This window comes from Amphiura filiformis, chromosome 12, assembly GCF_039555335.1.
Source record: "Amphiura filiformis chromosome 12, Afil_fr2py, whole genome shotgun sequence".
In the NCBI taxonomy this organism is placed as follows: Eukaryota; Metazoa; Echinodermata; class Ophiuroidea; order Amphilepidida; family Amphiuridae; genus Amphiura; species Amphiura filiformis.
In genome coordinates this window covers 14,022,684-14,094,772 of record NC_092639.1, presented here as the reverse complement: position 1 = coordinate 14,094,772, position 72,089 = coordinate 14,022,684, and the positions used below count along the sequence as shown (strand labels likewise).

Sequence of the window (72,089 nt, the reverse complement as noted above, 5' to 3'; positions counted from 1 at the left end):
CTTTGTCAAACTTACCTACACCCTTACTGATCCATGCCATGCGATCTTCGGACAAATTCTTCCATACTAACTTCACAAAATCCTCTGTTGTAACTGCTGCTAATGAATTTAATCCCGATGACACAGAACTGTTTAATAGGTAAGTATTTTAAGTATTTTGTGACAAGCCTTCTTCTTCAATATGCATCGTTCGATCTTTTTGAAATGCCCATAATTTGGAGTTCTATTTTTATAACATTTATCTATAAATAAAGTAGCTCCTATGCTGCATTTTGATGTGGTTGTCTTGTCCATACGCACTGGAAACTGCATGGGTACCAATCATTTTGATATAGCATGTAAAAAATCAATTAAATCGTCTTTCATTATTGTAAAAGTAGTTTATAATTATAGGTTGCCAGAGCTATCTTTCCCATTTTTTACATCACATACCTGAGAGCACCACTAAATACTGCTGATGTGAAGAGCCCAGGAAGACCAGGAAAATCACGGAATAAGTCCAAAGTAAAATATGCTATCAGCTGAACGTAAGTGTAAAGTTATAATAAATATTTCAATTAAGATTTAGGTTCAGGATAAAGGTCTGGGTTACGGTTATAATTTAGGGTATAAGCTAGTGAGATGCAAAACACAAAATCACCCCTGCCAAACTCACACAGACGAACAAAGTGGCAACTAGTCTAACGGCTCGCCTACTAATCCCTAATGACAATAGATCTCAATCGTTGTAATATGTATACATTGTTTAGCAAGCTAGAGATACAACTCAAAAGAACACATGTGACCGTACACGACGAATGTTTTATTTCGTATTTAGAAAATATATATTATAAGCTTTAAAATGGTATATCATTTAACTTCAAACGATATCCAGAAGCGGGGTTATGGTTTGTTGACCTTTGCTCCTTCAACAGAATGGTACCTTTTTTCTTTTCTATATGTGTCTCTTCTTCCACATTGCTGGTAATAAATATCAAACAATCATAATTGGCGGTCATTGCAAATCATCCCCAAGTCAACGAGGTTTAGGAATGTATACATACCTAGACAAAATACAATGGTTTGTAACCCACCACTTGTTTAGCCAAAGCAAACAAAGACCAGAGCTATTATCTAAGGTAGAAGCTTATTATCCTCTTAAACAGTAGGATTATTGATTGGTTTAAAAGGTGTTTGGCTATCAAAATGAGATACATGTCAAACCAACTTGAGGTACCAACGAATACGACCTCCATGCACATTTTGCACTGTAATATTCAGAATACAATTTATAACATTTACGGCTCATTCGCGCTGTACGGTCACCCCGGGACGGTCACATATAGCACAACCACATACATAGCCCTACACCCACACATTATCCCCCGTACATATACACAAACACCTAACGCACACGTAACATATACCTGATCACTTTGCGACACTTTCCCCAATGACAAAGGATCGCAATCTTTGTAATACGCATACATTGTCAACCCAGATAAACAAGCTAGTGATACAACGACGACCATACCACATATTCCAAAAAATAACGCCCTGTGAAAGAAGAATATCCATGGATGAGAACAGATTAGTTCAATAACTACAGGGCTTCAGCACACGACAGACTGAATAATTGAATATGTCAAGATATGCACTAGTGTCAACTCAAATGTATTACTATACCTCATAAATATTGATTAGGTAATCCAGACATCTTATTGGTTAAAGCCATATTATAACATTTCTTTAAAAAAAGATTATTATTCATTTTCTATAAAATGTTAGCATTTACTGTCAGATATGTCCCCTTTTAATTTTGAGCCGAACAATTGAGGTAAAGCAAAGAAAATTGGAATTTACAACTAGCGCCAATACATGTTACTCCGGCGGTTGTAATATGGTACGACCCTCTGGCGCGCGCGTGTGTGTGTGTCCCGCACGCCGTGTACGTAGGGGTGTGTTGACATCGCATACGCGTTCGACTAATATTTCTATCGTAATAATAAAACGAAACATTTTGACAAATCTACAACACCTAAAGCCTTGATTTTTGCAGAGAATCTTTGTTTACTAAAGTACATTAGAATCGTGTAAAAACCTGATTTTTAAATTTTTTGAGGGCGTTCTCCTCAGCAAATGTTAAAATATGGCTTTAATAACGCCAGTGTCCGAGTATGGTATCTTGACTACTTCCCCGCGCCTGTGCAATTACTCGCACGCGAGGAACTAGAAAAAACTTCCGCACCCCTACTACCACACGGTGTCTCGACCCGGCCCGCGCGTCACCGTTCCTTCAGAGTTCAGACGTAGCATTATGCTACACAACGGCGATTCTGCAGATGCGTTTATTGTGAAAATGTGAAAATATAGGCCTAAATGTAAATTGAATGAACAGAAATCCTCCAATAAAATCAGGTAGGCAAAATATTAAGCTGCCTGGTGTGTTTTAAGCCGGTGTGTTTTGACTTTTTTTACGATTTTACCGTGATATTGAAAAATATTATGAGGTATAGTAAAACAAATACAACATATTCCATTTCAGGGATGTATTCAAAACTACTGGTCCCTCGGTGTTGTGAAATTTGACTACTGTCCTCCGCTGACGCGTCGGGAAGTAGTCAAATCATCCAACACCTCAGGACCAGTAGTTTTGACTACTTCCATTCAAAAATATCAGGTAGCCAGTGTTTTTGTGGTGGTGGTGTTGGTGGGGGGTGCTTTTTCAAGGGGAATTTTGTGAACATTTTGACCTTTTTGACCAAAAAATCTTTTAAAATCCGCTACGGTTCTGACTAACACTCATACTATAATACTTAGACTTACCACTGAGCCCTCTTTTGCGTTCCACAAGAGAGATACCTTTGTACTTGGGCTTGGTTGACGGCGTAAGTGTAACCCCATGTAAAGGTTCCTCCTATTACAATAGTCCAGAATGTGTGTCGTATGGTTGGGTCTGGATCAAAACTATAAAAAAAATTGGTGACGATAAATTGGTCCGTAACCTACAATGCCTATTGGTTGTTTGATTATCATGTTTACTACACAATTGGTAACGCATCTTACGTGATTTTAGAATAATGTAAGATATGAGCTAAGTACAATGATGTAGATCATGATATTCATACGTAGCGGTAAACGTAAATAGGAACCATAAGACTTATACGCTACTCAAATTTCATTCACCGGAGCGTTTTTACGTCATGTAAGCGTATTTTACTGTGTGATCTTATCGTGAAATTCAATGATGCATTATTTATGTCTGCCTATTTATGTCCATGTGTAATATGTATTTTTATGTATATCTCACTTTGCTTGTCTCAGTCATGTCTGTATTGATCTCCACCACTATATCCTCTCTTTCTCACTGTTGTTGTTTCGCTCTATTATACACTCTTCTTTTAATCTCCCCTCTCTGTATTAATTTGTCTCTGTCTGCCAGTGTATCGGGGAGTCTGTCTGTCTGTCTCACTACCTCTCCGATTATGCTATGGTCGAAGGCACTCTGCATTAGTAACAGCGCAAACTTACTTCCAGAATTCAATTCGATCACCTTCTTCACATAATTTCCACATAACATCTATACCACCAAGACGTCTACAGCCTTCAATTATTGCGGCCAAAAAACCTGATAACATTATAAGCATTTGAAACGCGTCTGTCCATAGTACAGCTTTCATACCGCCCTGTAGAACGAGAAGATGTTGATAAGTCAGTTAATTATACGCTCTTAAACTTGCTCTTTAGATAATGATACACACGTCACATATTACAAAGGTCAAATATGGTATTTTGGCGGTTCAAATTATATCTTTAATTTGATTGAGACACCAGTTACTATTGACGAGCCCTAAAACATGTAGAAGGCGACTTCTTTAGACACCTTGTGAAATTGGGTGCTGATGTTGATATTCAATAATACGAAGTGCAATAATGGACATGTATTTTAAATCATTGATGTGATTAATGTAATTGGTTACAAGTTCAAATTCATTATAGAGGGGCAATTATTTACGAACGTCACGATAAAGAGGGGCAATTATTTACGAACGTCACGAAATTTGAAAAAGGGACAATTCAACCCCTGTAAAAAAAGTACTTACGATAGTTGTATAGAAGGTACATACAAGTCCAGTTGCTAACACAGAACCCCACAAATTGATTCCTGTGACTTGATTTAAGGCTAGAGCTGGTGCGTAGATCACAATACCCATATAGAGAAACTGAAAATGGATTACCATTAAGCATGTACTATACTGCGCCAATAAAGTATCCTTACACTTGGAATTTCAAAACTAAACAATATTGGGTTAAATTTGTTCTAATCTAATCCTGAACATTATGACACCACATTGAATCCAATTGAATCCTCAAGAAATAAAAATGGCCTATATAAGGCGCAAACAGATTCCAACAAGCCGCTAGCCGCAACAAAGATACAACACAGTTTCTTCAATGAAGCGTTATTTAAAGCAGTTTTTATGTTAGTTTTTACTTCTCGGTACTTTTCATAACTTTCATTTTATTTGTCAGTTCCTTTGTTTCAGTTTTCTTTTGTTCCTTTTGTTTTAAATTAAAACCAAACGCATAAATCAGTATTCACCACTCTTAAACCAGATGTCTAGTCTGTGGAGTTTTGAATAGGTCAGTTTGTCACTTTTAAAACTGGACCTTCGTCTAATCAAATGCTTGTAACTTTGTTTCTTGAAGTCACATCGGATTCAATGTGGTGTCATAATGCGCAGGATAGATAGTGCATCTATTAAAAAACAAATTTACCCCACTATTGTTCAGTTTGGATATTGTGATTATTTTTAAGTGTAAGGATACTTTATTGGCGCAGTATATAAGCGTCATCCGTACATTTGATAGTTAAACAACTAACCTTATAGACTGATTCTTATTGCTGTTAAATCGGGTACGCTAAATTCGAATATGTTATTAGCCGAGAAGTATTTAGAGACCGTGACCATGGTGACCCTAAAAAACCTAAGTGGCCCCACACGATCGTATAGGGGGACAAACACCCTCTCTATTCCATTAATTTCAAACTATTCGTCTGGAATAAATGTAGGGTTTAGGCGGGTACAACCTAATAGTAAAGAAGTTATTGGACACAAAACGTCTACGGTCGATTGCTCAAATTTCAGTGACATAGCGTGGGTCATAATAGGGGGGGGGCACAAGCCTTTGTTCGAGTATTTTCCTATGGGATTTTCTAAATTTTGCAATCGATTGGGGGCACGTTCCCCCAGTACCCCTATAACGCTACTTCACTGCTCAGATTTTCGTAAAATTTTAAGCAAATTGTGCGTCCAGTTTAATCAAAGGGTCAATATGATTCAAAGTCCTTTGCAAATTGTGTTCATTGGATTTAAAATTCATACTCCCCCTGTGGAAGATATTTCCAGAATGTTCCATAGGCCTGGAATTTAAATGGAGTAGCCCATCATAGAAAATACCTGAGATGAAAATGAACTGATGATACAAAGTGAAAATAACAAACCATTTGACACATGAATGCCAGCAGAACGCATATTCGGGCTGCCTTGTTGAAGCGTAGTTCCAAGTACTGCATAATAGAGTATGGTAAAAAAAGAAAAACAAAACACACACATAATAAAATAAAATATACTTGAGAGTGGGAAAGCAGGAACCATATGTATAATATTTTATATGTAATAATCTTATCGGAAATGAGTCAATGAAGCCAAAAATTGCATTTATATAAATAAACATTCTTTTTCACCAGGAGAAAAAGTAGAAAAAGTGATCACGGCTGGGTATTGAACCCAGGACCTCAGATTTTCGAAACCTGTGCCTTATTAATAACTGTTACTACTTCTGTCCTTTATTATTTGCGACGGCGAACTATAATAAAATATAATTCCCGTCGATCATGCCACTATTTTTCCATATTACATTTATATGCCCACTGCGATTGTTGAGTTAAGGCCAATAATAATATTATATCGAAACAAAACTTTTGGGCGTTTTTCCCATCATTTTCAAACAAGTTCATTTGATATATAAAAGCGCCCTCGAATTTACAGAATCCGAATACTTTAAACAAAAGCCATTTCCTAAACACACTAAAATTAAATGACAAGACAAAGTAGTCAATAGATAGAGAATTTCAAAATCAGTGATAGCGAACCTTAGAGATAGCGAACCTTAGAGATAGCGAACCTTAATTAAAATTAGTGATAGCGAACCTTAAGTATAACGAACCTTAATCAAAATTAGTGATAGCGAATCTTAGAGATAGCGAGCCTTCAATAAATTAGTGATGGGTTGAGATAGCGGTCCTTAGAGATAGAGTGATGTTTACGATTTAAACATGCAAAGGTGAAATAATATATTTATTTACCGAAGTTCACGTGCGTTAGTTGTACTGTATTGTCTGATAATTTTCGCTAGGCCTGTTTATGTTTGTATGTGGGGGTGTTTGTATGTGGGTGTGTGTGTGTGTGGGGGGGGGGGGGGGGTGGTGGATATGTGGGTGTGGAGTGGGTTCTACGTACCTCATTTGCGCTAGTCAGTTCAAAACGAAAAAATATAGGCATGGTGAACCGTGCCACAAATAGCCCAGCGAACACGTATGACAATGCAAACCACCAATACATTGTGCCATAAATGTACATTTCTGCTGGTGTTCCCAAAACTGTTATTGCAGAAATGAAGCTTGCTACCAAAGACATCGCTACAGGTATAGGGTTCATGTTCCTGTCTGCAAGTAAGAATTCTTTAGTAGTTTTTTGTTTTCCTCCTGCAAAGGCATGGTAAATTCCTATTAAGACTGAGACACCAAACATGCAACCAAAGACAACGTAGTCTATAGTGCTGAAAGTTCCTACAGGATCCGACATGGTATTCACTTTGATAATTGATAATTGTTCGTTGAGTGCAATAAGTTAATCAATTTGGCTCGGTGAAATACCCCGGGCGAAATACACTAAAAGCATTTTCTTTTGGATTCTAGCTATCCCTCTAGAAAATGTATATTGAACTCTGGACATCTACGTATTAAACTGAATTTATACTCGATCGTTTTTGCATAAAAGCGATTATCACGCATGCTCTGTGTTTACTTCTGTTTTCAGAGCGTCGAGTCGATCAATCGATACAAAACGACGTCGCTTTTGCGAGATGAAGAAATCTCAACTTCAGGGCGATGTCGATTGACACGTGAATGCATCAACCAATCATCGGTGATGAATTAAAGCAAAACAATAAGCATTTACAGCAATGGATGTTCTAAAAATGTATTTTGTGGCATTTAGAATATTTTAATATTATTGTCGTCTGCAATCGCTATCACCGTGATAAGTATAAATCCAAAAGCGACGAGCGATGTATCGCAAAATTCGGCAATTGCCTTATCGCTTTCCAAAAGCGGTGCATCGCAACCGCTCGGCGATAGAGTATCAATTCAGATTTAAAGTAAAGGCGTATTTGGGTCATGACCGAAGTTTATTTACCATTTTATAGTTTTTATCAATCGGTAAACATTTTGGTTTTTACACCAGATTGTCAGCGAGGGATCATTTTGTAAATACCATGCATTTAAATGAGGCTAGAATTATTATTATTATTACTAACAATGCTAATTTTAAATTTAAAAAAACCACTCCCTCCCTCATCAATTCATAAAAACCCTGCGAAAGAAAATCAACAAATTAATTTTTGTGGCATAATGAAGTAGCTGTTCGCACTGTTAGTGCCATTTTTCTAATTAGATTAGTAAACCAATAAGTAAGAGTTTTGGCCATTTTCTTAGAGCAAATATACAGTAGTGGTGTTAAAATTGACCGAGTATTTATAATTTTTTCAAATATTTTATGTTTGTCCCAGATATGAATGAGTGCAGACATCTGGTGGCAATTGACTGTATATGTATTTTGCCATAGTTTTAGTTGCCGGGTTTAGAGTTTTTTTCTCAAAAGACAATAATTATTCACGCACATTTATATGTAAAAATTTGAAACAATAACATTTTTCACGGCTGAGTACACGCCTGGTGAATGTAGTGAGGTCTCAAACAGAATTTGCCAAATTGAGCATTATTCTGTGCAGCAAGTTGCAATCCCATATCTTCACAATCTGGGACCTAATGCAATCCTCCAAGATGACACCGGTCGCCCCACAGAGCCACGGTAGTCAACGACTACCTACAGAATATGGGAGTAGAGCCAAATGGCCTGCCATCAGACCAGACCAGGGGGCCAGACCGCAACCCGATTGAACACTTGTGGGACGAGCTTGATCGTGCTGTACGTGCCAGAGAAGCCCATATGCAACCACATTGAATGACCTGCGACGAATCCTTGTTGAGGAATGGAATGCCAGGTTGGTGAGCAGCATGAGGAGAAGGTGTCTGACTATTGTGGCTGCCTGTGGTTTTTCCACCCGCTATTGAGGTTAATGGCTAGCGTTGTTTGAGCACAGAATATTGGTCAATTTGGCTCTGTTTGAGACCCCACTACATTCACAAGGCGTGTACTCAGCCGTGAACAATGTTATTGTTTCAAATGGGGTGTCATTGTAAAGGGGAGTATTGTAACTATCCATTAATATGCAACACGATATGAATATGTCACAAATAATTTGAGATACAGATGCTTGAAAAAACTTTCCAAACTTTTGTTGTGGAGTTTAGTTCGGCACATATAAAATCAGAATTATTGTCAGTTTTTGAGTTCAAGACGCAAGCTTCTTTCTCAAGACGCAAGCTAACGACTATCATATCTGTTCAACACGTATATTCAAGTGCAAGGAACCACATCTGGCTTCTTTAGTCGAAATCATTTACGGGAGATATTCATCATTTTCTACCCCGGTATCCAAAGATTTTCGTCTGAATATCAAAATCGTGCATAGCACATTCACGTGTATCGATCCTGGGTATTTATTTTAGTATCTCTGCTGTACCAAGTAATTATTAGCCAGGCAATGTCGGTGTGTGGGGGATGAGGCTGTCAATCAGGTTACCCACCTTTAAATAGACTGCGCGTCTTTATCATATCTATTGCTAAAAATGTTCAACTAAGTTTCGAAGATATGTCAAACATGTTAAAGAAAGTTCAGTAAATTTAAGCCTTGTCTATCATTTTCCAATTGTTTTCTTCATTAAGCATTGAAACTTAATTTGGAGGAAAATTATCAATGAACAATGAATTTGCTTTAATAAAGAGCGCTTAGAAAAATTGATATGTATCAGTATTTAGTAATTTTCACAATCACTGTTAGATAAATTGTCTATATAGCCAAAATTTTCCTCGCTGTTAGATTTGCTCTCTCTATTGCCATAATTATCGTCAGGTTTCTGAAACTGTTGATTATCTGTCCCATCTTCTGAATAGCTTGTGAATTTCCCTTGTAATCCTTGTTCCGTCATCGTAAGTATTTCTATATCAGCCTGATGAAATAAATAAATAAATAAATAAATAAATAAATAAATAAATAAATAAATAAATAAATATGCTAATTGTTATTATTATCATCATCATTATTATTATTATTATTATTATTATTATTATTATTATTATTATTATTATTATTATTATTATTATTATTATCATTATTATTATTATCATCATCATCATCATGATAATTGTATATAACTTTGATATGTGTCACCTTTTCGGCCTCCAAATCCTCATATCTTGGAACCCCGCATCGGAATATAACCTTACAAGATTCAGGAAAGCAGCAGTACATTGCATCAGCCACGGACATAAACAACTTGGGATCAACATCTCTGGGTTTAGTTGGCCCTATATTGTAAATTAGGTAGTGATATAAAATTACTACAAATCAAGCAATCATCATGATCTTAGATGTGATGTGAATGATACATACGTAATTTTTGTTCCCATAGTGCTTTTTGGGAAAAATATAATTTCCACAAGTATAGGTCTTTGAAAGAATATCCAACGGAATTGCGGTTAAAGGCCCAAATTGGAAAACCTTATTTCACATGGAAAGATCAGACAGCAGGATAGACCATGGCCAGACGGTAACATGAGTAGGTTTATTCTTTTTACCTTGAAGGCATGGATACTCTTGTAAATATGGCTTAACTTTGACCTAGGCCATCCAATGTGTTATGAATTAGTAGGATACAACCGGTATCTACTGGTCAGTTTATACGCTCATTTTCACATCTGCTGTCGTTATTTCTAGCTGGGGCTGTAACCATTATTTACACCGTGTTTTGCCAGTTTTGTTTCGCTAATTGTGTGCACAGGACAATGTGAATGTATCGTATTTCAGGAATACGTTGAAAACCTATTTTGAGGTTTTCCTCCTTACCTGTTAAGAAGCTAACAATTAATCCGACAAAAATACAAGTACACCATCCAATGACTGGGTAATATCTATACGACACGGTGTAAAGTTTGGTTATCGCTGGCCTGGAAGAAAATAGGTATGATAAATTGGTAAAATTAAGAAAATGGCTGATCATAGATTTTTTTTTAAATCGACATTATTATTTCTTTGTCATTTATATCAATTCCAGTCTTATAATTCAAACATTTTTGCTCGACAAATCCATTGAAAAAGTATTTACTACTTTTGCTTCCGCGTCTGTACTGACGGCTCTATTTTATGTTGGTAGGCATGCGCGTATTTTAGGGGAGCTTGGGGGGACGAGCCCCCGGGTGAAAGCAAGGGGTGGCAAAAAAGAAAGAGCGGCGGAAGATGAAGGGGCGACATGAAGAATTAGTAAAAAAAGGCAGGACAGAAGAGGCGGCAAGAAGAATTACTAATCTAATGAAAAAGGGCTGAAAAGTATGGAAAACTAATGTATATATACCTATTTGGTCTCCAGCAGGGGACCGCTCAAGGCAGTGGGGATAATTGGGGGTGGTGGTGGTGGTGGTAGTGGTGGGAGGGGGGGTTGTAACACTTCTTATTCTGTAATATTAAAAAAAATGTTGAGAAATTTTGTATCCTACACCCCCCCCCCCCCCACACACACTTTTTAGATTCTTGAGCGCCATCCCGGCGAAATTTACATTTTATGTAGCCCCCAGGATAGGAGCGGCCACGATACGCCACTGGTAGGACGCATTACCATGAAAATGCTATGCTTTCGAAATATTCTTTGGAGTTTCTCCGCCATGTCTTCTACTCAGGATAAGACGAACATAACAAAGAGCTTGCGAGTTGAAACGTAGGGCTCATACGCCCATGCATCCAGTTAGCAGCCTGCACAACCGATTCTTTTGTTTGGCAAGGCTCACTCAGTCATTTAATGAGGCAATACAAACGATCGAATTTGGTGTTGAAATGAGCTAAATTTTTAGTTACACCTTTTCGATGTAAAATTAATTTTCTCGGCCAAATGAAAAGCAATCATTTTCATTTTTTCAGTAAATGTCAGGAAAAATTGTAGTGCTTGATACTGTATTTTTTTTTCAAATTCTAGTGTTAAACTTAGGCGTGAAATTTAGTCATTTAGTGTAAGATTTTCAATTTTGATAGGCTTAAACTCTGTCCGCGAGCCTTTTTTTTTTCAACCTTTTAGCTTTTCAAAGTAAGATAGTTCGCTAATGAAGGATTTTTCCCAACTTTCTAACGCACATCACCGTGAGCGATATATCATAGTTTTGTCAGAATGTCCGTTTTGATTTCACCATCTTTCACTGTCGGCTGAAAAAATTTCAAAATCAACACGTGTAGTACTAGCATTGTGGATCGATATCCCTGGGTTTAATAGGAATACCGGCATGGCTATAGTGTTGCCAGAACTTCAATATAGCAAAGAAATTCCCAGACCTATACATCAATCCGACTACGCCATTACTGCGGTGTCCCCGACGTGAAACTGCGGTGTCCCAAGGCCGGGGGTTCCATCAATTACTTGTTAGTGTGCTATACAGAATTGTGCACAACAGTGATTTTTAATACACGATCATGAATTGATTGAACAAATTAAATCTCCCGCACTGCTACATCTGTGGTTCCGTCAATAGAGGGCCAAATGCAGTAAACGCTTCTCGGATTGGTGTATAGCGCTCCTACTGATCATGTTTAACCAGAACACCCAATTGGGGATTTAATCGCTGGTCGGGCAATTTGCTTTCAATGGAAAATTGACCTGGATAAACAACAAAGGAAATATCGACTATTTCTGTTGGTTGCTCTCGAGATAAAAGTACTGAGATATCCCTGGTTAGACATTTTCGGAGTATGAAGGGAAAAAGGGTAAAATAAAAACGGAAATTCTAACAAAACTATAATATATAGACCCACACGATGTGCTTTACAGAGGTGGGAAATATCTTTCTTTAGCAAACTATATTAGTTTGAGACGCTAAAAATGAATTCCGTAAAAAGCTCGCGTGCGAACTGAAGGCCTATAAAAATCAAAAATATCACACTAAAAGACACAATTTGATGCTTAATTTTAACACCAGGATTTGTAAAAAAAAATGTATATCCAAGCACCAAGTTTTTAACTGACATTACTGAAGAAAAAAAAAATATTGCTTTATATTTGACCGAGAAAATTAATTTCATAGCAAAAAGGTGTATCTCTGAATTGTGCTGATTTTAACATGTATCGATCGACTTTCAGCGCGACTAAGCATTTCTAAAGAATCGGTTGTGCAGGCTGCTAACTGCATCTATTCAAAATCACTCTCATGTGACGGGAATTTTAGATCCACGGGCGTATGGAAACTCTCTAATACCGTAAAGAGTCGCCTCATGGCGCTATGGGCTCACTTGACATAAGTGGAATTTTAGGCACAACCTAATAGTGCCCTGCCGTATAATTCCCACCAGGAAATAAGGCCACGGAATCTTAATTATTGTTGGAATTTCCATGATCGTACGCCCGTCGATCTATTCAAAACCACTCTCCTGTTTCGAAGCGAGGTCGCGTATTTAGCCAGTTTTTAAGATTTTGCACGTACGAAATGAACGTGGAGACAACGTTGAAAATGCACGAAATATGTCCATCATAATATTAATAAGACGTTCTTACCATGGTTCTGGGGTCGTCATTATTTGAGTTCCTTGTACTATCGTAGTCATAGCAGCTGTTGTCATATTAAAATCACACCCATCTGTAGTCAGTGGTGGCTTATAATGAGTGGGTGGCCAAATGTTTGCTCCTACACCTATCCAACAAGTGAATGCCAAACCACAAATGATTCCACTAACAGCACCCTACAATAAGTTGAGAAGGGATTAGCTTCATACCTGTAACATTAATATAAATCTGTGTGCTTCGTATAAGGCGATTTGTAATGGAATATATCGTTATGAATTCGGCAGATGGCCGAATCCGGATTCGGCTTTTGGTAAATTCATTTTATGCATGCATTACTTTTGAATTTGAGAACAAGGGATCAATACTTTGCATATAGAGGGCAGCATATCGACTTTTTAACGGTTGTCGTCGTTGACCGTACTGCGATGCACCGTTAGCTAACCCTGTATACTGCCCTCTTTTGAATACTTACTATGCTGTTATCATCTGATCTCCGTTAAAAATTGATATGCTGCCCTCTATTATGTACAGCATTGATCCCTTGTTCTCAAATTCAAAAGTAATGCATGCTTAAAATGAATTTACCAAAAGACGAATCCGGATTCGGCCGTCTGCCGAATTCATAACGACATATAATACTATAATTATGAGTCACTTATTATACATACAAAAACGTCTTACTTTGGAATTGGCCCATGGGAAGAACATTCCTAAGCTGAATATGCCAAGGAGTGGTCCACCTATCATGCCGAACAGACTTATAGTAATCTGAAAAAATTAACAGAAAATATAAGAATGAAATAATAAACACATTCTTAGGAGAATCGCGCGCTTAATACGATTCGTGTTACCAAGGGCATTGACGCAAACTTTAAGGACACCGTGAAGGAGATTGCATATAATGTTTTTTTTTTCAATGATGACATGTTGCTTCCAGAACAGAAAGATAAACAACACCCATGAACATGGAAGTTTCATATATAATTATTTTGAACATGATCCTTATTATACACACACTACAAATAATAATAATAAGCATTAAGGATAATAATAATTAAACATTAACATACATAATATATAAAGTACAAGAAAAGTATACTACACAAAAGTATTGCAACATTGCTGAAAAAAGAGGAATTCCACAAACTGTACGTTAAGTCCTTGATGGAGTAACCACGTGGTGACCTTATTATTACAATAACATTCCCTGAGTCCCTGAACCCTTTTGAGGCATCAGCCATCTTTTTCTATTATTTTTGTCCAACCACCATTCCCGTGTATCCTTCTTCCGTTACTATTTCCATGATACCTTGCAGAAACCGATTAAACCATTTGGCGACCATTCGAAAGACATCTAGACATTTTGTGGACTAAAGTTTCTTTGTCCCTGCATTCAAATGGATTCCCGTCTTTCATTGTAAGCACTCGAACATGAGCATTATGGCACCACGTGTGATACATTCAATTCAATTTATTAGCCCAATCTTAGTTTATCAACAAGAGGGGCCGATTCTTTTACCAGAGTGAGGATGTGAGCTTCCTCTGCCTCCCTATCTCGGTTTCTCCTTTCACCTGTTCTTCCTGCTTCTCAGCATCCAATTACCTAGGAATATTAGTTGTCTTCATCATCTTGTAGGGTAGATACATCTGACACCTGTGAAAAATTAAAACTCGGAAAGGGTTCGTGTAAAGATGAGGCTGCTACTGTTAAGGTTCAGGAATGGCTCACAATTACTGTTGGTACGAAAGGACCTGGCCATCCACAGTATGTTAGCATGAGAGTGTATGGAAATCGGGGTCATCGGATGGTGCGACCCGCAGGCTAGAAGATACGTCAACTGCTCTTGGGGAAGAGAGAGATGCTGCTTAAAGTACACTGTCAGTGATCAAAATCTATTGCAGGAAGTTCTGTACTTGAAATTATTCTCTCTAACAGACAAGAATCTCGAACCGACGTTTGAAGACTTCACACAATTATGGTTACTTTTGTACCACCACTAGCTAACGTAAGTTTCACAGATTTCCCGGTTATATCCTTAATCTCCTGCAAAATCATTTCTTATTCAGGCTTTATATACAATTCATTTCTCTTCCAGAATAATTATTCACCAATTATAGCACATAACACCGACTAGTGTATACTCGCAGTGAAAGTATGGAAGAGGAGCCGCCACCGCTTCGATTAGACGTGGAGTAGGCAATGGATCAAATGAAGAATGCAGAAGTTCTGGAGATATCGAACGGTTCAAGATTGGAAAAGGGCTGCGACACAGGGCTGCATATTGTCACCAAACCTGGGTGTTACTGGTGGGGTCAAATTTGGCGATAGCGTTATCACAAATCTACGCTAAAATTACGAATATCTCCCTAATATGCAGCAGTAAAGAGGAACTGCTGGCCCTTTTGAAGTGCATCAAGGAAGCCAGTGAGGAGAACGGCCTTCTTCTAATTAGTTCTAAATGCCAAGGAGTCTAAAGCAATGGAACAGGAGAGGACTTTTTGATACATCGTCAAAAGATCGAGGAGGTTAAACAATTTGAATACCTTGGATTCAATGATAAACAACAAATCGAGGGCTTAGAGCCAGAAGTAGCTATGTCCACAATTACATGTTACTCATTTCGGCAACAAATGGATGAAAAAGTAGGTAATGGTGAATCCAACGGACGAGGACACAAAACACATCAAGGATCAATAAATGATACAAGAGGATACCTTGAATATATGAACAACTGGAAAGAAAAAAAGCAAGGTACACCAACTTGACGTGGGGGAACAAGTAAAATACAGACTGGACAGTACAAAGTGGGGGACAAAATAGGCAAAAGAAGAAAAAGTGTACTAGAACAAGCGATGAAAATCACTGAGCACATAAGTAGACAAATACCAAACAACCAATGCAGGCCTAAAAACAGGCAAAGTTAGGTGCAGAGTGCCAAAGTTTAATGGCCATAAATTGCCAATTCCAGAACTCACAGAGGTGTCAGGAAAACAGTACAAAAGTACACTGGAGTGATGAAAATCATTGTGTACAAAGTCGACAAACAAAACCTAACAGACAAAACATCAACCGACGTTTCGAGCAGATAAACTGCTCTTCTTCAGGGACAGACGACAGAATATTAAATTAAACAACGAAAACTACATGCTGTAGTTTAAAACCAAATACAAGACAAAAACTGAAGGCAAGTAAGGGGTAGCAAACAAGACAAGCCCAGAGCAACTATAAGCTATGTCTTTACTGTAAGAGAGCATGTTCACTACTGAGTGCAGAGAAGCAATATGCAAATAGACAACTCCAGAGGACAATAGGGTATTGTCCTAATTGACAGGATGTAAATGTCAAGAGGGGTCGCAATCAATAGAAGAGAAATAGATTGAAAAGAGGATATAGGACTAAATAGGAAAAAAGAGTCACTCAAACAAATAAAAAGAAACCGCATCATCAGTTCCTATCCTGAGGCGCTTCAGAAGAGAAAATTTGAAGCGGATTGAACATGTTTAAGACAAGACGGATTTGGGGATATAGACGAGAGACAAACAAATGGATGGTTAATTCTGCTCTCCATAATAAATTCAAGTGACTTTGGGGTATATGCATGGTCACTTAAACAGTAGTTAGTTAGACGCAAGTGACCATTATACATACCCCCAAAGTCACTTACATTATATTATAGAGGGCAGAATTAACCGTCCATTGGGGACATAGCTACTTCTGGCTCTAAGCTCTCGAAATGAGATTAAAAGAAGATTAGCTATGGCAAGGATAACAACTCAAAGATCCGAAAGAATATTTCCATGCAGTACGTCATATGTAATTCATAGGGTATTAGTTCAACCACAGTCTGCGGTATTCTCCTTTTTCAGCAATGTTGCAATACTTTGTGTAGTGTGTGTAGGTGTGTGCACTTTAAAAAACTGTTTTGAGAGGAATGTTGATAGATTTATTATGATGATTCACAGTAAATAATACATCGAATTGTGTAATCAGCAAGAATGGGAGTTTAAAAAACCCTTTTATGTTACCTAGGGCCGATATCAACACCTGTCTGCTTTATTTGTAAACCTCATAGTCTTTATTGACAAGGAGAATTAATATACATTACCGTTAAAATAGATCCACTCAAAAGAGATACAACGTAGGAGAGTAATATAGCAAAAAGCCCGTACAGTAAAGCTGCAAATAAATAAAGCTAGAAATGGAAACAACTAGTTTGTCCAGATAAACTTCAGTTAACATAACTCTTAATACGTTACTTAATACAACCAAATATTTATATGTCTTAAAACTTGTAAGTGTACTACATGAGTGGACTTGATAAGTGAGTTTTCTTTCGCTATAAAACTTTCCTGGATCTTAACTTTGGAATGGCAAAATTTAAAATAGCAACAATTATTATATTAATTCTGACTACACTCTTAATTTCTAGATTTAAAAAAGCGCGAAACTTACCTTCTAATAAATTCAATGCAAAGATTTACATTCATGACATTAAATGATTTCGACCTTATCTTACCTACACCTTTACTGATCCATGTCATGCGATTATCGGACAAGTTCTTCCAAACTGACTTCACAAAATCCTCTGTTGTGACAGCTGACAATGCATTTAATCCCGACGACACCGTACTGTTTGATGAACGTATTGAAAAAACGATGGAACTTTCATATATATGTACAGTAACAATAAATTACAAACGATTTTCCCATTAGCAATTTTAAGTGATACATAATGGTTTGCTTGATTTATTTTTGTTACCATTTTACATTACATACCTGAGAGCACCACTAAATACTGCTGAGGTGAAGAGCCCGGGAAGACCAGGAAAATCACGGAATAAATCCAAAGTAAAATACGCAATCAACTGAAAGTAAATGTTGGCAATAAGTAAATGTATCAACTTCATGCATGCAAAATAAATAAATCACAAACAAATAATCACTATTCTCACATAATATATATAAAAAAACTTATTTACCTGATCACTTCGTGACACTTTCCCCAATGACAAAGGATCGCAATCTTTGTAATACGCATACATTGTCAACCCAGATAAACATGCTAGGGATATAACGGAGGCCATACCACACATTCCTAAAAACAACGCCCTGTGAAATAAGCACATACATGTATGAGACAGGTTGGTGATTGTGATTTAGGGATTCAATCATGTTTCACCGTTGTTTATCACCGATTAACAACGATGCGTGCGCACCGTCTGAGTGGTTTAGCTGCCCGAGCGAAGTAAACCACGCAGACGCGCCGGACGCGAGTTGTTAATCGGTGATGAACAACGGTGAAACATGATTGAATCCCTTTCAACAACGAAACAAGCTAAAGATGTCTAATTAACATGGTTCTTTCATTCGGAATGCCCGTTTGTCATTGCCACTCAACCTAACAAGAAGATCGCGGTATTTCTCTGTTGATATAAGCAAAAAACTAAAGAATAAAGTGGTAATATTTAGCTGCTACCGCCAACATAAAAGAGTTCATGTTTACGCATACGTTCCATGCATGACGAATTTTACGAGCTCATGCGTAACGCGTAACCTTGCGTTCGCGTATACGCTACTGGACTGCGGATTCATCACCAATTAACAACGCTTGGCTCATGTACAAAGGTATAAAAAGAGTTGCTGAATTATAATTATACATGATATGATTTGATCATTCACAGCAAACATAAGGCTTCATCAAACTGCAATAATCGTGTCAGAGCGACTAAGGCACAAAGATAATTGATTGAAATATTGGTTCATAAAGGTAAGATTCACTTTTTAGTTTGAGAACTTGCTGAGGTACCATATTATAAGAACAATATAAGAATTGAGTAAACCTGACATACCTTTTATGGAAGTGGAGCTATAAATGACAAGAGATCATGAGTTTTTTAATCGATATCCTGCTCCGTAACTTTTACGAGATTCTGGTCAAACTAGGCAGTGTGCTTTGAACCTCGAAAGAGTCCATTTGAATGTATCCAAGACAATATGGCTTTGTCTAAATCCTTATGATTAGAGGAGTGCTTTGGGTGGTTTTCAAGAAAATACCAACAGATTTGTGAAGTATATCAAGAGCTATATCTATACCAATTTCTGTGCATTTTCGGAAAAATGTACAAAAGGGTTTCACCATTCTGCAGCATAATTAGTAATGTAAGCTCTTATAAACTGTGGGTGCTCAAACCACAAAATGAATTTCAGCTTAGGGACGTACAATTTGATTCTCAGTGAGGAGCAGAGTTTGCCGACGTTTTTTTATTTACAATTTTGATGTATTCCTTTATACAGAGAAAGGTAGGGGATTTGTCTTTTACTCACCTTGTGGGACAAAATGGTTTAAAAAAAAATCTCACTGGAAGGGGAATTTTTTTCTTCAAAAACTCTCATTCCTACCCCTGGAACTCAAAGGGCGTACCCCTTACTAGAACAATGGACAAACGAACATATAACGTTGCATCGTTCTCCCGACTCTTCTCTTTCCAATTTCGATTTATAACTCTATCTATTTTCACACCTCATTTGACCACAGCATCCTAAACATGACCAAATCAGCCAATCTGAGTGTAAAACGTCATTATTTTTCTTCATTGCTTGAAAGAGAAAGGTACAGTATGAGAAATACTTGGAAGATTCTCAACAATATATTGAGAAGTAAAAGGTGTAACATGTCTCAAAAATTTGTAAGTAATGGGGAAACAATAACAAATCCTAAGATAATTGCTGATAAGTTCAATGAGTATTTTTCAAATATTGGACCCAAACTAGCACAAAGTATAAGCCATACTGGTAAAGATTTTTATGATTATCTAAAAAATCCAAATAGTTCTACATGTTTCTTTAAACCAACCACTGAAGAAGAAATTCTGAAAATTATTGCAACTTTGGGTAGTAGAAAAAGTCCAGGTCACGATGGTATAGGATCCGATATTGTTAACAGAGTTGCGAATGAAATTGCATATCCACCGCAAAAGATTTTAAATCTCTCTTTAAACACAGGTGTTGTGCCAGATGATTTAAAAATGGCAAAGGTAGTTCCAATATATAAAAAAGACAACCCTGAAATGTTTGGTAACTACAGACCAGTTTCAGTGTTACCATGTTTTTCTAAATTGCTTGAACGGATTGTGTATAATAGATGTATTGATTTTTAAATAAGTTCAATGTTTTGTATGATAAGCAGTATGGCTTTAGAAGCAACCATTCCACATATATGGCAGTTTTGGATTTTGTATGTGACATTGAAAATGCAAGTAGTGAAAAGAAACACACAGCTGGTATTTTTATGGACCTGTCAAAAGCATTTGACACCATAAATCATAATATTTTGATAAGCAAACTGGAACACTATGGTTTTAGAGGAGTAACATTTCAATGGTTTTCAAATTATCTTTCTGAGAGAAAACAATATGTGTCATACAATTCAGAAGTATCATCTTATGAACCGATTTTATGTGGCGTTCCACAAGGATCAATTTTGGGTCCTCTGCTTTTCATCATCTATATGAATGACATCGCTCACACATCTGAATTACTATCATTTATTTTATTCGCTGATGATACCACTGTTTTCTACTCACATGAAAATATTAATGAACTCTGTAATGTAATTAATAATGAGCTGAGGGAGGTAATTAACTGGTTCAAAGCTAACAAACTTTCACTCAATGCAAAAAAGACAAATCTCATGTTTTTAGGTACTGTGTCCAAAACCAAGGAAATCAATGACAATAATATTGTAATATCTTTAGATGGTTGTAAACTGGCTCGTGTTAAAGAAGCCAAATTCCTGGGTCTAACTATTGATGAAAATCTTTCTTGGAAGAAACAGATTGTTAATATTTGTAATGTGTCTTCTCGAAATATTGGCGTTTTGAACAAGGTGAAGCATTATTTACCCGAACAAACTTTGTATAACCTTTACTGTTCACTAGTTGTACCCTATTTTAATTACGGTATTTTACTTTGGGGAAATGCAAACAAGGCATATTATTAAGCTACAAAAAAGAGCTTTAAGAATAATATCTCATAGTCCGTATTTAAGCCATTCAAGACCACTTTTTGATAAATACAATGTTCTTGATATATTTGATATGTACAAGAAAGAGTTGTCTATTTTTATGTATAAGTATACCCAAGGTATGTTACCAAAATCATTTGATGCTATGTTTAAGAGTCTTAAGGATATTCACAGTTATAATACTAGAAATAAGCATAATTACCAACTGCACAAAACAAGTACTGTTGTCTCCAATGGTCCAAAATTTGGAATCAAATACCTTATGAGATTAGACAGGCTACCAACATTTCTCTCTTTAAGAGAGGAGTACATGCCTTACTGAATGACAAGTAGATCCAAGCATGTTTTCCTTCATTATTATAGTGTGATATTTCTGTTAATCATTCTATTAAATCATTGCATCCACTTAATATGTCATCTCAAAGTTGTTTATCATTGCTTTTATGCTTTATATCAGTGTTTATAATTTACTATATGTTAATGTTAAATACTCATGATTATAGTACAATATTATATTAAATTGATTGATTCATTATATTTGTGTTTAAATTTTTTTGGCTACAGATCCTCGTTTTGTTTTTTGTTCTGTTTTAATTTGTGTAATTTAATTATACAGGGGTGCAGCATTTACAGGCTTCGCTTATCGTTGTACCTCCTCCATCGTGTTGTACTTTTTATAATTATTGTATTTTGTTGTAATTTTTGATGGAAATAAAATAAATCTGATTGAAATCTAAATCTGATTTCGATGAAAAAGGCACTTCCGGTCATTAGGCCATTTCCGTAAAGTCTTGATGTCATGTTTGCATCCTGATTGCGAAATTTTACTCCAAATCTGACTGCAAGATATCTTTCATTGATAATCCTGAATTTATATGCGAGTACCTATAAAGTTATAGTATTACACTCCAAAAATATTGTTTTTCTTAATCTTATCAGGGATATTACAAAGTGACTTGAACTCACGTGGATTTAAATCCCTTACCTCACATCACAGGAAAGTATCACTGTTTAACTCTTTGTTAATTGTTAGTTTGGCCCAAAAAATGGGATAATTGCATGACACGCATAATTTGAAGTAAGTAGTTTTGAGCCTTACCATTGCGCCCTCTTTTGCGTTCCACAAGCTAGATATCTTTGAACCTGGGCTTGGTTGACGCCGTAAGTAGAACCCCATCCAAAGGTTCCTCCTATTACAATAGTCCAAAAAGTGTGTCGTATGGTTGGGTCTGGATCAAAACTAGAAACAAGAAACGAACTTGTTGAGACGATTAGTGGAAAGCACAGGGCTCACAAATAAAACGGTCTGTAGCTTACATTGACAAGTGGTTGTTTGCATCATTTGTCAGGGTACTTGAATACGTATTATTTATATACGTACGTGACCATCCTCCACGCTGCCATAACAGTTTGTAGAGAGTAAGTCTCGATGTGACCTTCCAGTCTTCCTGTACATTTTAATACAAAGTCGAAAACGACACGAGACTACTTTGCACCAAAATTTTCTATTTTGTTCAACTTTGTGATTATATAGTAAACGTTTCCGTCAATAATTATTTCTTTCCGTCGGCAAATACTTTCAAAATGCTGTTTATGATATCACATTACAAATTCGGAATCCCCCCATGTCTAATAATTTTGCTATTCAATTAATACTGAAATTTGATGATATTTATCTAAAGAGTTCCTATCCTTTTCAATGATTTGGTCACGCTTGTTGGTCTTATGAGTCACGTGCGTATTTATAAATACGTTATTCTAAATATATTCGAAACAAATTGTTCGTGGAGTCAGGATAGAAAAATATGGACTACCGTAATCCATTATGAAGTCATGTGTTAGGAAATGAGAATTTCATTTTGGCAATGAAAAACAAAAGCCTGTTTTACTAAATTCCTGAAAACCTTTTATTTTTAAATATCTGTATATTTGGTTCAGTAATTCATATTCATACTTGCAAAGTTACCATTCATTTACAACTCTTAATCAACTTTAAAAACATGAATAAAAAAATGAAGCAATACATTTTAGGGAGGGTGGGGTGAGAATATTTTGTGCCGGTTTTACTGGGACATTTGAAGGTAAAGTTTGGTATTCGATGGGCTAAAAAGGAAGATGCACAGCTGGGTAATTATTGCTTTAATTTTTCTTCTATTGGAAACTTTTGATGGATGTCCACCGCATGGATAAATTTAGGGACGGATTGTGTCTTCCATAACCCCACTTCTGCCACATATGTATACATTCCAAAAAAACTGAGTATGTGGGGCATCTGCAAATGTTCGTACCTCCCTGATATGTAAATGACAGATAACAGCAAAAACAGCTCCCATAACTGTCCAGAACTTTGGTCAGTGTAGCGAGCCAGGGGATTTCAAGTGGGTGATTATTGATTGGCAAGTGCCATATTTGGGCATAAGTGCAGTCCGCCATTCAATGTGGAGGATAGACTAGACTTTATCGATTGATTTTGCTGGAATAGTTTCCTGTTAACCAGGTTAAAGTACTGCATAGGTCGAATCATGTTTGCTATGCACTATGGCACTGTTCTTAAAAAATTAATATTCCTCCAGAATTTTATTTTTTTTCGATTGAATTTTGTTATGTTTAATGGACTGTATCTTTCAGTGTCCTACGACTTTATGCTCAGTTTGTGGGAGCAGGTGATTGTGAGTCAACTATTGATATTTGGTGTCTGCTTGCATGCCTGATAATGTCCGTGTGAAACAAAACTAATGTGATCGTGTTTTGCTTTTCGACGTCTGAAGATATCTCTGTTTTCTATCTGCATCCCTGCCTACCTATCTGCGACTCTTAATCTCTATCTCCTCTCTGTTTGTGTTCTTTCTCTTACACACACTCCCAATTCCTCACTGTATCAGCTTCTCTCACGATCTGTTCGATTATGCTATTGTTGAATGCATTGTGTATTAGAAAAATCTCAAACTTACTTCCAGAAATCAATCCGACCACCTTCTTCACACAATTTCCACATAACATCAATACCACCAAGACGTCTGCAGCCTTCAGTTATCACGGCTAAGAAACCTGATAACATTATCAGCATTTGAAACACGTCTGTCCACAGTACAGCTTTCATGCCGCCCTGCAACGTAGCAAAAAAACGCAATATTCTAGCTTTTAATAATTAGCCAAATTACCAATTACTTTTTTGTCCGATTTTTCAGATAAATTTGCTCATCAAAAGTAATAATGTAGGTTAAAGGTGGGGTGGGGGTCAATTTAAAAAATAATAAAAAAAAAATAAAACAATAGCACCTTTATGCCTATATACAGCCTGTCTCAAAAAAAATTGTGCAAGTGAAAAGCGCCCTCTTTGGCAATTATAAAATACCGTTGTGACATAATGCTTACATCAACATCACGGGCGCAGTCTTAGCTCTTACATGCCGTTTGTTCTGTTCAATTTGCTTGTTCCAATTTCGAGCTATGTTTATTTAACAACGAAAGGGTAAAATCACAATTGTGCCACTTTTACTAAGGAAGAGAGCTGTACATGTAAATCAATGATAGCTGATGTTGATGCGTCTAATGCACTCCCCTTTCGGGGCGCATGCATTAGACGCATAAACATCAGCGCGCGTGCATTATTTTGTCTAATATCTCTCCCAACAAGTAATACGCGTTCATTAACATAACATGTATAAGTGCGCAATATTGTTTGTCTTTTATCATGTCTTAAGTGACTAAGAGAACAGCATTTACCATGATAAAATCATGATAAAATCATTGACATGCACATGTATTTAATTTTACAGCAGAATGTGAAATATTTATTTATCTTTTAATCCCTTTTAAGTGAAAAAGGAGAATCATCATTTCTGCATCCTGATAAAACAGTCAAAACATTTTGTATTGTGTAATTGATGCATTCTTTTGATTTCACGAAGGAACTCTTGATAAACTTTATGCTATCACTGTTACGTGTAAAGCCGTAAAAGTGGCACAATTGTGATTTTACCCTTTCGTCTTTAACTAAACATATCTCGAGATTAAAACAAGCAAATTGAACAAAAGAAACGGCATTTGAGAGCTAAGACTACGCCCTTGACATTGATGTAAGTATTATGTCACAACGATATTTTCTAATTGCCAGAGAGGGCGCTTTTCACTTGCACAATTTTTTTTGAGACAGGCTGTAGTGTTTGTGGTACTAAAAATACATTATATTTTTCGTGTCTCATATTTAATTCATAAGCCTTTACTATTAATAAATCCCAGAACATATTGTAGGTAAATTCTTTTGTTTGGTTGTAAAATTGTTGTTGATGATATCAATCTATACGTAGTACAATTATGGAGATGTTGAAAACTGGAAAATATATATCATGAACCTAACTATATAGAAACAACTCGCTACAATTACTATGATAACGCGCATGTGTGGTAATGTGCAAACGTTTCGGGAAATATCAAAATCAAAAACTGGTGGAAATTAGAAATCAGAGATCATTTGATCCCAACAAACAGAAGTACTTACAATCGTTGTATAGAAGGTACATACAAGTCCAGTTGCTAACACAGAACCCCACAAATTGATTCCTGTGACTTGATGTAAGGCTAGAGCTGGTGCGTAGATCACAATACCCATGTAAAGAAACTGAAAAAAATTTCCTTGAGGGTGATTCAAGAATATATTGCACGAGATAGACATTTTGTTTGTTTCGAGTGCAATATACGATTATAGAGAGCTTGCGATTTCAAACGGGAAGCACGTGCCCCCCCATCGATTGCAAAATTTAGAAAATCCCATATGAAAATTGGTAAAAAACGGCTTGTGCCCCCAATCAGATCCGATGCCCCCAATCATGGTTGGTGCCCCCAATGGGATGACCCACGCTACGCCAGTTCATACGATATCCACGTGAAAGGCTATTCTAATCTAAATATAAAGTTTCACTAAATCACTATTTCTCAAAATAAACATCGTTATGCTGGTTTCATACTTTCTGCCGCTTCCGCTGAATATGAAAGCCAATGTTGCCGCTCAGAACCGCCAAAAATCGTTTCCTGTTCTCATACATCAGAGCTGCTCCCGAGTTGACTTGAATTCAACTTATAGCGATGTGCCGCGGTGGAGTGATTGCTATACTGGCTTGCCTCTGATCACCGCTGTCGTTTCTGGTGCGATTGCGCATTGAAGCAAAATCGTCGTCAGAGCTGTAAAGCGGCAAGTGGCTGGAAAGTACAGAAACCAGCATTAGGCCTCAACAACCCCTATTCCGAATTTAGATCACTTGACCACCAATGTGGTGGTCAAAGGCCAGTATCCGAGGTGTAAATGGAAATAAAGGTTCAACAAAAATTTGCAAAAACCCAAGAATGAATGCTTAGAAGGTATTGTTTGATTCAGTTTGAAGGTTTTAATCTAAAACATTTGCTTGATCGTGTTTCTAACTTTATTTTAGGAATGTCTAATAATTAGGAATATGAAAATAACAAACCATTTGAAACATGAATGCCAGCAGAGCGGAGAGCCGGGCTGCCTTGTTGAAGCGTAGATCCAGATACTGCAGGAACGAAAATAATAAAGCAAAACACAGACAGAATCAAATTACATCTCCACACAATTGTTTGCTAAATCTTAAAATCAAACTATATTATATTATTGAATATAAAATTATGATAGTTTATGAATAATTAATTAGCCTTGTAACACTTTTAAACACTTTTAAACACATTTTGCTCTTGTATAGGTATTGCTATGTAGTACTATATAATTGGTTTTTGCAAATGTCAAATTACAACCAAAAGAGTGTTTTTAAGAAAACAGGACACAAACACTTACATCAATATGATACTAGACTATGCCATAGTCGAATTTTGATTTAAATAAAAATATGTTATTATTAATCATGATGAACGCATCCTGTTGGAGCTCAAAACTATACTAATGTGTATTATAATTAATAGTAAAATGGTCATAAAGAGTTTATATAATTAGTGACAGTAAAAGTAAGTATGCTTATGTTATTGAATGCAACATATCTTGAATAATGGCTCACTTTAATACTGAAAAATTCGGATTTCGGAATCTGCAAGTTTATTCGCGAAGCCCGATTAAAAAATTCGACTATGTACTTTGACTTTTAAGCAGAACTTTGCCTCGGGACTTCGTTCTCTAAAACACACTGTCAATCATAGTTGTTTATCAATCAAATCTAACCACAAGCACTGGATGGTGGTACAATACGCGCTAGATGCGTACATTCATCCACCAACTTTCGGCCAGCACAAAAGCGCTGCATTCCATAGATAGTTGTAATGGTAATGGTCAATCACAAGCCAGGTTCATTTAAAGATGCATTACATCATGACCAATTTTAGTTAGGCCAGAAATTGGCCTAACTCTCCATAGAGTCCCGTGTTAAAAATATTAACCGCAAGTCAAAGTCAGTAGTCCACGTGGGAAGCTAACAAACAGAGGGAGTACGGTGACTGAACTAGAGATCAGATGTGAAAATGTATCAGTTGTGCACAAATTAATTAAATCAGAGTTTTAAGCTTAAATGCAATAGCCAGAATATGCACAATGTGCAAGTGGACTACAGAGAAGTCTAATATGTGACCGTCCACGGCGAATGAGCCGTAAATTCCTCCACCGGTCAATTTTGTTTTATTTCGTGTTTAAAAAATAAACATCATAAACTTAAAAATGGTATATCATTTGACTTCAATCGATATCCAGAAGCGGAGTTATGGTTACTTAAACTTTGCTCCTTCAACAAAATTATAGCTTTTTTCGTTTCTATGTGTGTCTCTTTTTCCACATTGCTGGCAATAAATATCAAACAGTCATAATTAATTGGCGGTCATTTCAAATCATCCCCAAGTCAACGAGGTTTAAGAAGGTTCTCTCATTGTTAATTGTTGGTTAAGCATACCTATACAAAATACAATGCCTGGTAACCCACCACCACTTGAAAAGGATTTAGCAAAAGCAAACAAAGACCAGAGCTATTAAAAGTTCTATAGCCATCTAAGGTAGAAGCTTATTATCCACTTCAATAATAGGATTATTGATTAGTTTTTGACTATCGAAATGAGACGGATGTCGGGCCAGCTTAAGTTACCGATGAATATGACCTTCGTACACATTTTACACCGTAACTCAGAATACAATTTAGGGAATTTACGGCTCATTTGTGCTGCCGGGTCACATATGATACATGTTTTTTTGTGAATTGAAATGGATACCTCTACCAATAACAAACAAAATATGATCCCTGGTAGCATAATCAAAAATCACGTCGACACGCAGACGTTGACGTACATGTAGTAGTTTGATCTGCTGAAAATGACCTCTTATTTCTTAATGACGGGCTTGCGCTCAAAAAACAATCCTAATTCCTGTTGTTCGTTTACGAGGATGGTTACAACTTTGCTTCTGATAGGCATCGGGATGCATGTTTATTGCTTATTCCTGAAAGTTCACAGGTTAGTAGTGCGTGCAAAACTTGCGCTGGGTTTGCCTTTTTCTTGGGGTCTGTTTATGTTTGTGGGTGGGTGTATGGTAGGTGGGTATATACAGCCTGTCTCAAACAAAATTGTGCAAGTAAAAAGCGCCCTCTCTGGCAATTAGAAAATACCGTTGTGACATGATGCTTACATGAACGTCAGGGGCGTAGTCTTAGCTCTGAAATGCCGTTTGTTCTGTTCAATTTGCTTCTTTTAATCTCGAGATGTTTAGTTAAAGACGAAAGGGTAAAATCACAATTGTGCCACTTTTACTAGGGAAGAGGGCTTACATGTAACAGTGAGAGCATCAAGTTTATCAAGAGTTCCTTCGTGAAATCAAAAGAATGCATCAATTACACAATGCAAAATGTTTTGACTGTTTTGACTGTTTTATTTTGATGCAGGAATGATGATTCTCTTTTCAACTTAAATACATGTGCATGTCAATGATTTAGAGAATAAACGATAGGAATTTTTATTTTGCCTATCCTCTACCGTGTGATAGACGACAGGCAGGTCCAATATTTTGAGTAGTGGATGCAGGCAACTGTAAGAGCCCAATACGTAACAAAATCCCAGTACGTATCAATTTGATACGTATTGGGCTCAACCTCTTCTACCTAGAACAAAAAGTGGCAAAAATAATTCATCCCGCCCAATACGTAACAAAACTAAAATTTGATTAAAATTACTTTATTCATACTCCCTCCCTCTGTAGTGGTTTTTGTTACGTATTGGGCTCTATACATTTTTTTGTTACGTATTGGGCTCCGGTTGTTTTTCAAGCAAATTATGGATATTATGTGCATGTGTTTTTATAGAAGTACTTTATATTGACCCAGTAACTCATTTTGAGTCTTTCTAGAACAAAATATTTGACAGTGTTTTATCTCTAGACTTGGAATTTATTTGTTACGTATTGGCCTCTGGTTATTTTAAAAGGACATTATCATGATTAAATGCATGTTTTTGTTATAGAATTACTTTATATTGAATCAGTAAATCCTTTTGAGTCATTTTGAGTCTTTCTAGAAAAAAAATTTTGACAGTGTTTTTTCTCTAGACTTAGAATTTTTTGTTACGTATTGGGCTCTGGTTATTTTTAAAGCAAATTATGTGTTTTAGGTGCATGCTTTTGTTATAGAATTACTTTATATTGACTCAGTAAATCCTTTTGAGTCATTTTGAGTCTTTCTAGAAAATTATTTTTTACAGTGTTTTTTCTTTAGACTTTATGTGTTTTGGAGGTTACACTGTCGGAAAAGCTCTTTTATCCGGATTTTTTCGCATATATGGAAATGACTTGACCTCCGGTTAATATTTATCGAAGAAAGAAAACAATTCGAGTGGGTCTAATTTTTTGTTACGTATTGGGCTCTATACATTTTTTATGTGTTTTGGAGGTTACACTGTCGGAAAAGCTCTTTTATCCTGATTTTTTCGCATATATGGAAATGACTTGACCTCCAGTTAATATTTATCGAAGAAAGAAAAAAAAAATTCGAGTGGGTCTAATTTTTTTGTTACGTATTGGGCTCTATACATTTTTTATGTGTTTTGGAGGTTACACTGTCGGTAAAGCTCTTTTATCCGGATTTTTCGCATATATGGACATGAGCTGACCTCCAGTTAATATTTATCGAAGAAAGAAAAAATTCGAGTGGGTCTAATTTTTTGTTACGTATTGGGCTATATACATTTTTTATGTGTTTTGGAGGTTACACTGTCGGTAAAGCTATTTTATCCGGATTTTTTCGCATACAGGGACATGAGCTGACCGTCCAGTTAATATTTATCGAAGAAAGAAAAAAATTCGAGTGGGTCTAATTTTTTGTTACGTATTAAATTCTATACAGTCTATATGCGTTTTGGAGGTTACACGGTCGGTAAAGCTCTTTTATCCGGATTTTTCGCATATATGGACATGACCTGACCTCCAGTTAATATTTATCGAAGAAAGAAAAAAAATCGAGTGGGTCTAATTTTTTGTTACGTATTGGGCTCTTTACATTTTTTATGTGTTTTGGAGGTTACACTGTCGGAAAAGCTCTTTTATCCGGATTTTTTCGCATATATGGAAATGACTTGACCTCCGGTCAATATTTATCGAAGAAAGAAAACAATTCGAGTGGGTCTAATTTTTTGTTACGTATTGGGCTCTATACATTTTTTATGTGTTTTGGAGGTTACACTGTCGGAAAAGCTCTTTTATCCGGATTTTTTCGCATATATGGAAATGACTTGACCTCCAGTTAATATTTATCGAAGAAAGAAAAAAGTTCGAGTGGGTCTAATTTTTTGTTACGTATTGGGCTCTTTACATTTTTTATGCGTTTTGGAGGTTACACTGTCGGAAAAGCTCTTTTATCCGGATTTTTTCGCATATATGGAAATGACTTGACCTCCGGTTAATATTTATCGAAGAAAGAAAAAAAATTCGAGTGGGTCTAATTTTTTGTTACGTATTGGGCTCTATACATTTTTTATGTGTTTGGGAGGTTACACTGTCGGAAAAGCTCTTTTATCCGGATTTTTTCGCATATATGGAAATGACTTGACCTCCGGTTAATATTTATCGAAGAAAGAAAACAATTCGAGTGGGTCTAATTTTTTGTTACGTATTGGGCTCTATACATTTTTTATGTGTTTGGGAGGTTACACTGTCGGTAAAGCTCTTTTATCCGGATTTTTTCGCATATATGGACATGAGCTGACCTCCAGTTAATATTTATCGGAGAAAGAAAAAAATTCGAGTGGGTCTGATTTTGTGTTACGTATTGGGCTCTATACATTTTTTATGTGTTTTGGAGGTTACACTGTCGGAAAAGCTCTTTTATCCGGATTTTTTCGCATATATGGAAATGACTTGACCTCCGGTTAATATTTATCGAAGAAAGAAAAAAAATTCGAGTGGGTCTCATTTTTTGTTACGTATTGGGCTCTATACATTTTTTGATGTGTTTTGGAGGTTACACTGTCGGAAAAGCTCTTTTATCCGGATTTTTCGCATATATGGAAATGACTTGACCTCCGGTTAATATTTATCGAAAAAGAAAACAATTCGAGTGGGTCTAATTTTTTGTTACGTATTGGGCTTTATATATTTTTTTTATGCGTTTTGGAGGTTACACTGTCGGTAAAGCTCTTTTATCCGGATTTTTTCGCATATATGGACATGAGCTGACCTCCAGTTAATATTTATCGAACAAAGAAAAAAAAAAATTCGAGTGGGTCTAATTTTGTGTTACGTATTGGGCTCTTTACATTTTTTATGTGTTTTGGAGGTTACACTGTCGGAAAAGCTCTTTTATCCGGATTTTTTCGCATATATGGAAATGACTTGACCTCCGGTTAATATTTATCGAAGAAAAAACAATTCGAGTGGGTCTAATTTTTTGTTACGTATTGGGCTCTATACATTTTTGATGTGTTTTGGAGGTTACACTGTCGGAAAAGCTCTTTTATCCGGATTTTTTCGCATATATGGAAATGACTTGACCTCCGGTTAATATTTATCGAAAAGAAAACAATTCGAGTGGGTCTAATTTTTTGTTACGTATTGGGCTTTATACATTTTTTATGTGTTTTGGAGGTTACACTGTCGGTAAAGCTCTTTTATCCGGATTTTTTCGCATATATGGACATGAGCTGACCTCCAGTTAATATTTATCGAAGAAAGAAAAAAATCGAGTGGGTCTCATTTTTTGTTACGTATTGGGCTCTTTACATTTTTTATGCGTTTTGGAGGTTACACTGTCGGAAAAGCTCTTTTATCCGGATTTTTTCGCATATATGGACATGACCTGACCTCCATTTAATATTTATCGAAGAAAGAAAAAAAAATCGAGTGGGTCTAATTTTTTGTTACGTATTGGGCTCTATACATTCTTTATGCGTTACACGGTCGGTAAAGCTCTTTTATCCGGATTTTTTCGCATATATGGACATGACCTGACCTCCAGTTAATATTTATTTAAGAAAGAAATATGAATTCGAGTGGGTTTAATTTTTTGTTACGTATTGAGCTCTTTACATTTTTTATGTGTTTTGGAGGTTACACTGTCGGAAAAGCTCTTTTATCCGGATTTTTTCACATATATGGAAATGACTTGACCTCCGGTTAATATTTATCGAATAAAGAAAACAATTCGAATGGGTCTAATTTTTTGTTACGTATTGGGCTCTATACATTTTTTAAGTGTTTTGGAGGTTACACTGTCGGAAAAGCTCTTTTATCCGGATTTTTTCGCATATATGGAAATGACTTGACCTCCAGTTAATATTTATCGAAGAAAGAAAAAAATTCGAGTGGGTCTAATTTTTTTGTTACGTATTGGGCTCTATACATTCTTTATTCGTTACACGGTCGGTAAAGCTCTTTTATCCGGATTTTTCGCATATATGGACATGACCTGACCTCCAGTTAATATTTATCGAACAAAGAAAAAAAAATTCGAGTGGGTCTAATTTTTTGTTACGTATTGGGCTCTTTACATTTTTTATGCGTTTTGGAGGTTACACTGTCGGAAAAGCTCTTTTATCCGGATTTTTTCGCATATTGACCTCCGGTTAATATTTATCGAAGAAAGAAAACAATTCGAGTGGGTCTAATTTTTTGTTACGTATTGGGCTCTATACATTTTTTATGTGTTTTGGAGGTTACACTGTCGGAAAAGCTCTTTTATCCGGATTTTTTCGCATATATGGAAATGACTTGACCTCCGGTTAATATTTATCGAAGAAAGAAAACAATTTGAGTGGGTCTAATTTTTTGTTACGTATTGGGCTCCATACATTTTTTATGTGTTTTGGAGGTTACACTGTCGGTAAAGCTCTTTTATCCGGATTTTTTCGCATAGATGGAAATGACTTGACCTCCGGTTAATATTTATCGAAGAAAGAAAACAATTCGAGTGGGTCTAATTTTTTTGTTAAGTATTGGGCTCTGTATATTTTTTATGCGTTTTGAGGTAACACTGTCGGAAAAACTCTTTTATCGGGATTTTTCGCATATATGGACATGACCTTGTCCTCCAGTTAATATTTATCGAAGAAAGAAAACAATTCGAGTGGGTCTAATTTTTTGTTCGTGGAGGTGTCTATTTGATTTTTATGTGTTTTGGAGGTTACACTGTCGGAAAAGCTCTTTTATCCGGATTTTTTCGCATATATGGAAATGACTTGACCTCCGGTTAATATTTATCGAAGAAAGAAAACAATTCGAGTGGGTCTAATTTTTTGTTACGTATTGGGCTCTATACATTTTTTATGTGTTTTGGAGGTTACACTGTCGGTAAAGCTCTTTTATCCGGATTTTTTCGCATATATGGACATGAGCTGACCTCCAGTTAATATTTATCGAAGAAAGAAAAAAATTCGAGTGGGTCTAATTTTTTGTTATGTATTGGGCTCTATACATTTTTTATGTGTTTGGGAGGTTACACTGTCGGTAAAGCTCTTTTATCCGGATTTTTTTTCGCATATATGGACATGACTTGACCTCCAGTTAATATTTATCGGAGAAAGAAAAAAATTCGAGTGGGTCTCATTTTTTTTGTTACGTATTGTGCTCTTTAAATTTTTTATGCGTTTTGGAGGTTACACTGTCGGAAAAGCTCTTTTATCCGGATTTTTTCGCATATATGGACATGACCTGACCTCCATTTAATATTTATCGAAGAAAGAAAAAATTCGAGTGGGTCTAATTTTTTGTTACGTATTGGGCTCTATACATTCTTTATGCGTTACACGGTCGGTAAAGCTCTTTTATCCGGATTTTTCGCATATATGGACATGACCTGACCTCCAGTTAATATTTATCGAACAAAGAAGAAAATTCGAGTGGGTCTAATTGTTTGTTACGTATTGGGCTCTTTATGCGTTACACGGTCGGTAAAGCTCTTTTATCCGGATTTTTTGCATATATGGACATGACCTGACCTCCAGTTAATATTTATCGAAGAAAGAAAAAAAAAATTCGAGTAGGTTTAATTTTTTTGTTACGTATTGGGCTCCATACATTTTATGTGTTTTGGAGGTTACACTGTCGGAAAAGCTCTTTTATCCGGATTTTTCGCATATATGGAAATGACTTGACCTCCGGTTAATATTTATCGAAGAAAGAAAACAATTCGAGTCTGTCTAATTTTTTGTTACGTATTGGGCTCTGTATATTTTTTATGCGTTTTTGAGGTAACACTGTCGGAAAAATTCTTTTATCGGGATTTTTCGCATATATGGACATGACCTGACCTCCAGTTAATATTTATCGAAGAAAGAAAAAAAAAATCGAGTGGGTCTAATTTTTTGCTACGTATTGGGCTCTCTATATTTTTATGCGTTTTTGAGGTAACACTGTCGGAAAAGCTCTTTTATCCGGATTTTTTCGCATATATGGAAATGACTTGACCTCCGGTTAATATGTATCGAAGAAAGAAAACAATTCGAGTGGGTCTAATTTTTTTTTACGTATTGGGCTCCATACATTTTTATGTGTTTTGGAGGTTACACTGTCGGAAAAGCTCTTTTATCCGGATTTTTTCGCATATATGGAAATGACTTGACCTCCGGTTAATATTTATCGAAGAAAGAAAACAATTCGAGTCTGTCTAATTTTTTTGTTACGTATTGGGCTCTGTATATTTTTTATGCGTTTTTGAGGTAACACTGTCGGAAAAACTCTTTTATCGGAATTTTTCGCATATATGGACATGACCTGACCTCCAGTTAATATTTATCGAAGAAAGAAAAAAAATCGAGTGGGTCTAATTTTTTGCTACGTATTGGGCTCTCTATATTTTTATGCGTTTTTGAGGTAACACTGTCGGAAGAACTCTTTTATCCGGATTTTTTCGCATATAAGGACATGACCTGACCTCCAGTTAATATTTATCGAAGAAAGAAAAAAAATCGAGCGGGTCTAATTTTTTGTTACGTTATGCGTTTTGGAGGTTACACTGTCGGAAAAGCTCTTTTATCCGGATTTTTTCTCATATATGGACATGACTTGACATCCGGTTAATATTTATCGAAGAAAGAAAAAAATTCGAGTGGGTCTAATTTTTTGTTACGTATTGGGATCTATACATTTTTTATGCGTTTTGGAGGTTACACTGTCGGAAAAGCTCTTGTGTCCTGATTTTTTCTCATATATGGACATGACTTGACCTCCAGTTAATATTTATCGAAGAAAGAAAAAAATTCGAGTGGGTCTAATTTTTCGTTACGTATTGGGCTCTCTACATTGTAATGCGTTTTGGAGGTTACATTGTCGGAAAAGCTCTTATTCGGAATTTTTTCGCATATATGGACATGACCTGACCACCAGTTATTATATATCGAAGAAAGAAAAAAATTCGAGTGGGTCTAATTTTTTGTTACGTATTGGGCTCTGTATATTTTTTATTCGTTTTGGAGGTTACACTGTCGGAAAAGCTCTTTTTTTTGGATTTTTTCGCATATATGGAAATGACTTGACCTCCGGTTAATATTTATCGAAGAAAGAAAACAATTCGAGTGGGTCTAATTTTTTGTTACGTATTGGGCTCTATACATTTTTATGTGTTTTGGAGGTTACACTGTCGGTAAAGCTCTTTTATCCGGATTTTTTCGCATATATGGACATGAGCTGACCTCCAGTTAATATTTATCGAAGAAAGAAAAAAATTCGAGTGGGTCTAATTTTTTGTTATGTATTGGGCTCTATACATTTTTTATGTGTTTGGGAGGTTACACTGTCGGTAAAGCTCTTTTATCCGGATTTTTTTCGCATATATGGACATGAGCTGACCTCCAGTTAATATTTATCGGAGAAAGAAAAAAAATTCGAGTGGGTCTCATTTTTTGTTACGTATTGTGCTCTTTAAATTTTTTTATGCGTTTTGGAGGTTACACTGTCGGAAAAGCTCTTTTATCCGGATTTTTTCGCATATATGGACATGACCTGACCTCCATTTAATATTTATCGAAGAAAGAAAAAAAAATTCGAGTGGGTCTAATTTTTTGTTACGTATTGGGCTCTATACATTCTTTATGCGTTACACGGTCGGTAAAGCTCTTTTATCCGGATTTTTCGCATATATGGACATGACCTGACCTCCAGTTAATATTTATCGAACAAAGAAGAAAATTCGAGTGGGTCTAATTGTTTGTTACGTATTGGGCTCTTTATGCGTTACACGGTCGGTAAAGCTCTTTTATCCGGATTTTTTGCATATATGGACATGACCTGACCTCCAGTTAATATTTATCGAAGAAAGAAAAAAATTCGAGTAGGTTTAATTTTTTGTTACGTATTGGGCTCCATACATTTTTATGTGTTTTGGAGGTTACACTGTCGGAAAAGCTCTTTTATCCGGATTTTTTCGCATATATGGAAATGACTTGACCTCCGGTTAATATTTATCGAAGAAAGAAAACAATTCGAGTCTGTCTAATTTTTTTGTTACGTATTGGGCTCTGTATATTTTTTATGCGTTTTTGAGGTAACACTGTCGGAAAAATTCTTTTATCGGGATTTTTCGCATATATGGACATGACCTGACCTCCAGTTAATATTTATCGAAGAAAGAAAAAAAATCGAGTGGGTCTAATTTTTTGCTACGTATTGGGCTCTCTATATTTTTATGCGTTTTTGAGGTAACACTGTCGGAAAAGCTCTTTTATCCGGATTTTTTCGCATATATGGAAATGACTTGACCTCCGGTTAATATGTATCGAAGAAAGAAAACAATTCGAGTGGGTCTAATTTTTTGTTACGTATTGGGCTCCATACATTTTTATGTGTTTTGGAGGTTACACTGTCGGAAAAGCTCTTTTATCCGGATTTTTTCGCATATATGGAAATGACTTGACCTCCGGTTAATATTTATCGAAGAAAGAAAACAATTCGAGTCTGTCTAATTTTTTTGTTACGTATTGGGCTCTGTATATTTTTTATGCGTTTTGAGGTAACACTGTCGGAAAAACTCTTTTATCGGAATTTTTCGCATATATGGACATGACCTGACCTCCAGTTAATATTTATCGAAGAAAGAAAAAAAAAATCGAGTGGGTCTAATTTTTTGCTACGTATTGGGCTCTCTATATTTTTATGCGTTTTTGAGGTAACACTGTCGGAAGAACTCTTTTATCCGGATTTTTTCGCATATAAGGACATGACCTGACCTCCAGTTAATATTTATCGAAGAAAGAAAAAAAAATCGAGCGGGTCTAATTTTTTGTTACGTTATGCGTTTTGGAGGTTACACTGTCGGAAAAGCTCTTTTATCCGGATTTTTTCTCATATATGGACATGACTTGACATCCGGTTAATATTTATCGAAGAAAGAAAAAATTCGAGTGGGTCTAATTTTTTGTTACGTATTGGGATCTATACATTTTTTATGCGTTTTGGAGGTTACACTGTCGGAAAAGCTCTTGTGTCCTGATTTTTTCTCATATATGGACATGACTTGACCTCCAGTTAATATTTATCGAAGAAAGAAAAAAATTCGAGTGGGTCTAATTTTTCGTTACGTATTGGGCTATCTACATTGTAATGCGTTTTGGAGGTTACATTGTCGGAAAAGCTCTTATTCGGAATTTTTTCGCATATATGGACATGACCTGACCACCAGTTATTATATATCGAAGAAAGAAAAAAATTCGAGTGGGTCTAATTTTTTGTTACGTATTGGGCTCTGTATATTTTTTATTCGTTTTGGAGGTTACACTGTCGGAAAAGCTCTTTTATCCGGATTTGTTCGCATATATGGACATGACTTGACCTCCGGTTAATATTTATTGAAGAAAGAAAAAAATTCGAGTGGGTCTAAATTTTTGTTACGTATTGGGCTCTATACATTTTTTATTCGTTTTGGAGGTTACTCTGTAGGAAAAGCTCTTTTATCCGGATTTTTTTGCATATATGGACATGACTTGACCTCCAGTTAATATTTATCGAAGAAAAAAAAAATTCGAGTGGTTCTAATTTTTTGTTACGTATTGGGCAGTATACTTTTTTAATGCGTTTTAGAGGTTACACAGTTGGAAAAGCTCTTTTATCGGGATTTTTTCGCATATATGGACATGACATGACCTCCAGTTAATATTTATCGAAGAAAGAAAAAAATTCGAGTGGGTCTATTTTTTGTTACGTATTGGGCTCTTTACATTTTTATGCGTTTTGGAGGTTACACTGTCGGAAAAGTTCTTTTATCCGGATTTTTTTCGCAAGGAGTTACTTGATTTGATCTCTAATTAATATTTATTTATTGAAGAAACAGGAAGTACCGACTATTTCTTTTAAAGGCGCATATTGGAATGTCATCTTTCCCTGGGTAAGATCTGACACCAGGCCAGCCCATGGCCCGAGGGTAACATGAGTATGTTTGTTTTACCTTGAAGGCAAGGATAGTCTTGCAAATATGGGCTAACTTTCCCCTAGGCCATAGGAGTACAAGTTCACAGATTTTGTTATGTTATGCGTTTGGAGGTTTGCATGTCAAAAAATGGGGTTTATAGGATTTGTTGGTTTCATGGTTCGACTTCATTTGATATCCCATTAATATTAATCATAGACAAAAATTATTCCATTTGTAGGTGTTAATGTAAAAAAATTTATTCTGATATTTTTTAGCGGCGAAGCCAGCTGAAGCAATACCCGTGTAACAAATCGCTTGTTAAAACCATAGTGTAGTTATGTCCACGACAAATTCACCGTGACCTTTCCAACCATAAACCCGCTTAGTGAAGATTAAACCGAGATATGCAGTACTAAACTATTATAGTAATCGATTGTCCAATGCAAATTTATTACCACGTGATAATATAAATCCAAGACCGCTACGGTCGACTAATCCAATCGATAATGACGCTATTGACATGTACGGGCGGAGCTCCACTGACCGAGTTTTGGGGTATTTTGCAATGGTTTGCTGTCATTTACTCATCAAGGTGGTCCCCGTTATTATAAGGACTATGCTAATGATTTAAAGATTGACATGTAGAGAATAAACCATACTTGATTGACAGAAAGTACTAAGTTTGTACCTATTACGGTTTCGTGACACCCCTCTTCCAAATGCGACCAAGCCAGGGCGGTCCGGTGAAGCAAAATGTGCATTGGAATAACATGGGAGTTTAGATATAGATGGTAGGATTTCTTTCTCATACAGATGTATGGTCCCTCGTTATTGAAGCATGTACCGGGTCGAAAATTCAGAAATTTTGAAAAGAATAAGTAATTGAAACATAGAGCAAGTACTAAATCATAGCTTTTATACTTTTTGATATATGACGCTAACTAGTTCATCTCCTATATCTACAACACAGCGCTACCAGTAGGGGTCAATTGCCTATTGTGATTGCCCCTGTGTTGTGTACATACATGTAGGCAACAATAACTGCACGATGCGCCGAACAAACTTTGAGATGAGTGTTGTGTGAGATGTGTTCAGTCCCACACAGAGTGTCCTGGGCTGTCGCACAATCTTGGTTCGGTTCCGTCTTTGGATAATGGAATGATACATAACCTATGAACAAAAAGTTCTGTAACCCCATTAACCCGCCCCAGTTTCAAATTCCGCTTCTAAAATAGGCCTACTCCGTGCCAAAAATCCATTCTTCTTTCTCCACAAATCAATGTCAATGATTACACACACTGTCGGATCATGCGGCGATCTTTTGTGCGTAATTATAGAGGGCCAGGGGATTTACTTTATTTGAAAAAATCAAACAGCCCTAGAAATACAAATTGTAGTGTAATGATTGACAGACACTATTATTTCTTTTAATGAAAACAAATTGTAATCGAAAACCCAGTAACCAGTAACCAAACATTGAACTGATTAATAATGTTACATAGTCTTCATTACCAGTCATTATCCACGGATCCGAGTGTAGAAGGGTCTAAGAGAAAGCCGGTGGACTGTGATGAAACGTGGGAATAAATTGCATAGAAGAACGAATAAAAGGAGAGAAAACGTAGAGATATAGGCCTAAACAAAGAAAGAACGTGATGGTTAACGTATAAAGAAGAGGGGAAGGAGAAAAGAGAAAACGGAGAGAGACAGGGCGGCCGTAAACAAAATGGACTCTGGTCGGACATAATGACCCCACCCCCTTTAGAAGAAAATGACAGCCCCGTGAGACCACCGCTTCCGAAATTTTATCGGCGCTTGATTCAATTTCGGACTGTATTTTGTGAAAATTTGGGTATAATATTTAGGCCTACATTGTTGACAAATATGAAAAGCACATGAGGCCAATTTAGTGTTTAGCGTACAGTCCTTTTAGAAAACAGGACATTGACATGGCCCAAAATGGGGTTAATTTTAAGTCTAAAATAAACCAAAAGGAAAAAATTGCAAACTGTATTTTTTTCACATTTCTGTCGACTGAGCAGGAGAGGGGAACTTGCCACTCTGCCCCAGGGCGATACTCCATTGGTGCTGATTTAGGGTGTGGTGCGGAGGGTAATCGGACACGCACGTATTTTTTCAATCTTGCTAAATTATTACTTCAGTGTCTATTTCGTGTAATTGATCTTTTCGGTGAACCCATAAGCCTTTGCGATTACACCTGATATGTCGTCATTTGACTTCAGTACGCGTCAGGCCGATCCGAACATCGTTTAGCAAACATCGTTACTGCGATATTGTATATAAGTCGACGTGACGTCAAGTAACGACATCTCAGGTGTACTCGCAAAGGCTTATGGGATTTACCGAAAAGAATTGGATGTTGGGATATGTTTTTAAACATAAGATACATTTTTATAACTGGTATTGTTGATGTTTGGTAACACATTTGATGTTGTTTCAGTTATAATATGCTAGCATATTAGGCCAAAAAGACTAAATTGTTATCTTGCCCTCCCAAGCCTAAAATCTGGTGGTACAGCCGGCCGGATTGTTTTAACCAACTCAACCATTTGATACCTACTATTTCACAGTAACATGAGTGAAGAGAGGCAAATGCATAATATCGGCTGTATTTTCTACCTGATGTTGAATATTTTATTGAAGTAAATAATATCAAGGCCCTTCACAATTAACTCTTAGTTTAATTATTTGTTTTTTTTAAATTTTTTAAACCCAAAATAAACCGGGCCCATAATTATTTTCGCGATTTTGACCCGGCCGCGGATGGCAACACAACAACTTTTTTTTTACCTAATCATAACACTTGTATATCGATCTAATCTCCTAATAGGAATGCACATATTATTTTCATTTAAATGTTTACGACTTTTTATCGTTTCCGGCATATGAAATCTTACTTTCGTTATGAGTTCACCTACAAAAATATGGAAAATGTATAAAAAACAGTGTAGGTAACATTTAGATGTACAATTATGCTAAGCTTGAGGAAGCTATCATTTTATACAGGACAGAAGTTATAAGAGTGGAGGTAGAACTTTTGAATGGCCCTCGTATATCAAGGAGGTTCAACGCCCCTGGGAAAATGCCACAATGAAATAAAATATGAAATATAATCTTCAGTAGATATCAATGACTTCACATAACAATCTGCTATCATTTGATAGCACTGTCTTTACATAACCATCAGCTATCTTCAGTAGATAGCAATTACTTCACATAGCCATCAGCAACCTCAGTAAATAAATATGACTTTACATAGCCATCAGCATATATATCAATAGATAACAATGACTTTATATGACCATTTCTAGATTGGCAAATACTGTATCAAGTTGACAATTGATATAGGGCCGTAGCCCTCACCCTAACCTTTAACCCTAACCCTAAGCCCTATAACTGTAAATCTTAACCCAAGTCCCAAACCAAAACCCTAACCACAAGCAGCGCCCTTACCTTTACGCTCTGAAAACCTTAACCCAACCCGAATATCCTAAACCCTAAACCATTACCCTAAGTCCAAACCCTAAACCCTAACCATAACTAATTCGGTGGGTTGGGATTGTATTTAGCAGTTCAGCATATAGGGTGCGAAATGTCAGGTAGGCGAAGTGTCCTGTTTCCCTTTAGTAGATACGTGGTGTGTGAGCACTATATTCAGCAGTTCAGCATGTAGGGGGTGAAATGGTAGGGATGCGAAATGTCCTGTTTCCCTTTAGTAGGTGAGAATAACTTCACAGAGCCATCAGCTAACCCCGGTATATAGCATTAACTTTACATAGCCATTAGCTATCTTCAGCAGATAGTAAAGACTTCACATAGCCATCCGCTAATATCAGTAGGTAGCACTGACATCACATATATCCATTAGCTATCTTCAGTAGATAGAAATGACTTCACATAGTCATCAGCTATCTTTAGTAGATATTAATGAATTCACATAGCCATCAGCTAACCTCAGTAGATAACAATGACCTCACAGAGCAACCAGCTATCTTTAGTAGATAGCAATGACTTCATAATAGCCATCGGCTTTCTTTAGTAGCTGGCAATTACTCCATATTAGACATCAACTATCTTCAGTAGATAATAATAACTTCAAATAACAATGACTTCATAGAGCCATATCTTGAATAATTAGCAATAACTTCACATAGCCATCAGCTAACCTCAGTAGATAGCAATGACATCACATAGCCATCAGCTATCTTTAGTAGATAGCTTCACACAGTAATCAGCTATCTTCACCAGATATAGCAATGACTTCACAGAGCTATCAGCTATCTTCGGTAATGAAATGAATTGACACAGCCATCAGGTAACCTCTGTAGATAGCAAAGACTTCGCAGAACAAGCAGCTATTTTTAGTAGTTTGAAATGACTTCTCAGGGCAATCGGCTATCTTCAGTAGATAACAATGACTTCATAGAGCCAGCAGCTATCGTGAATAGATAGCAATAACTTCACATAGCCATCTAGCAAAGTAAACAGGGGCGTCGTTAGACCAATCGCATTGGGGGGGTATACGGCATATTTTGCCGACGGAAATATTTTGGTCTGTCTAATACAATTGTGTATTATTGTAGATCCCAAATTTATTTTTTCGCCAGGCCGCTCAAGAATCTAAAAGGTGGGTGTGTGTGTGTGTGTGTGTGTGTGTGTGTGTGTGTGTGTGTGTGGGGGGGGGGGGGGGTGATAATCAAAAATTTTCCTCAATATTTTTTTTTCATTATTAACTACTTTTACAATAACAATATTGTATAACAACAACTTCCGCACATTGGCTTTTGTAATCTGCCGACAATCCTATATGTTTTGCCGACAACCGTCCCTTTTACCGACAACATTAAGAATTGGAGGAGGGGTGTCTCACCCCATATAATACCACCCCACCCCCACCCCCTTCTAGCGGCAGCCCGCATAATTACGTCACCGCAATCAAAAAGGAATGACTGGGCACCATACTAGCATATATTCATTCCTTCCTAGTTTCCGGCATGTTTTTTGTCCTTTTGGGGCGTCCTCTTTCATGATATATCTTTTAATTTTCTCTGTTTAATGATGAACGTAACGTTTATACTAACAAAACCATATATAGTTTATTGGTAAATGACCGATTTTATTTGGAACAGAAATCGCATGTGCTCAAAATGGTTTGTGGCCGAATTGGCGTGGGACCGAATTGTTTTGGGTGCAAATCTACCTGGCCCTCAGGACGGGTATGGTCGAGGACTCAGGGAAGGTAATATGGATTCTGCTTAAGGGGGTATAATACCATGATTTTGATCAGTATCCCTCTTCTTTTTTGTTGCAAATTTATGAAGTACATAATTTATTCTCTTTAAGTAGAGTACATGAATAGAATACATTAAATTCTTTGTTATACTATCTATAGAAAACTTATTCAGCAATGCATGCTAAATAACACTGAATAAATTAAATAAAATGTTCCACAATGGATGCATAGTCAATTTAATACTATTTACCTTCTATAATGTGTTGTTAGGAAAAGAGATTTAAAAAGGCTATATGTCATCATAGGTCAGGTTATAGGTCACTTGGTTCAGGTCAAATTTAGGCATCCATTTTGAAAACTTGTGGTAGTCTGTGATATCATAATGAGGCATCAATTTTGATATTTTGTCTTTTACTGGATATAATATTGAAAAGGTGTGAGGTGGATATACTAAAATACCTTGGGATGTAAATGGTGAGTACAATTTAGATTGCCTAGTTGAGATGGATTGGACACATACATATAAAATAGTTACCAAAATCACAAAAGTGAAGCTTACGAAAAACTACCTAATATGGTGGTATAGGTGACAAGAAATACAATTTTTTTCAACATTGCTGTAGTGTGGTTGTGGTAACCTGTTACCTATGGCTTAATTAAGTTTCAGTGAAATAATGTCGCAAGTTAAAAAGTATAGCTCAAAATTGAAAATAGAAGCATTTTAACCAGTTTGTTTTTTGATAGGTGTGGAGCACCAAGTTCATGAAGTCATAAAAGAAATCAGGAACCGCTTATTCCCATTTTACATATCAACATTATTTCCCTATTAATGTGTTAGCAACACATATCCAAAATTTTAACGAAATCCGATGATAGTAAGCTTTCCAAAATGAAGTGAATTTAAAACACCAGTGATGTACTACCTTTTGGCTTCTACCTTTAAAAGCATGTAAGTTATATTGATACCGATGCCACCAATAGAACGAGAAGATTTACCCCTTCATTTTGCATACCACTTTGTCCAATTGTTTTTCTCATTTCTTCACAAAATGCAAAAAAAAATGCAATGGGTGTAGTACCCCCTTTAAAACCTTTTTTGCAAATTTGTTGTATGTTTACATATGTGCCAAACTTTCAGACAAATTTGGTGTGATTGCAGGACAACATAATAGAAAATCTATGATTTTCACACATTTCAGATTTTTGCAGTATTTAGGGAGCGGTCATTATTTAATTACTCCAGCAAGGGGGGGATGGAGGATTTCCATATTTTTTCTCGATTTTTTACGTTCCCCCTTTCAGGTTCCCCCACCAATCAGGTAAAAAATATTGATGTTCTCCTCTCCTAACTAAAAACAAGTCCTTGGTCTTTTTTGTTTTTGATTTGTTTTTATCGAATGCTTTCGGTTGACACTTGTACTGGTTCTCACATTATCCAGTCAGAATGTTACAGCACTAAAATCATAGCTTTACTTTTTACAGTTAACAAGTCACTGTACACCTGATCATGTGATGCCGCGATGTAGGCCTACAAAAGTATAAAAACAAGTTGGAAATTATTATGGAGGGGAATGACGTTTCTTGCTTCCCTTTGAACATGAAATTGCTGCAAGAATATCATGGGCGTGCCCAAAGACATCGACAGGGGGTCCAGGGGACTCAATGCTAGGCCTCTGTCGGGTCCAGAGCCTCAGTGGAAAGCCCCTTCCCCGGAAAATTGACATTCTGCTGTGATTTAGAAAACTAATAATGGTTAAAGGCATATGGCCGATAAAGTTAGGCGCACCAGGTGCATAACAGGAGGCCAGGGGGGGTGACGGAAGCAATAAAAAGGGGTCAGCGGATATGCATGGGGGTAGTAACTTCAAATTTTTTGTGTTCATTCAAGACATTTGATTTTTTTTGGGTTTTTGCAGCTTTGTCCCAAAAATGTAATTTATACATGGTAAATGTTTGCAAAATGGAAAGTATATCAAGTTGCGATGGATATTTGGATCAAAAGTCAATACAAACATTTTTCTGAGACCTCTGGTTTCTGACCTATGAACTCTTGAAATTAAAAGTAGGCACTAATGCGTGTTTTAGTGATGGAACCTCTTTTATAATCTTGAGCAGTTTCTTGCATTACAAAAGTTTGTATTAAACTTTATATTATTGATATACAAGCTTTAAGTTTAAGCTATAAGGAGCATTCAAAGTGAAGGCAGTTTCCATGGCAACGGCCATATATAATCATTTTAAAGCAAATTCTCCCAGTAAAATTGAGCACATTTCTCAGTAAAATAACAAATGGGGGTAAATGGGGCCACGATCTAGAGAAGGGGCAAGTTTTGAGATTAAAAAATTAAAAAAGAAAGAATACAACCCTCTTAAGAATGTAAGCATTAAAATAACACCTTTTCTGGCCCACCAGGATAATAATTTATAATTTTTTCATAATTTCCCAATAGGATTTGCACACACGTTTAAATAACTTGATATCATATTATACAGGGTGAGTCAAAAAAAGTGCAATAGAGAAAAGAATCCATTTTTATTTAAGAACCGATTTGAACCTTTTAGGTTTAAAAACATTTTATAAATGATATATCCATTAGTGACCTTGTGTGAAAAAACCAAGGAATTAGCATTTACCGTTTTGTTTTTATGACACATTTTATAGCAATACCCAAGTTTAATGTTTGTCCAAGAAACATCTAAAATTTGAATGTCAGCCCACTCTGTGTAAGGTAGATTTGGAACAACTGCTATTTTCTTAACCTCATTGGCATTGAAATAAAATGGAGCACCCAAATTGTTATTGTCCTTGGTCTTGCTTAAGGAAAATAAACATTATTTGCTGTTATTTTCATTTTACCTTTACTTTAAAGATGTTTATTCTCTATCAAAAACATTCACATTTGTAGGCGGATTTTTTCAAATGTCGAAATGAAATGCGCGCAAAGTGAAGTGGGGTGAATTATGAAATATCCAGTAAGTTGGACATATTGGGATTAAAAAAAACTGGAATTGGAGTCGAGTGAGGTATGAAGTTTGTTTGAACAGAAAAAAGAAATTAAAATAACGCAAAAATCAACCTTATTTAAGTTAAAGTCAGTTTCAGAGCTGGTGCCTTTATCGTGCATTGTGTGCTCTCATTCAAAATACATGGTACCTCGTGGACAAATAATGAAATTGGGTATCATAGCAAAAGGACTCATAAAAAGTAAACGATAGATGTGATTGACTTTATTTTTTCACAACAGGTGACTATTGAGTGTGGCATTTATAGAAACTTTCAATAATTGTAAAGTTCAACGTGGTTCTTACATAAATATCGATTCTTTGCTCTATTGCACTTTTTTTGACTCACCCTGTATCAGTGACATTAACAAATATCGTATATTGGACATATTTTTCGTATAATTACGATATTCGCCCATTGGCTTACTGAACAGAGCTAGATAATTATTATCTTGTGTAATAAAAATCGACGATCGAATATAACTTTTTCGCAAGGTACCGATACCAATATGAATATCCGATTCATAATAAATTGTAAGTATGGGATAATACTGGACACTTCACCCCGCACACTTTCAACACGTATATTTCCACGCGGCCCGCACACTTTCATCCCAGCACACTCTCATCCCGTACGCATTCGCCCTCTAAATAACAAGCTATTCTATGTTCAAAATGGGAAGAATGGGCCGGTCGGTCCAGTCGATTTTTTCTTAAACTTCAGATTTTAAAAATCCAAACAAGTATTAAATACTGGTTCATCCATTAGGGACATTGTCAATTTTTACTACTGGATATTTGTTAGATTATCAATTAAGACTAGTCTTTCAAAAAAATTTAAATTAAAAAAAAAACATTTAGTTTCTATATCTGTACAAATTTTAAAATAAATCCTAACTCGATTTTTTTTTTTTTTTTTGATAAATGTTTGAGGTCAAGACTAAATGCGAAAAAATCCTGAAAAAAAGAACTTTTTCGACTGTGTCGGAGCCAAAACGCATAACGTAACAATTAGACCCTCTCCACTTTTTTTTTCTTTCTTCGATAGGTATTAACCGTAAGTCAGGTCAACTCCATTTATGCAAAAAATCCGGATTGAAGAACTTTTCTGAGAGTGTCGGAGTCAAAACGTATAACGTAACAAAACAATTAGACCCCCTTGAATTTTTTTCTTTCTTCGATAAATATTAACCGGAGGTGAGGTCATGTCCATATATGCGAAAAAAATCCGGATAAAAGAGCTTTTCCGACAGTGTAACCTCCAAAACGCATACAAAATGTATAGAGCCTAATACGTTACAAAAAATTAGACCCACTCGAATTTTTTTCTTTCTTTGATAAAAATTAACATGTCCATATATGCGAAAAATCCGGATAAAAGAGCTTTACCGACCGAGTAACGCATAAAGAATGTATAGAGCCCAGTACGTAACAAAAAATTAGACCCACTCGAATTTTTTTCTTTCTTCGATAAATATTAAATGGAGGTCAGGTCATGTCCATATATGCGAACAAATCCGGATAAAAGAGCTTTTCCGACATTGTAACCTCCAAAACGCATAAAAAATGTAAAGAGCCCAATACGTAACAAAAATTTAGACCCACTCGAATTTTTTTTTCTTTCTTCGATAAATATTAACTGGAGGTCAGCTCATGTCCATATATGCGAAAAAATCCGGATAAAAGAGCTTTACCGACAGTGTAACCTCCAAAACACATAAAAAATGTATAGAGCCCAATACGTAACAAAAAATTAGACCCACTCGAATTGTTTTCTTTCTTCGATAAATATTAACCGGAGGTCAAGTCATTTCCTTATATGCGAACAAATCCGGATAAAAGAGCTTTTCCGACAGTGTAACCTCCAAAACACATAAAAAATGTATGGAGCCCAATACGTAACAAAAGATTAGACCCACTCGAATTGTTTTCTTTCTTCGATAAATATTAACCGGAGGTCAAATCATTTCCATATATGCGAAAAAATCCGGATAAAAGAGCTTTTCCGACAGTGTAACCTCCAAAACGCATAAAAAATGTAAAGAGCCCAATACGTAACAAAAAATTAGACCCACTCGAATTTTTTTCTTTCTTCGATAAATATTAACTGGAGGTCAAGTCATGTCCATATATGCGAAAAAATCCGGATAAAAGAGCTTTTCCGACAGTGTAACCTCCAAAACGCATAAAAATGTATAGAGCCCAATACGTAACAAAAAATTAGACCCACTCGAATTTTTTTCTTTCTTCGATAAATATTAACTGGAGGTCAGGTCATGTCCATATATGCGAAAAAATCCGGATAAAAGAGCTTTACCGACCGTGTAACGCATAAAGAATGTATAGAGCCCAATACGTAAGAAAAAATTAGACCCACTCGAATTTTTTTCTTTCTTCGATAAATATTAAATGGAGGTCAGGCCATGTCCATATATGCGAAAAAATCCGGATAAAAGAGCTTTTCCGACAGTGTAAACTCCAAAACGCATAAAAAATGTATAGAGCCCAATACGTAACAAAAAATTAGACCCACTCGAATTTGTTTCTTTCTTCGATAAATAATAACTGGAGGTCAGCTCATGTCCATATATGTGAAAAAATCCGGATAAAAGAGCTTTACCGACAGTGTAACCTCCAAAACACATAAGAAATGTATAGAGCCCAATACGTAACAAAAAATTAGACCCACTCGAATTGTTTTCTTTCTTCGATAAATATTAACCGGAGGTCAAGTCATTTCCATATATGCGAAAGAATCCGGATAAAAGACATTTTCCGACAGTGTAACCTCCAAAACACATAAAAAATGTATGGAGCCCAATACGTAACAAAAAATTAGACCCACTCGAATTGTTTTCTTTCTTCGATAAATATTAACCGGAGGTCAAGTCATTTCCATATATGCGAAAGAATCCGGATAAAAGACATTTTCCGACAGTGTAACCTCCAAAACACATAAAAAAATGTATAGAGCCCAATACGTAACAAAAAATTAGACCCACTCGAATTGTTTTCTTTGTTCGATAAATATTAACTGGAGGTCAGGTCGTGTCCATATATGCGAAAAAATCCGGATAAAAGAGCTTTTCCGACAGTGTAACCTCCAAAACACATAAAAAATGTAAAGAGCCCAATACGTAACAAAAAATTTGACCCACTCGAATTTTTTCTTTCTTCGATAAATATTAAATGGAGGTCAGGTCATGTCCATATATGCGAAAAAATCCGGATAAAAGAGCTTTTCCGACAGTGTAACCTCCAAAACGCATAAAAAATGTAAAGAGCCCAATACGTAACAAAAAATTAGACCCACTCGAATTTTGTTCTTTCTTCGATAAATATTAACTGGAGGTCAGCTCATGTCCATATATGCGAAAAAATCAGGATAAAAGAGCTTTTCCGACAGTGTAACCTCCAAAACACATAAAAAATGTATAGAGCCCAATACGTAACAAAAAATTAGACCCACTCGAATTGTTTTCTTTCTTCGATAAATATTAACCGGAGGTCAAGTCATTTCCTTATATGCGAAAAAATCCGGATAAAAGAGCTTTTCCGACAGTGTAACCTCCAAAACACATAAAAATGTAAAGAGCCCAATACGTTACAAAAAATTAGACCCACTCGAATTTTTTTCTTTGTTCAATAAATATTAACTGGAGGTCAGGTCATGTCCATATATGCAAAAAATCCGGATAAAAGAGCTTTACCGACCGTGTAACGCATAAAGAATGTATAGAGCCCAATACGTAACAAAAAAATTAGACCCACTCGAATTTTTTCTTTCTTCGATAAATATTAACTGGAGGTCAGCTCATGTCCATATATGCGAAAAAATCCGGATAAAAGAGGTTTACCGACAGTGTAACCTCCAAAACACATAAAAAATGTATAGAGCCCAATAGGGGAACGTGGGGTAATGCCGGACTATGGGGAATCCCGGACACGTCGATTGCAGCTAAACGGAGAAGGGTGGCACTATTATACTACCTTAGGGTATTAGCTACCTCAAGGTGTACCTCACGTGTACTACTATCAGCGCTTTGGGTCTCGTCTTTCTTTGTGAAAATTACGAAAAAACAGAAATTGTCATTTTTGACTTTTTATCTGAACAGTGATTTATTAGCTGGGTGACAGTTAAAGCGACAAGGGACACAGATTAAGTATGGCTGAAAATTATGGTTGATACTTGATTGTTAACTGGATGTATGAATTCTGGTATCTTAAAAATGGATTAGTAGAACAAGCACTGAAAAAATAAATCGAGACCGTGAGGGGTAATCCCGGACACACATGCGTCTCTATACAGATGGGGTAATGCCGGACACTTGTTATTTCGAAAATATAGACAACAACAACAGCCCCCATAGTTGCATGCTTGAGGTAACAGAAGTACCTAATACATTCAGGGGATTATCATCCAACTCCACTTTCCCTCTTAGCAACAATCATGTGTCCGGGATTACCCCGTGTCTGGCATTACCCCATCATTTTTTTTCCATTTTGTTTATTAATTATAACTTATTAACTATAGATGTTGAGTTATTAAAAACTGGTTACTAATTAGAACATTACTCCTACTTTGCATTGATATGATTTTCACTGATGAACTTTATTTAATCTTGTACCTGTGTAGCCTTAACGAAAGGTGCCCGGGATTACCCCACTTTCCCCTACGTAACAAAAAATTAGACCCACTCGATTTGTTTTCTTTCTTCGATAAATATTAACCGGAGGTCAAGTCATTTCCATATATGCGAAAAAATCCGGATAAAAGAGCTTTTCCGACAGTGTAACCTCCAAAACACATAAAAAATGTATGGAGCCCAATACGTAACAAAAAATTAGACCCACTCGAATTGTTTTCTTTCTTCGATAAATATTAACCGGAGGTAAAGTCATTTCCATATATGCGAAAAAAATCCGGATAAAAGAGCTTTTCCGACAGTGTAACCTCCAAAACACATAAAAAATGTAAAGAGCCCAATACGTAACAAAAAAATTAGACCCACTCGAATTTTTTTTTTTTTTTTGTTCGATAAATATTAACTGGAGGTCAGGTCGTGTCTATATATGCGAAAAATCCGGATAAAATAGCTTTACCGACCGTGTAACGCATAAAGAATGTATAGAGCCCAATACGTAACAAAAAATTAGACCCACTCGAATTTTTTTCTTTCTTCGATAAATATTAAATGGAGGTCAGGTCATGTCCATATATGCAAAAAATCCGGATAAAAGAGCTTTACCGACAGTGTAACCTCCAAAACACATAAGAAATGTATAGAGCCCAATACGTAACAAAAATCTAGACCCACTCGAATTGTTTTCTTTCTTCGATAAATATTAACCGGAGGTCAAGTCATGTCCATATATGCGAAAAAATCCGGATAAAAGAGCTTTTCCGACAGTGTAACCTCCAAAACGCATAAAAAATGTATAGAGCCCAATACGTAACAAAAAAAATCCAGCTGAAAAACGCTGACAAATATTTTGTTCTAAAAATACTCAAAATGACTCTAGAAAGAGTCACAAATGACTCAAAATGAGTTACTGGGTCAATATAAAGTAATTCTATAACAAAAACACGCACTAATAACCATAATTTGCTTTAAAAATAACCAGAGCCCAATACGTAACAAGAAAAATTCTATGTCTAAAGAAAAAACACTGTCAAATATTTTTCTAGAAGACTCAAAATGACTCAAAATGAGTTACTGAGTCAATATAAAGTAATTCTATAACAAAAACATGCACCTAATAACCATAATCAGCTTTGTTCTAGAATTATTCAAAATGACTCAAAATGAGTTACCGGGTCAATATAAAGTAAGTTTATAGCAAACAAAAAATGCAACTAATCACCACAATAACCAGAGACCAATACCTAACAATAAATTTCTAAGTCTAGAGGAAAAACACTGTCAAATTTTTTTTTTCTAGAAAGACTCAAAATGACTCAAAAGGATTTACTGAGTCAATATAAAGTAATTCTATAACAAAAACATGCACCTGAAACCCATAATTTGCTTTAAAAATAACCAGAGCCCAATACGTAACAAAAAAATTCTAAGTCTAGAGAAAAAACACTGTCAAAAATTTTTTCTAGAAAGAATCAAAATGACTCAAAAGGATTTACTGAGTCAATATAAAGTAATTCTATAACAAAAACATGCACCTAAAACCCATAATTTGCTTTAAAAATAACCAGTGCCCAATACGTAACAAAAAAAATCTAAGTCTAGAGAAAAAACACTGTCAAATTTTTTTTCTAGAAAGACTCAAAATGACTCAAAAGGATTTAATGAGTCAATATAAAGTAATTCTATAACAAAAACATGCATTTAATCATGATAATGTCCTTTTAAAATAACCAGAGGCCAATATGTAACAAATAAATTCCAAGTCTAGAGATAAAACACTGTCAAATATTTTGTTCTAGAAAGACTCAAAATGAGTTACTGGGTCAATATAAAGTACTTCTATAAAAACACATGCACATAATATCCATAATTTGCTTGAAAAACAACCGGAGCCCAATACGTAACAAAAAAAAGTATAGGGCCCAATACGTAACAAAAACCACTACAGAGGGAGGGAGTATGAATAAAGTAATTTTAATCAAATTTTAGTTTTGTTACGTATTGGGCGGGATGAATTATTTTTTGCCACTTTTTGTTCTAGGTAGAAGAGGTTGAGCCCAATACGTATCAAATTGATACGTACTGGGATTTTGTTACGTATTGGGCTCTTACAGGCGACTACGATAAAAATATTGGACCTGCCTGTCGTCTATCATAGGTAGAGGATAGGCAAAATAAAAATTCCTATCGTTTATTCTCATTCTTAGTCAGTTAAATATTATTTTAATAACTGTAAACAATTTTAGTTACCGTCATAAAAACTCCCCTCATTATAAAATGAACGAAACTTGTTTACAACTTCACGTATTCTGCTGCGCGTACTGCTAGCGCGTTCGCGTATTCCGCACTAGTCTACGCATCCAGCGCGATACATACGCGCACCTCTACACGCGTGTTACGCATTATCAAGACGCATGAGGACGTGGGGTCGTCTACGGCCTGATAGACGGCACCCGAAATCATGCGAATGTCCAATCAGAAATGTGTCTACGAACTAGACCACTCCCACTGACTAAGACTTTATCATGGTAAATACTGTTCTCTTAGTCACTTCAGACATGTTAAAAGACAAACAAATATTGCTCACTTATACATGTTATATGTTAATGAACGCGTATTACTTGTTGGAGAAGATATTAGGCAAAATAATGCACGCGCGCTGATGTTGATACGTCTAATGTATTCATATTTCATATTCATATTCATATTTTATTATCAAAAGATGACCCGAAGGTCAAATTACATGATACATTTACAAAGATAAAAACAACAAACATTCAAAAATATTTTTTTAAAGAATAACATCTATAAAACACATAAAATGGTATAAAATTTCATTTACAGAAACTAATATTGCACTTTTAAAATAGTATCATTAAATATTAATAAATAAAAAGAAAAGGAAAGAAACACATTGCAAAATACACTTCAGAAAAGGGGGGTGATTGCACGGCCACTGTGCATGCAGGATACAATAAGCACATGAATAAAAAGAAAAATTACACATTACTTGTTTAGCAGGTCCACAAAGTATGGTATGTGACTATTTTGGAAGCGAGAGGTTCTGAACCGTATTTGGGTGAATTTATGCGCATTGCGAAGGTTGCGACCATGAGCCCTTTGTCTAGATGGAGGAAGAAGATCTTTGGTACGGTCTGAGTCGGCAAACCATTGAGAACTTTGAACTCAGAGAGTGACTGATTGTAGCAAACACATTGCATACGGTTGCTGACAAAGTCACACAATCAGGGAACGATGGATCTGCGGACTCCTAAGTGGATAAATTTCTCAATGAGGATGTTATGGTTTATCATATCGAACGCTTTGGAGAAGTCCGTCAGAACCACCGTTCCCACGTTGTTGACCCTGTCAGCACCTTGATGAAGAGTGTGGAGGAGGTTGATCAAGTAGTAGGAAGTCGAGATACCCTTGATGTTACCAAACTGTTGGGGGTCAATTTTGTCTTCAATGTCTTCCAAAATCCACTTCACAACAAATTCTTCACCTATTTTTGACAAAACATCGGTCAAGGAGACAGGTCTAAGTTTATCGACCTTGGGAGGTTTTGTTTTGGGGATCAGGACAACGATGGCTTTTTTCCACTGTGTGGGGACCACTCCCTCATGATAAGAACAATTCAAAATGTCAGTTACAGGGATACTTAATTCGTATGCGAATTCCTTGATCAACCTTGGGGAAACCCCATCTGGGCCACATGCTTTACTGGCTTTAACTTTACTGAGTTCAGCATACACATCCCATGGGTAGAGCAATGGAGGAGAATCAATGGACGGTATTAGTAGGTTTCAAGATTGAAAAGATCCAAAGGTGTCATATGGGAGGAGACCTGCACAAACTGATCATTGATTTTATTCGCAGTGGCAACATGATCATCATTGTCCACCCCTGGGACAGGTATGCTGACTTCAGATTTTGTATTTCCCGTCATGGTCTTGATTTGCTGATGCCACTTCCGTGGATTGGTAGCCTGCAGATTACGAACCCTGTTAGCATAATAGAATTGCTTAGCCCTCTTAATTTCACGTTGTACCTTGTTACACAGCTTCTTGTACACCTCATTGTTACCTGTTGAAAAGGCAAGCTGTCTTTTTTTGACAAGTTTTTTGATTTTATCAGACATCCAGGGCTTATTATTATTATTATGAACCTTTACTGTGGTTAGAGGGAAGAATGACTCTACAGCACCATGGAGAGACTCATAGAGAGCATCAGCTTTTTGCTGAGTGTTGCTGGCGTTAAGGACATTGGTCCAGTCTTTGTGCTGGATCCAGTTACCAAATTCTCTGATTTGGTGCTCTTTCATGGAGCGATATGTCCTTTTGACATTGGAATGTTTGGCAACATGCTCTAAAGGTTTCCACATGATACTTATATGGTCACTCCTCCCAAGAGCAGATGAGGGAATGGGCTCATTAGAATGAGCGCCAATGTTAGTTAGTACAAGGTCAAGAGTGGCTTGACCACGGGTGGTAAACTTGATCAATTGTTTCAAATTACAGTTATAAAGAATGTTGTTGATTTGCATTCTATTAAAGTAACCCATGATTACAAAGCCTACATCAGGATACTTGGTATGAAGTAAGTCAATTGATTCAAGTAAATGAAGCCTGAGAAGTTCTTGATTTGGTGAGTCGCGCGGAATGTAAACTGCACAAACTACAATGACGGAGACGTCTCTTGGTAGTCGCTTTGGCTGCAGTTGTACCCATACACATTCCAATTCATCAGGCACTGACACCTCGGAAAGTTCTCTGGCTGGGATCTGTGAATTTACATAAATAGCAACCCCTCCTCCTCTTGAGTGAGTACGGGAATTTGAAAAAAGTTCGTATCCATCAATATTGCACATAAAATCAGGATAGTGAGGGCGCAACCAGGTTTCTGTAACGACGCCTACATCAATAGACTCTTGTTACAAGAGCAATTCAAATTCGTCGAATTTGTTCATAAGCGATTGTGCATTTGTGAGCACAAAAGATGGAGCGTCATTATGGGGGCACTTAGTACTGGTGGCGACAGGTGTATCACACTTTACTTTGCAAAGGTTGTTGTAATTGACTCCTCTTCCAGAATCAACAACAGTAACTGGTGAGTCTCTGGCAGATTCAACTACTTGAATCTTTCTTGGTACATTTTTACCACGACGACAACCGCGTTTATTTCGTTTACGGTATGTATTAATTTCATCAAGTTTAATCTTTAAGTCATTGTCAATAAAGTTACTGGGGCTGGCGTTCAAGCTTTTCAAAAAGTCAGGAGAGTAAATTATTCTTTGGCTCGAACTTCTGGTGTCCAACAGGTGCATTGTGACCGTTTCACACAGGGCTGACATTCAAAGTCAATGAAACACAAATCAACGGAGTTCCTTGCGGAAGCAACACTTAATGTCAGCCTTTAGTAATACATAGACTTGTACAGGGAAGCTTACGCTGACTTGTTGTAGAATCGTGAAGTGTAAACACATCAAATGGGAGCAAATAAAGTCAATCTCAGGATAGCGAGAGTTCATTATAGGATGACAAAAGAACGTTGACAGTACTTACTCCATCAAAATTGATCACAACGTAGATAAAAGTGTACAAACGAAGGATAAATAATAGCACGACAATAAAAACACGTCTGGATGCAAGCTGAATAGCGCCCCCATAATGCATGCGCACCGAAAGGGGAGTGCATTAGACGCATCAACATCAGCTATCATTGAATTCCATGTACAGCTCTGTTCCCTAGTAAAAGTGGCACAATTGTGATTTTACCCTTTCGTTGCTAAATAAACATATCTCGAAATTGGAACAAGCAAATTGAACAAAACAAACGGCATGTGAGAGCTAAGACTCCGCCCGTGACGTTGATGTAAGCATCATGTCACAACGGTATTTTCCAATTGCCAAAGAGGGCGCTGTTCACTTGCACAATTTTTTTGAGACAGGCTGTACGTACCTCATTGGCGCTCGTCATTTCAAAGCGAAAAAATATAGGCATGGTGAACCGTGCCACAAACAGCCCAGCGAAAACAAATGTCAATGCAGACCACCAATGCATGGTGCCATAATTGTACATTTCTGCTGGTGTTCCCAAAAATGTTATTGCAGAAATGAAGCTTGCTACCAACGACATGGCAACCGGTATAGGGTTCATGTTTCTGTCTGCCAGTAAGAATTCCTTATTAGTTTTTTGTTTTCCTCCGGCAAAGGCATGGTAAATTCCTATTAAGACGGAGACAACTAATATGCAACCGACGACAACATAGTCTACAGTCCCGAAAGTTCCTACAGGATCCGACATGGTGTTCTGATGCGAATTCATGTTGCAAATTCATTTAATACAATTGGTAAATACCCAATTGTGCAATTAGTTATTTGGCTGGGCAACCATAAAAATACATTACTATTGTACGTTGAACTTTGAATATACACTTATTAAAGGGGTAATGTCCAAGTTTATTTACCGTAGTTTTTTATCAATCGGTAAACAATTTTGGTCTTTACAGGCAGATTGTCAGCGAGTGATCCTTCATATGGAAAGGTTCATATACAAAAACGATTCTCTTATAAACCATCATGCGCACAGTTTCCACCTCGATACACTTAAGCACGCATTTTCGTCCAAGAGCTCTCACGCAAGCAGTGAATTGTCTCCGCACAATCTTTGATTACACTACATGGTTGAGTGCATAGCAATGTAAGAGCTGTGGAGCTACTAGCTGAAAAATGGGCCTCTTTGATTGATTTTTGTCGAAAGCTAAAGTGTTCCAATCAGATTTGTTTTATATCAAACGGAAACTAACACTTCCCTCTAAAAACACCTTTCGTCTCTAGGTCAACAGATAATGCAATTCAATGTTAAAACAAGGCGAAAGTGGAAAATCTGTTGAAAACTACTTACCCTAGCACATTTTTTGACCAAAATGTAGGTTTTAAATGTCAAAACCTCAAGTGTTCCTTACAATGTTTTTCAAATTTTCATTAACTGAAAAAGCACACTTATATTGTCCATATACTAGCGTCACTAGAATGAGCAATGGCCAATTATCTTTGCAAATTTTGGTTCTCGTTAATTTTATGTGGCATATGGATACTCAAGTAGCTGTTCGCACTTCGCTGTTCGGGTCTTTTCATAATAAAATATATCTTGTTTTTATTTTTTATACATTTTGTCCTAAATATGCACGAGTCAAAGGATAGAGTAAAGTTTCACATCCCTTTTGCAGGAATTTGGTGGCAATTAGATACTGTATTATGTAAAATACTGATATTTATTTTGTCATAGTTTTAGTTGCCGGGTTTATATTCAAGGAAAAAAAATCATTATTCATGCACAACGTATAAATACAGGGTGTCCCAAAGCAAGCGGGCCCGACAAAATGTAATGCTTTCTAATAATACGTTTTAAACAGTTATTCAGTATTATGTAACTGCCACATCTTTTATCTACCGTTTCCCGTTTACCGTTTTAAAGATATGATCTCCGACGTAAAAATAATTCTGCAATATTCGTTTTGGAGCCGGCGACCAGATCAATTGGTCTATTGTAACTTATTGTTTTTAAAATCAACAATCGAAACATTTTTGTAAGAACCGTAAAAAATACCAGGCTGTCAATATAATTTTTGAAATTTTCATGAAATTTCCGTTTAGACACATGTCTCACTTTCTCATCTTATAATATGAAATTGGTTAAGTTTTTTCAAACCTGACTTTGTTGCATATTTGTAATATTGACACATGTCCCAACTTGCACCTAAATGGAATTGGTCAAGTTTGTTGTCTTTAATAGGTCAATAGAGCAAAGTTCGACATAAAGTCATAATTTAAAATAATTATGACTTTATGTCCTCCCATAGAACTGCATATTAAATGGCCAAAATAACCAGTGGGTTTTTTTTTCACTTTACCTTGTTATTTCAGCTTATAATGGACAACGGACAGCAACCCTTCCCGGCAGTTATTACTAATATTATTTCAACATATTGAATATGGAATAACAAAATTTGATGAATTTTGAATAAGGAATAATAAATTTGATGGAAATCGTACATAAAGGCTTTAATTTGTGTTGTTTCAGTCACGTATCTGCATGTATACATGTACTGCCTGTTGATATGACGTTTAATTGTGACTAGTAACTTGTAGGTTTGGAGTCTCCTATATTGCCTATAACTTGCCCTAACTACACCATTGGTACTTCATTATAATTTCTTAACAGCAACACTCTTTATTTGCAAGATTAAACATGAGGGCGTAGACTGCACCTCTTTATCATACTTATTGTTAAAACTTTCAACTGATTTTCGAAGATATGTCAAACATGTTAAGAGAAAGTTCAGTAAATTAAAGCCTTGTTTTTTATTTTCCAATACATACGCATTGGAACTTAATTTGAAGGGAAATTATTTTTTCTTCATTAGAATAACTTTAGTAACAACGATGTCCTTTAACAAGGACAAGGAAAAGCAATCAATTCCCTGTGCTTTTCATTCTAGCTATACTTAAACAAGTCAAAATGTTCACATTCTTAAATTAGAATTTACAATCCCTTTTTAAATGTTATAGTTGTAGACCGAATTAAAAGGAATAGTTTGCGTATGACGTCCTGTCAACCAGACCAAAAATGCTGTACTACGCAGGTCAGTAACTAATCACGTCGCTCCTTTGCCCTGACGTCAGACGGAAACTAGTCTTTTTAATTCGGTCTTTAATTATAAAAGAGAAAATCAGATGTATTTTTAATCAATCTTTTAGGACCAAACGCTGATTTTGAGTCAGTATTGTTGATCCGCAAAAGAAAACAACCAAGCACAACAATTATAGTATCATGATTGTGTTCAATCATCATTTAGAAGGTATTACCATTTAGTAATTATCACTACCACTGTTAGATAGATTGTCTATATAGCCAGAATTCTCCTCGTTGTCAGATATACTGACTTTGTTGCCATAATTATCGTCAGGTTTCTGAAACCATGGATTATCTGTCCCAACTTCTGCATAGCTTGTGATTTTCCCTTGTAATCCTTGTTCCGTCATCATAAGTATATCTATATCAGCCTGATAAGTATATAAAAATATAAATAAATAAATATATATAAGTATTATTTTTCAGGTGACTAACTTTGGAATTAAAAGTGCTCAAACCCATTACAGGTGCGCGTAGAAACAAATTCAAAGTATAGACCTCTGGAAAAGGCAACCGTTACTACTAAACACCTCAAAAGAAATAAGTCCCCCTCTGAACATGTCGTCATAACATCGTAAGGTTTCGTTTTGTACCAACAAAACTAACTTTGAAATAATTATATGACTGTTTACTAAGTGTTGTGTGAAAATGAGAGATTTCCATGACTTCAGGGCTGAATGAGCCTAAATTGAAGGCAAAAGTGCCCTTTCCAAAAGTCACAAAGTAGGCCTATGCTTGTTAACTGCAAGGCGTATTGGGACAAGAAATGGAACTGACCATCTTACAACTCACTGTGCTGAACTCGGCACCAAGGGGATTTGCATGGCTGAATGATCAAGAATCGATACACATTACAGTAAATGTTCACTTGGTGAGGATTTTAAACTGCACTCAAACACATGGGGTTTCCATTAGTAACAAGCCATGAATCAACTTTTGTGACAAGCATAGGCCTACTTTGTGACTTTTGAAAAGGGCAGTTTTTGCCTTCAATTTAGGCTCATTCAGCCCTGAAGTCATGGAAATCTCTCATTTTCACACAGCACTTAGTAAACAGTCATATAATTATTTCAAAGTTAGTTTTGTTGGTACAAAATGAAACCTTACGATGTTATGACGACATGTTCAGAGGGGGACTTATTTCTTTTGAGGTGTTTAGTTTCACAGCATACCCTCACTTACGATCATTGGGTATATCGATCATCAGACGGATAATTTGTCATGGTTTCAACTTAACAGTAATGCATATACAGGTATATACATTCTGTGGTGTCAGAACCATGACAAAGCCACATCCAGCACAAGTCTCTACTCCAAAAGTAGTCGAAAGTGCTCAACCACTATAAATAGTGGGGGCGTAATATAAGTATTATTTTTCAGGTGACTAACTTTGGAATTAAAAGTGCTCAAACCCATTACAGGTGAGCGTAGAAACAAATTCAAAGTATAGACCTCTGGAAAAGGCAACCGTTACTACTAGTTTCACAGCATACCCTCACTTATTACTACCGATCATCATACCCTCACTTACGATCATTGGGTATACCGATCAATAATTTGTCAAAAGTGGTTTCAAACCACTTAACAGTAATGCATATACAGGTATATACATTCTGTGGTGTCAGAACCCATGACAAAAGCCATCAATTATCAATGATCGGTATACTCAATGATCGTAAAGGGTATGCTCTAGTAGTAACGGTTGCTCCAGAGGTCCATACTTTAATTTGTTTCTACGCTCACCTGTAATGGGTTTGGGTTAGTCACCTGAAAAATAATATATATTACGCCCCCACTATTTATAGTTTGAGCACTTTCGACTACTTTTGGTAGACTTGTGCTGATGGGGCTTTTTTTGGAATTAAAAGTAGCAAATTATCCGTCTGAAACCATGACAAATTATCCGTCTGATGATCAGGTATACCCAATGATCAAAGTGCTCATACCTGTATATGCATTACTGTTAAGTTGAAACCATGACAAATTATCCGTCTGATGATCGGTATACCCAATGATCGTAAGTGAGGGTATGCTGTGAAACTAGTAGTAACGGTTGCCTTTTCCAGAGGTCTATACTTTGAATTTGTTTCTACGCTCACCTGTAATGGGTTTGAGCACTTTTAATTCCAAAGTTAGTCACCTGAAAAATAATACTTATATTACGCCCCCACTATTTATAGTGGTTGAGCACTTTCGACTACTTTTGGAGTAGAGACTTGTGCTGGATGTGGCTTTTTGTCATGGTTCTGACACCACAGAATGTATATACCTGTATATGCATTACTGTTAAGTTGAAACCATGACAAATTATCCGTCTGATGATCGGTATACCCAATGATCGTAAGTGAGGGTATGCTGTGAAACTAGTAGTAGTTTCAAGTTTTCAAGTTTTTATTTGGAATTCACTTTTACATCAGCGGCACTCATCTATCTGATGGTGCATCCAAGACATTAAATATACAAACAAAGCTTAATAATTATCAACAATTATATAACAAAGTAAAAATATACTCAAGAAAGAAAGAAAGAAAGAAAGAAAGAAAGAAAGAAAGAAAGAAAGAAAGAAAGAAAGAAAGAAAGAAAGAAAGAAAGAAAGGAAGGAAGGAAGGAAGGGAAGAAAGGAAGAAAGGAAGAAAGAAAGAAAGAAAGAAAGAAAGAAAGAAAGAAAGAAAGAAAGAGAGAAAGAGAGAGAGAGAGAGAAAGAAAGAAAGAAGAAAAACGAAAGAAAGAAATAACTTAATCAATTGTTACAAAAAAGACACTTACAGTGTCATACAGATATACATATATAATACATGTTTGTATGAGCTTCATAAATCAATACATTAATATGGGTTATAATTATGAGATCATAAGTCTTTCAATATATTACTCCTTTCTTTCCACGCATCAGTGAGAAACAGTTTACTACATTTATCAAGTATAGACCCTAGATCATAGCTATCTTCGAAGATGTTATCTAAGAGGAGATGGTGTCTAATATTCGCATCCCCAACCGAAAACATATGCCAAATTACTTCCCACCCTTTAGAACATAGATCTCTTTCAAGTCTTTTGAAGTGGTCATTCCTTATGTAGTCCAAACTTGTACAATTGAATAGAAAGTGATCAACTGTTTCCTCCTGGTTTAAATTGCATAACTTACAAAGACCCGTGTTTATATCTGACCATGACTTTTTCCCTCCTTCCAAATCTAAAGAATTAGAGCGGGCTTTGAATTTTAAGTTTGACCCATAAAAATTCAGTTTATCAAGTAGGTATGGTTCTAGTGATGGTCGCTCTTTGTACCTAACATAGTCGTCAAGAGAAGATTTATTCAAGGCTTTGATTCTCCAATTATCATAATCAAGCTCTTTATTTACATTCTTAAAGGTGTTTGACCAATCTGCACTGTTTGATTGGTCGGTGAACCCATAATTGTAAAACATACTCATATTGCATTTTTCTAGAGAACTTTCCATATCACAAAGCCATCCCCATTTCAGTTTGTCTTTGACTTGGAAGATTGCTTTAAACAATAGCTTTGGTAACCTGTTTTCATCCATATCCTGAAGCCTCTTAAAGTACTTGGCACGAATATTATTTTGGATAGAGGCAATAGTTTGCCATCCAAGATCACCATATAGGGCCTCTTTAGCAACGTTTCTTGGTGCTTTGAGAATAGCTCGAGCCATGTGGTATTGAATATTTTCGAGCTTGTCTATCACTGTGATACCTTTACAAAACCATATTGCACATGCGTAATTGATTGATGACAATCCAATTGATTTCCATAGGAGATCACCATAATAGACCCTATTAAAGTCATCTTGGTCATCAATTATTGATTTGATATAACCAATTAATCGATTGCCTCTTTTAACAACTTCCTCGATATGAGAGTGATCTGACATATTCCTTGAAATGGTAACACCTAAATATTTGTACTCGTTGACCTCTGTGATGAAACTATTACAAAGTTTCCATTTTCTATCTACATTAACACGCTGACCGGTGATGAGAACATTCGATTTGGTATAATTAAACGACATTTTGCATTTATTAGAAAACTCGCTTGCTGTGTTAAGGAGTAGGTTAAGGTCATTATCATTATTTCCAATCAGAACTACGTCGTCTGCCCAAAACAAACAGCCAATATTTGTACCGAAAATACTTACACCTAAGTTTTTGGTCTTGATCATTTTTGCAAGCTCATTAATGTAAATGCAGAAAATGATTGGCGAAAGGACACAGCCTTGTTTCACACCTTCATCTACAGTAAAGAAATCAGTTTCTACATCTTGGAATATTACTTTACTTTTTACATTTTTGTACATGTTTATAATGATATTTAAAAGATTACCCTCAATACCAATACTCTTCATAGCTTTAAACAGACCTTCTCGCCAAACTGTGTCAAAGGCTTTCTTAAAGTCAAGAAAAGCCATAAATGTTTGCTTGCCTTCAGCTTGTCGCGTTGCAATAATACTTTTAAGGTTGAATATATGGTCTTCGCAGCGCCTGTCTTTACGGAAACTGCCTTGCACTTCAGTTAGAATATTGTTATCTTCAATAAACGTTGACACAGTTTGCGCGATAATCCTATTATATACTTTTGAGACACAAGATGTTAAGGTTATCCCCCTGTAATTGTCAAGATCTTTAACATCGCCTTTCTTAAAGATTGGTATTATAATGCCTTCATTCCATTCATCTGGAATACACTCAACTTTTGTTAGTCTTTTGAAAAGACTAAATAAGGAAGACATTAAAGCATCTCCGCCGTTTTTGATAAGCTCATTAGTAATCTTGTCAATTCCAGGGGTTTTATTAAGTTTACAATGGGAAATTGAATCAACAACATCTTCAATAGTGAAGGATAACCTGTCAATCTTAACATTGACATCCTTCCCATTCAACTCACAAGTCTCAAGATAATTAGGAGTGGTTGAGTCATCCTCTTCATTAGCATAACAAAGGTTATGGTTCATTTTACCTAAGGTATTATAGTACATCATAATTGAAGTTTTCATAACTTCCTTATCTGAAGTGGTTTGGTTAGTCCCTGGAATCTTTATTGATGTAACTTTATTAATTGGTTTAGCTCCTTTCAATTGTTGCCAAAAGTCCCTAGTCTGTGGGCCACCTTTTTTTTTTTTATGTCAGAACACCTATCTACTCTCATTTGCATAATCTTACGTTTAATCAATGATTTACATTCAATTCGCTTCTTTTGATAGTCCTCCCACAATGAATCACAAACCTGCCCATCAAAGTCAGGGTTATCTTTTTTCTTTGAATAAAGTCGATGTGTCTTACATGCATTTTTTCTTCTATTTATTCCTTCCAAAATGTCATCATCAAACCATGCCTTACATTTGTTATCTTTGTATTTACAACCAATTGTTTCTTTTGCTGCTGATATAACACCATGTTTCCATTCAGACCAAGCTTCATTGGCAGACATATTAATAGGGTCCCAATTATGGAACCTTGTTTTCAAGACCTCTTTGAACGGTCCCCAATCTTGATTAGGCTTGATATTCCAGTACATATCATCTTTGGGATTACTTTTCAACTCAGAATTATTTTTTGAGAACGTGTTATTCACATGTTTAAATGTTGTTACAATCATGTTATGGTCACTACCTAAGTGATATATTCCTTCCTCATCAATTAGCATAATATCGAGTCTATCAACAACACTTTGTGATACACAAACATAATCAAGTACACTCTTTTGTTGGTTTCTGACCCATGTATACACACCAGTACATTTATCATGTAGGTTCAGAATTGACAGATCCGTTGCATCACAAAAATCAATTAGACCTTGACCATTGTAATCAACAGTCTTATCCTCATTTAAAGGATTCATACCGATTTTCCCATTAAAATCTCCCAACACGATAATATTTGCATTCGGATCATTTTGTTGAATCCTTAAGTGTTCCGATAGTAAACATACATACATTTCATCAGTAAGGGGGCGATCGGTTCCTTCACAAGGAAAGTATACGACAGCTATATAGAAGATCGAATCTGGTGACCCAGTATATTGCACTTTCACCCATAATCTTTCATACTTATCCATCTTAGTGTCATAGACATTATCATCAAGTATCGTTACATTATCTTTTATGAGGAAACCGATCCCCCCTTGACTTTTCTTAACATCATTAAAGCGATTTTTCCCGATCCAATTATATCCTTTAACATTAAATTGTTCATTTTCTTTAAGAAATGTTTCAACTAAGCCTACAATTTCAACTTGATTGGTATTAATAAAATGATTTAGTTCGTATCGTTTACTTTTGATACCACGTAAGTTGTTGGAAGCAATTTTAATAGTCGAATTATTTTGTTTACATGTGCGCTTTTTACCTCTTCTACCTGGCCTACGCTTTTTGGGACCTTGGGATTTCCCCGATTCATTAACTCGTGTAGGCCTATTGTACGCTTGATGTTTAACATGTTTAACACTGCTTTTAGAATTGCTTCCAATTACATATAACTCAACATGGTCATTATCAAGTGAAGGTGAAAGACATTCATCATTAAGTACATTGTACATATTATAATTATCACATCGAAACCCCATATTGAATTTAGCGCTCATACAGTCTTCTCTGGATAATCCAGACACGGCAATATCTTCCTTGCCAGATCCCTAGTGTTTCTTACCACATTTGCTCTGCTTATGACCCATAACTCCACAAGTATGACATTTCACTGCCTTACCATGCTTACAGTCTCTCTGTTGGTGGTTCTTTTCCCCGCAGAAATAACATCCTCTCTTGTTCATATTGTTGTTGGTCTTGTCATAGCTAGAGTTCACTGAGCGTGTTTTTAAGTTTCGTTTCGAGTTCCCGTCTTCCGTAGATCGGGCCGTAGATGTTCGCGTCTTGATAACATGCCTTACCGCGTGTATGTTCCTTAACAATTTCTTAGTACCAGCCTTTGATAGATGTAGTTTACCTCCATTCAACGCGTTTTCGTCCGCTTCATTATTGCGTAGCTTAAAGTTCATGTCATTGTCAATGATTTCGCACTTGTCAGTCGATTTCGCGATTTCTTTGTAGAATGAGTTCATTTTGTCAACCCTTGGTTGGTTCTTGCCATCACTGTCCGTTCGCGGGCATATTGTAGACACGAAGATGGTGGTTTCTGGAGCTTTCTCGCGAACAGTCTTGATCATGGTCTTGAAGGCTTCTTTAGCAGGCTCCACATCTTCATCGGTCGTACAATTGTTCGTGCCACCATGAATTATAACAGCCTCGTAGGCCTCTGGTTTCTTCAACTTGCTAGCTATGTCAGTAACTTTTGCACCCGGCATACAGTCGACTTTCGTGTTCTCGAGGCCATTCGCGTTTATGTCCTTGATAATAGAATCACCGATTATGAGGGTGGGCTTTGCGACATTGTCCTTCTGTGTTGTTACTTTCTCACCGTGCTGCTTGGGTTGCTGATTTTTGCACCGTAGCTGGTCTTGTAGGTCAGATATTTGCGCTCGTTGTTCATTCATGAGTTGAGTTAGTGTCGCGTTCTCATTACGCAGTTCCGATATATCCTTGGCCTGTGCTTTGGACTGATGCGACAACGTTTGGAGTGTCTTTGGGATACTTCTGCAAGATGGGCAAATCCATGCAGAGGGTCTGGCACTTGTTTTAATTCCAACACAAGATTTGTGAAACTGTTCTTGACATAACAAGCACTCCACTGGTTTATATTTGTCCGAGGCAGTGTCCACTTTCTGGCAAGTTTCTGTGCATTTAATCTTGGTTGCTGTTACCTGCACCTCATCTGTAGTAGTTTCATTTGACGTTCCTGGTATTGGCAGTATCGGGGAAAGCGGTATTGCGGTAGGCACTTTATTCTTCACACGAAGTGGCGAAGTGACCGCCAATAATGCACTGACGAAGGATGGTTTCGTCGGAGGAAATCGTATATCATTACATTCCTTACATAAGATAAGATCCCCATTACGAGGTGCCGTAGAGGCCTTTGTTTGCTTGCAATCATAGCAGTATCTCATGATGTTGAATATTAAATATAACACAGAATAAGATGAAGCTAGATGATAAACAGCAAATAAAAAGCAATAGTCCGTTTGATTGATCAATACAGGAAGTTAAGTTGTCATGAATGCAGGAGCAGCTTAGATGCACGTCCGTTCTCTATGAAAGCAGGAAGTCTCTTGCTTTTTCGGTTGCCTTTTTTCGGTTGCCTTTTTCAGAGGTCTATACTTTGAATTTGTTTCTACGCTCACCTGTAATGGGTTTGAGCACTTTTAATTCCAAAGTTAGTCACCTGAAAAATAATACTTATATTACGCCCCCACTATTTATAGTGGTTGAGCACTTTCGACTACTTTTGGAGTAGAGACTTGTGCTGGATGTGGCTTTTGTCATGGTTCTGACACCACAGAATGTATATACCTGTATATGCATTACTGTTAAGTTGAAACCATGACAAATTATCCGTCTGATGATCGGTATACCCAATGATCGTAAGTGAGGGTATGCTGTGAAACTAGTAGTAACGGTTGCCTTTTCCAGAGGTCTATACTTTGAATTTGTTTCTACGCTCACCTGTAATGGGTTTGAGCACTTTTAATTCCAAAGTTAGTCACCTGAAAAATAATACTTATATTACGCCCCCACTATTTATAGTGGTTGAGCACTTTCGACTACTTTTGGAGTAGAGACTTGTGCTGGATGTGGCTTTTGTCATGGTTCTGACACCACAGAATGTATATACCTGTATATGCATTACTGTTAAGTTGAAACCATGACAAATTATCCGTCTGATGATCGGTATACCCAATGATCGTAAGTGAGGGTATGCTGTGAAACTAGTAGTAACGGTTGCCTTTTCCAGAGGTCTATACTTTAAATAAATATATAAATAAGCAGTTTTCATAGAAAATCGCAAATTAATCTCATTTTCAAGCATATTTCCCCAAGAATAAAAAACTGTTTTACTGTTTCTGTTTTCTCTTATGTTGGTTCTAAGGTCACCTACAAAAATCTGGAAAATGTCTCAATAATACATTTGCAGTTATTTATCATGTTTATAGGTGACATTCACATATTGACTTTGAAGAAGCTACCATGTATGGAACTAAAGTTACAAGAGTAAAGGTAGAATATTTTTGATTGATCCTCGTAACTTTTTGATGTGCGTTTACTCTCAACAGCAGTTCCACTCCCTAAACACAAACAGTCTGTCAATGACAACGTATAACACCGTTTCTGATTGGCTAAGAGGGCGACTAGAGAAGCAATACCAGAAATTGTCAATGACAACGTATAACACCGTTTCTGATTGGCTAAGAGGGCGACTAGAGAAGCAATACCAGAAATTGAGTGATCCGGGAGCTTGAGTCTGGGTTGGGTTGAACTCAGGGCCGAATAATCAGCTGTGCGACAGTGCGAGCAGCATCGAAATCCCACCGGTATAGCGTTTAATGTTGTTAATGTGAATAATTTTACCACGCACAAGCGGTATTTATGACAAATTGGATCTGGGCAAATTCGGATGATACATGTAGCCAGGAAGTTTAATCTTACACCTGTTAAAATTATTCAAGCAGCCGATTTAATTAACCAATTGAAAACCTTGTTTGAAGTCGTGTTGGATGACTTCATGGGGAAAATGTTAGCCAATCAAAAGAACAACTCGTTCGTTATAATTGGCAGACTGTTTGTGTGGAGGAGCGGAACCAAACTGGCTGCTGAGGAGCTTTCACCTTTTCAACCTCCAAGTCCTGATATCTTGGAACCCCACATCGGAATATGACCTTGCACGACTCAGGAAAGCAGCAGTACATTGCATCAGCCACGGAGATAAACAGTTTGGGATCCACATCTCTGGGTTTAGTTGGCCCTAAAGTGTAAATTGGGTAGTGATAAGTCAAAACAAAACACAAGAACATAATAAGTAATCATCATGATTATACACGTAGCTTTGATATGGAGAAAACGGTATGTTCTGGTGAGTGATACATGTATGCTTTGTTCCTGTAGTACTTTTTCATGAAAAAATATCGTTTATAATTAAGTAGGGCCTATTGGACTTTGGCAGAATGTCTATCGGAATTGCGGTCCGGGAATTGCGGTTAAAGCTATAATGTGTTATTTGCTCCACAATGACGCCCTCAATTTTACTCGAATTTCTGCTTTTTGCATGATTGTAATGCCCAATGGTGTACTAAAATACTACGAAAGACTAAGCCTGAAGTGCTCTAATTACAGTAAAATTTAAGTTTTAATATTAAATCTGAAGATCTCCGGTTTTATTCCGAGTTCACCGATTGAGTGGTGGCTAAACACATTATTTTATCGAATCATTGAATCAGTGACGTATAAACTATGTGATTATTGCCATTCATCTTACGTATAAACTGTGTGCATATCGCTATCGTCTTACATCTTATTTGTTTGTCCCAGCTTTTTGAAGCTACGCCAATATCCATGATAATAATAGTATTAGCGAGCTAATACACGCATTGTAGGCGCTAGAATGAAATAGCAACTATTTCTTTGTTTTACCTCATTTGTTTGGCTCGAAATTTAAAGGGGACAATGTGATCAGTAAAAACTAACTTTTAAATATGAATGTATTCTTTATGCAAATCACACATTATTGCTTTTAAATCGGTGTTCTAAGTCGGTGTTTTGTCCGTTTTTGTTTCGCCAATTGTGTGTACAATATTTTGGATGTATCCCACGTAAATAAGAAATATTTTGAACATATGTTTCCTCCTCACCTGTTAAGAAGCTAACAATTAATCCGATAAAATACAAGTACACCATCCAATGACGGGGTAATATCTATACGACACGGTGTAAAGTTTGGTTACAGCCGGCCTGGGGGATAATGATAATAAGTGTGATAATTTACTTAATTTAAAAGATTCGCTGATCATAGATGAAAATATTGATATCATAATTTCCCTAGTCATTAATTCAAACAATTTTCCTTGACAAATCCAGATGTTGTGCTTTCAGAATATTCTTTGGAGATTCTCCGTAAGGTGTTTCCGTTTTTAAAACGTTTTAAACGGGTTATATTTTGGGGTTTGGTAAAAAACGTTTTAATAACATTAAATTTCGGGTTATATCAAGGTCATCAAAACGTTTTAAAAAGTTTTGTATCAAACCACCACAACGGCATTTTGAAAAGTGGTCAAAATGTTATTGTAAAAACTGTTTTGCCAAATTTTTCATCAACACTTAAATAACATCATAATTTATATATTTTAGTAAAAAAATCTGGATTTAGTTTAGTTTCTGAACACAACTACAAAAGGCAATTAAATGCATGACAAAACATGTAATTGTCCAAAATGAGTCTCTCAAGTTGAGGATTCATGATTTTCAACAAATTTTTTGCTGGATTTTCCAAGTTTAGATACTTTAAAAGTCTGGATTTTCCAACAATCATGACTGCACAAAAAGTCCGGAAATCCGAACTCCTCTATAGGAGGCATGCCCCTATTTTTTGGAATAGCTCATTAAAGATGCTCAATGATGTCCTTAGAAGATTAGAAGCTGGAAGCTGGTCAACAGTGTTTTGTCTTATCCATTATTTCCGACAATGTTACGTCATAACCATATGGACTTGCTATAAATTCACTGCAGTAATTATTGTTAGATAATACGAACGATCTTACATAAA

General features: G+C 36.3%; 2 protein-coding genes across 2 annotated transcripts in view; both read right to left on the bottom strand.

The window, feature by feature from the left end:
* Positions 1-6,848, bottom strand: part of LOC140166648 (sodium-coupled monocarboxylate transporter 1-like) — a 29,576-nt gene extending 22,728 nt beyond the window's left edge. The window contains exons 1-8 of the mRNA XM_072190147.1: positions 6,504-6,848; positions 5,486-5,551; positions 4,083-4,202; positions 3,511-3,665; positions 2,806-2,946; positions 1,407-1,536; positions 433-521; positions 16-128 (exon numbers count right to left, since the gene is read on the bottom strand). Of these exons, the coding sequence (XP_072046248.1) occupies positions 16-128; positions 433-521; positions 1,407-1,536; positions 2,806-2,946; positions 3,511-3,665; positions 4,083-4,202; positions 5,486-5,551; positions 6,504-6,848 (1,159 nt within the window). The remainder of the gene's footprint in view (positions 1-15; positions 129-432; positions 522-1,406; positions 1,537-2,805; positions 2,947-3,510; positions 3,666-4,082; positions 4,203-5,485; positions 5,552-6,503) is intronic.
* A 6,124-nt stretch (positions 6,849-12,972) lies between these two features.
* On the bottom strand, positions 12,973-58,037 carry LOC140166647 (sodium-coupled monocarboxylate transporter 1-like). Its single transcript, XM_072190146.1, has 11 exons — positions 57,693-58,037; positions 26,475-26,540; positions 25,511-25,630; positions 23,961-24,115; positions 22,109-22,249; positions 17,966-18,095; positions 17,763-17,851; positions 17,503-17,615; positions 17,092-17,162; positions 13,667-13,753; positions 12,973-13,161 (listed from the first exon to the last, which is right to left on the bottom strand). The coding sequence occupies exons 1-11, from the start codon at positions 58,035-58,037 to the stop codon at positions 12,973-12,975; spliced, it is 1,506 nt and encodes a 501-aa protein (XP_072046247.1).
* Between the last annotated feature and the right edge of the window lie 14,052 nt (positions 58,038-72,089).

What these genes read in the sequence shown, in the direction of transcription:
- LOC140166647 (XM_072190146.1), bottom strand. Translation starts at nt 58,037, where the DNA reads ATGTCGGATCCTGTAGGAACTTTCGGGACTGTAGACTATGTTGTCGTC. An exon ending in ACGCAAAAGAGGGCGCAATG is followed by an intron (nt 18,096 to 22,108) that starts GTAAGGCTCAAA and finishes CTTATTTCACAG; the next exon opens with GGCGTTGTTTTTAGGAATGT. An exon ending in AAGTGTCACGAAGTGATCAG is followed by an intron (nt 17,852 to 17,965) that starts GTAAATAAGTTT and finishes ATTTACTTTCAG; the next exon opens with TTGATTGCGTATTTTACTTT.